The sequence below is a fragment of the Odontesthes bonariensis genome, chromosome 21 (genome assembly GCF_027942865.1).
Source record: "Odontesthes bonariensis isolate fOdoBon6 chromosome 21, fOdoBon6.hap1, whole genome shotgun sequence".
NCBI lineage: Eukaryota > Metazoa > Chordata > Actinopteri > Atheriniformes > Atherinopsidae > Odontesthes > Odontesthes bonariensis.
This window is the reverse complement of record NC_134526.1, coordinates 15,780,580-15,841,527: the sequence shown is the minus strand read 5'-3', so window position 1 is coordinate 15,841,527 and position 60,948 is coordinate 15,780,580. Positions and strand designations below refer to the sequence as shown.

Sequence of the window (60,948 nt, the reverse complement as noted above, 5' to 3'; positions counted from 1 at the left end):
AGACTTCAGGAACATATATTAAACACAGTAATAAATTCACAAGAATGCAACAATGTTTCAGTCTTTTGATTTCACAACCTATGCAAACTAAAGTGGGCCCACACTTCAATGTCCACCTAAGCCGGCATATAAGTAACTAAATAATCTCAGAGAATAAAACCCCACGTTGCAGGCCTGATATGCTGGTGAAGCGTGGAAATGTGATACCTTACTCCAAAAGGAAACCTTGAACCTCCTTGGAATTTCACCTGTCCTTAGTCCCAGCCAGAAAGAAGATGATGGTGCAGGATGTTGTCAGCTCCTCTTCCAGTCTCTCGGTCCACAGGAATCAACAGGCAGCAGAAAAGTCCAGTGAAGATAGTTTTCCAGCACAGTCATATAGCTCTCAGTGTAAGCTCATATCTCTGCATAAAGGTTAACTCTGGAAGCTCCCACGACGGAAACTTTAGTTAAATCTTCTTCTGTTAGCCGATTTAGCTTTCAGTACTCCATGTCCACTTTGTTAGCGAATAATAATGCATTAGCGAGCATTACATATAACTTCAAGACTACTGTAGAGCAAATTCCGAGTTGACATAATCACAGTAGCTTCAACAACAAGGTAGAGTTGATATCTGCACATAGACTGTCGAGTTGAAAGTCTAAAATATCGGCAAAACACCCGTTTTCTAATAACTTCGCCACGTGTTGTTAGCGCGGTTGATCTCTCTCATGCTATCGCTCACTTCCTGTTTCAGTTCTACTCTCCTCCCAGTTCCTGATCCTTGACCAATCACGGACTGGGAAATTAGTTTGGCTCTACATCATTTCCTCTTACATACATGGGCTCTTCAAACAAAATATAATGAAGATTACGTTTTTATAAACATATTTAAACTTCTTATACCGTAGTATTTTAAGTACTTAAAGGCACACAACTTATTTATAACAGTTTTAACATATTTAAGACAACATTTTTTAACACAGTCTGAATTATTACTCTTTTCCTGAACTTAATTCAATACAAAATACTTTAATTTTGGACTGGGTTACATGTGTTTATTAGAATTAGTACAGACTCGCACACAAAATTTGAAAAAAAAGAGCAAAAATGTATCTTTTACACTGAGAAGAAAATGTTTTATCATTTTCTGCATATAATTCTCTTCATTTATCAACAACACACACAAAAACCTTAATTTTTCAAATTGTTAATTTAGCAAATGTTTGTTCTTTAACTTGAAGGACAATTAATTGAAAATCACTCTTTTAAAAGCTTAAAGCCTAAAATCAAATATACGATGATAAATTTATGAACCAAGAGTAAATTTGCACACATTTATTAAAACAATAAAGTATAGAGCTACGGAGTCTGTTTACACACATCTGTGAATTAAAGTGAAGAGATAAAGATGTCACAAAATTGTTAAAATAAAAACATTTCATGAACGTAAAAACAAAGTCAGAGCTCCTTATATGATTAGACTAAATTAAAATGAAACGATAGAAATATTCTGTCAAATTCTTATCAACTAATTCTTAGTTATTACGTCCTTTGTTGTTTAAACCCAGAATAACCTCAAGTTAAGCCAAACTCGAGAAGCTTCTAGTCTTTAATTGGTGTTACAGGGATGTTAGTGGTTGACTCTTGGTTGTTTCTGCTGACAGAGGGAATTTGAAACCTCCACTAAAGACATAATTAACAAGGTTATAATCATTCCATAAATCATTGTATTATTCTGTCTCAAGAATGCGAAGAAAAAACTGCCCATATACTGGAATCTTATCATTGAATGGAAACCTGGTTTTGAGTGGCAGCTTTGCATAACTGCACCCGTCAGGGCAGCTACTGTACAGATAAGCACAAGTGTAAAAGAGATTATAATTACAAGCAATGTTAACATTAGTCAGACCATAAAAATAAAAATCCACCAACATGGGCCTTTGAAAAATATTATGATTTCCCCATGGGTTTACCCAATTTGGGACATTTCTTAAGCTGGGGAGCCTCTCAGGTCATCGTCGATTTTCTTCATCTTCTTCAGATCTTCTGAAACATCTAAAAAGAAAAAGAGAAAAAGATTGCTTCATACTTGTTTATTAATTAATGTCAGTTATATATTTACTGAATTGAAAGTGTTCTATGTAAATTATTTTACTTCCATATGCTCCATTTACCAATGAATGATGTTTCATTTGTCTCGAGTGCGAGTTCAATCGATTCCATCAGGGTGTCTTCCACTGTCTTCAGGATGAACTCCTAATTCAGCATCAAAACCTTCATTACTTATCAGAGTCCAACATGAAGAGAAAGGATAACACATATTTGTGCCTAGAAAGTCAAAGTCATGTGACTGGTGGGATTTTTTGGGTTAAAGAACAAATTAGAATTTCACCTAAATGTTAAAAAAGCTTTTATTTGAATTGAGAGAAAAACTTGTTGTATAATATTATCACATTTCAGTTAATAAAAATGAGGCAAACCTTCAATTCGTTCAGCTTCGTCAACATATCATCTTTTGCGTCGTCAAACATGGTGTCCTTTGATTTTTGTACATGATCCAGAATAGCGTTCTTCATATCTGTCAGTGCGTTTGTTCCACTAATTTCTTCTGCTTCTACAACACAGAATGTAATTTTTATGCACAATCACAAATAATAAAAGTGTGCACTACTGTGACAGGCTGTATGTTGTAACTACTTTTCTTACTTTTATAGCAGTCTTGCATGATTTCCTCAATTTTCTCCGTCAGACTGGTGTAGATCGTTTTCTTGCGGTCCCTGATGTCTTTGCTCAGTTTTCTCTTAATTTGATCTTCCTTCAAAAGATACAAATTCATACTTTCACGTGTTTTTAAATGGTTATATTTTTTAGCACATTTTACATGAAAACCTGCGAGTAAAGCATTCCTGTCTGCTACCTTAAAATCTTCTGTATGACTCATACATTGTTGTAAGCTTTGAAGCATCACTTGACCTTTCAAACAATATCTAAGTTTTAACCAACATAAACATTTATAATGAATCAATGGATAGGATGTTGCTTTTCTCATTTTTTACCTCAGTCTGGAGAAAGTTCAGCAGCAGTTCCAGATCTTTGTGATTTTGAATCAGTTCCTCCTTGACAAGTGAAAAGCTTATGTTGAATGATCCATTTCCTTTATTTCTAAAACAAGTTAAAAAGTTGTTTGAAAACAGAATCAACATATTTGTAATTTTGTCATCATTATGTAACTGTATAAGATATTTAACTATCTGTTATCACAGTTGGAAATGAGCCAACAAAGGGTTTTATGATCTCAATAAGTTCTTACGGGAAGGTCTTCTTGAATTCCTCATCAATGCTGTCAGTCAGGGTTGAAGTTAACGTCTTGTTGAGGTTTATTAATTTTCCTTTGCCGGTTTGATGAATGCCCCTTTTTTTGACAATGCTCTGCAATGTCTTGAAAGAACTGTCTATATTCTTTTTTTTTTTTTTTTTTTTTTTTAAAGGAAGAAACATTGAGTTATATTTACAGAGAGTGAAGTCGACTTGAAGTTTATAAATTAAATACATACGCGCTGGAAGAAGTCTCTTAGAGTTATTCCACATGAGTTTTTGGAATCCTTAACTCCGTCACTAAGGCATTTGTCAAAGGTGTTGCAAGCTTTCTCCATTGCTGCTTTGACTTCAGTAAGCCGAAGACTTAGGTTTTTCTTGAGGTCTTCACACACATCTGTTTTTTTACTAGCCTGAAAAAAAACACGACTGATTATTCACATTAATAAAACCATGCAGGTATTTTTATTTTATCTCTTCTTTAAATTCTTTGCTGATCAGCTTATGTCTCTCAGGAATTAACTATATCTCCAATTCCAAAAAAGTTGACAAGCCATGTAAATAAAAACAGAATGCAATTACAGTATTTGCAAATGTCATAAACCAATGTATTATTCACAATAGAGCTGGAAAATTTTAGCTCATCTTGAATGATCATCATCTTCTATTCTTTGAAGGCAGCAAGCCGTCTCAGGAAAGTTGGGACAGGGCCAACTAATTGCTGAAAATGTAAGTGATACTTTTTTTTTAAAAACAGTAAATGTTTTTTTTTTTATTTCATTAGACTTATTCCATGATCTACTGTGGATAATATCATTAAAAGTTTCAGAGAATCAGGAACATCTCTGTGCATAAGGGACACTTGTGATCTTCAGGCCCTCAGACAGCACTGCATTAAAAACAGACATGATTCTGTCATGAAAATCCCTGCATGACCTCAGGAACACTTCTAGAAATTGTTATCTGTGAACACAACTCACTGTGTCATCCGCAAATATAGGTTAAAGCTCTATTAAAAAAAGAAGAACCCATATGTGAACATGATGCACAAACACTGCCTGGACTGAGACAAAATGGAAAAACTGTTCTGTGGTCAGATTAATTCAGTCTAAAGAGGGGAGGGAATGTCCAATTTATTATCAGCTCTTAGTTCAAAAGCCTGCATCTCTGATGGTGTCGGGGTGCACAAGTACCTATGGAACTGACAACATCTGGAAAGGCACCTTTAATGTTGAAAGGTTTTAAAGCAACACATTCTGCCATGCAGATGACGTCTTTCTCATGGAAGTACTTTAAAATCTCAGCAAGACGATGTTAAAATGCATACTGAATCGCAACAGCAAGGGTTCATAGCCCCAAGAGCCTTGGTGCCAGCAGGCCAGACCTTTCACCAACTGAAAACATTTGGTGCATCATGAAATTCAAAATACAACAGAGAACACCCAGGACAGACAAGACTGAGACCACATTCCTCCCCTAAAGGTCCAGCAGCTGGTCTCCTCAGTTCCCAGCCGTTTACTGACTGGTAAACATGGACCTGTCCCAACTTTTTTAGACCTGTTGTTGAAATCAAATTCATGATAGTATAATATTTTCATGAAATAGTAAAATCTCTTGAATTTCAACATTTGATAGGTTTTCCATGTTCTTTTGCGAATAAAATATTGATGTATGAGATTTGCAAATCATTGCTTTCTTAACATTTTACACAGCGTCCCAACTCTTTAGGAATTGGTGTTCAACTTTCATGACTAAAAGGTCTTGGTTAAAATATTTCTTTCAGTTTTGAAGTTGATATGTCACCATTGTCACTTTCCAATGAATTATTCAATATGTCTTTCTTACCACTTCTCCCAAGCTGACACCTTGAATCAGAGAGAGAATCCCGTGTGCTCCAGACACATAGTTTAGTGTCTCTGAGTGACAGTCATTGAGCTTTTTCAAATAGTCCTTAAGCTCGGGTATATCTGTTAAAAAATATATTTTAACTGAAATAAGTAACATATGAGCATTTGAATATCTGCCACAGATTAGTAATTGCTTAAAGGGATAGTTCGCCTCTTTTGACATGAAGCTGTATGACATCCCATATTAGCAATATCATTTATTAAATTTGACTTACCCCCTGCTGCGCACTGTGAGCCGAGTTCCAGCCTCGTTTTGGCGTTGATGAAGGTAGTCCGGCTATTTGGCTGGGGCCACAAAAATAAAGCATTTTGCTTTATGGCGCTATTTCTCTCTACCTTCGTATCACTACGGGCTGTGTAGACCGTGCAGACCGAGCAGTCCCCTGCTTCCGAGCAGTAAACACCGTAACAGGTGCAACTGTCGGCAGGTGGCAGCACGCATTGGTAGAGAGAAAATAGCGCCAAGCGATTGTGAGGTCTGATGAACGATTTTGTATTACTCTTTTGAACACATATTATTTTGAGAAGCAAAACACTTTATTTTTGTGGCCCCAGCCAAATAGCCGGACTACCTTCGTCAACGCCAAAACTCAGCTGGAACTCGTCTCACAGTGCGCAGCAGGGGGTAAGTCAAATTTAATAAATGATATTGCTAATATGGGATGTCATACAGCTTCATGTCAAAAGAGGCGAACTATCCCTTTAAATGAAGTAAAAAACAAAATGAGACATCTACTATCTGTTTTCCCAGAGAACATTGAAACTTCACCTACCGTTGTCCTGCTTCGGGGAAGTGTCTCTCAGAAAGTCGTCAGAGCTCACTTTGAACACTTCAAAGCAGTCATCACTAAATTGTTTCTGGGGAAACAGTTTTTAAAATTATGTAAGTGAGACTTGAAGTTGTAGACAATCTTTCTGTAAAATATTATATCACTATTTAAAACTCACATTAATCTTTTCCTGTTGATTGAATTCTTTGATCACATCTTTCTTGACATCGTGTTGTCTTATAAATATAAAAGAAGGAATATCAAGAACATTATTATATATGGGTCAAGGCAAATCCTCCTTCATCTCAAATAGACCTGAAAAGCTTTTCCAAACAGTTCACTTCTCTGATATACAGCCTTGGTAGAAAAAAGAAAAAAAAAACATAGCCCTCTTTTTAAGAGCCATATGGATGTAATTTTGCTGATGTGGCTACATGTAAACACAACACATATAATGAAGCATTATAAGTTTAAAAACAATCATAGTTAGGGCTAAAGCTTATTTTTACAATGTGACTGTATGGTTATAGTTGCCATTTTACCTACATAACCATTGTCCTCATCTGCCTGTATAAACAAATGTTCCATGGTTACAAATTGTGGAGAAGGACAGTCTAAAAAATCTGTGAACTGTGTTTGTGAAAAAAATGTCATGTGGTCAACATGGTTGTCCATGTTCTTTTGTAACTAAAATGTTGGTTTATTAATCTGTTGAACTGTTGTCTCTAACTTTTCCATAAAGATTAAATGTGGTTGTGTGAAATGTTGTGTTTTCTCTTTTGTTGTTTTTGTTTTTAACGTAAAATTCACCAAACCTTTGTTTTCAATGTCCATAAATTTCCCAAGTTTCCAAAAGACAACCATACCATATGTTAAATGTTACATAGTAAACAAATTCAAAATGAGAGACCGACGATTCATCTCGTGACTTTGGCATTTTCACTTACTTATTTTTAAGAAGATCGGACTTGGTGCAGATGAAGTGAATGTGTTGACACTCGCCACCATTTCCAATGAGGTCACAGACATCGGCCAGCATCTCCCAGGTTTCTTTGTCTGCAGCTGCTCGATTGCTTTCAGTAACAATCCACACAGTTGAACATTTCCCAGCAATCTGAAAGTGTATGAGAGCTCTTGAATATAAATAAATAATCATCGGTTCTTTTTTTGTTAAAAAAAAATGGTTTCAAGACAACAAAATGTTTCTAAAAAAAAAAAAAGAAGCTCAATAAACTTCAGTGCTTCTGAATATGCTACCTCTTTCCACATGTCATTTCTGCTCTTGTTATGGTCCCCATTTCCAGGAAGGTCCACAAGTGTGACATGTTGGAGAAGATCATTCTGTGGCAGCCTGACAGTCACACATTTCACCAGCGGCCAATACCACCTCTTTATGTCTTTGTATTGCTCTTGTTTTGAACCACTTCTTGTGTACTTGACAAGTTCTTTAGACAAATCCTGGTGTGATTTGCATTTCAGAGTCTTCTTCTTAGATTGAAGAAATTCTGGAATTTCTTTGAAGTATTTCTTGTCCATGGGATTTTCAGACAGTTTGTGTCTCCATTCTTCTCCATACACGGCTGACATTCTTTCATCTTCCTTTTTCTCATTATTTTTCACAAACTGTTGATGGAGCCACAACTCGTCTTCCCACTCCTTTCAAAGAAAAGAAAATAATTTGTTACATAACTGCATTACATGACTTCTGGTGAAACCAAGAAACATATTTTTGCAGTTTCATTGCAGGTCTTCAATCAGTCATTATTTTTATTATTATTATTTTTCTTTTTATAATTCATTAAAACTATTCTGGTGAATAAGTGCATTCCACAATAAAGCTAAATGTCTTTGCTACTAAAAATCCAAACACATCTTCAGTGGGGATCTGTGAGTGGAGAAGCCAGTAATTTGTGTGAAATTTAAAACAGCTTGATGATGGATTAAAAACGGGTGCTTCTCAGACTTGTGCTTGATAACAGCGCGGATGATCATCTTTACAAGTCTGTGATCATTAGGATCATCTCCAATCATACAGAAGCAAATTCTTTTTAACAGTCAAGACCAACTCAAAAATTGGGAGTTTCAGTGTATATATGAGTAAGTGATCCACAAAGGCAACACAGTTTTACTCCCAACTCTTCACATACTCATGCTTGATCAGGAACTCTTTGCATGATTTTTATGTACAAGGTACTGCTTTACTGTCACTGAGAAGAAGTTATTTTTCTTTGGTGCATGTTCTACAGCAAACCAGCATGCAGTTGCAGAAGTTGCAGCCCTTTTGTGTCCACTTTAGGAACATGTTTTAGCACTAACCATTGTTTTCTAACCCTACACAAGTAGTTTGATAACTAACCCTTTAATGTTGTTGTTGCAGCCTAATGCCAATCAAGAAGTAATGAAGTTCTTTCAGAACGTGTTGGGATTATATCTAACCGAGGCTACTTGGGAGATGGCATCACATGTCTCTTGCAGAGGTGAAACTTTATGATGGTTGAACAAACAACCTATTTTACGGAAAGCATAATTCTTCCTTGCTTATCTATCAACAAGTAATAAAGACCAGAAAGGGGATCGATGCTCAAATTGCAAGCATGAGACTGGTGTTTGAGTCCAACCTTGAATCCTCAAAAATGCTTTTTTTTTTACTTATTTTATTTGTGGTCTTTATTCTGATTTATGTACTTCATCTTTACTTCCTTTACTTTAGTACTGTACTACTTTGATAAGGATTTGATTACAGTTAGTCAATCAAAGTACAGTAAAGTATCATACAAAATGCAGAATCTTTTATTTCAAAAACCTAAACAAATATTAATTTATTGTGATGACATCTCATCCTGTGACTTTCATTACCAGCTCCAGAAACCCTGCATATGTAGAACTGACAGTTTGGTGTGACTTTGATTGGGAGACTGGTGGAATTGGCATCTATTTCCACGATTGAGACATTGTGTAATCTTGGAGAAACTGACATGCTTCAGGAAAGAATAAAGATATTCACAGTTCATCTTACCTCTTCTGTAATGAACTCAATGTCTGCCTCATAGTTTAGGTTTTTCACATTAGCCTCGACTTTAATCATGACGGATGTACATGCAGTGACCTCTCCAGAGGGCAAAAGATCCTCCAGTCCAATGACAGCATTTATCAAGGAGCTTTTTCCAGCTCCAGTTTTACCAAAAACACCAACCATTTCTTTCTTGTCTATCTCCAAAGCTCCAATTTTTTTCCTGTTTAGAGTTTAGATATATGGATTAATTGATTGAGCAGAAACAAATGCATACACTGAAAATGAGTTTCAAAACCAGTTAAATTCAGGTGTTTTATATTACCAAAGCCTATAATACTTCTATTAGAAACAAGATGCAGTAGTTATTATCTAACCTAGTTATTACCAATTCAGGTCAAGCCCAGAAATTATTAATGATTCATGAAGGTATCTCTCACAAATAAAAATAATTGCAACACTACCATTTAGTTATATTCATTTTTCAGCTAAATACCATAGCACTCATTTTAATGCCATGCCATACCATAGTTTGTAAAATGTAACGCAAACTTGCTGTGAAATTGATAAGTAGTCAAGAGTAGATGGAGCACACACCAAATAAGGAAAACGTTGTACTCACTTCAGGAAGTCATTGAGCTTTGTTTTTTCTTGGTTGTTTAGCCTCACCTTAACTCCCTCCATGATATTTTTCACTGCCTCTGCTGGGGTAAAAGTCAAGAACTATTAAGCAGGAATGATGATGTGTAGCTAACTCTTGACTTTGTGTAAATATTGTATCAGGTTCATACATTAGCTTCTTATCAAAGGAGCTGAGATCTGTTAATTACATGTAAAATAAGGTTTTTGTGACCATCTTAACTGCAGAAAGTTGTGATACAAGAAAAAATACAGTCTATATTTAATCCCCATAAGTGAACTGTCGGCTTCCAGAGATGCAAATACCTGCTTCTGTAGAGTCACACTGTCGCTTAACTGGTGGTTGCCCTGAACTGCACTCGCCCCCATCCAAGTTTTGCTTTCTTTGTTGGACTGAAATGATGATAAAAGCATGAGATTTTTCCCTGGGGCTCTATTATGAAACTTGCTCTTGAGTAGGTTACTGTATATCAATACAGAAGAATGTCATAATAATATAATATGTAACTTACTTTCATCACTTGTGGATTGGCAGACCTGTGTGTGAATGTAAATATTTGACTCAAAAAATTGGTGATCAAGACATAGTAAACTATAGCTATTCAGATGGGTTATTGAAGCAACTTTCACAGGCTTATGTAAAATACACACATAATAAAACGTTCATAATTTCATCCTATATCAAATTAGCTTTACAAACCATGTTCAAATGACTAAAAAATTAGACAGTTAGACAGTTTCAAGACATCACAAAACGTTGAATAAACAGTTAAGCTAAATACGGGAATGTTCACGTCTGAAATATCAATATGATCTTCACTGGAGAAAAAGCAGGACTCATGAAAAGTTATTATCTGACATTAAACATCATCTAAACTAACAGATCATATATAAATATATACCTAATCAGTATCAAACTTACTTGAGCAGAAGATTCTTTTCTCTCCTGATTTCTGTTTTTTTCTTTCTACAGACAAGAAAACATTTGGAAAATCAACCACAGCAAAAATTCTAGTTACTGCTGATTTCATCTTCAGAAGATACAATCATAATTTTAAATTAATTAATCTCTAATAGTAGTTGTTCACACGGTGGGATTTACAAGAGTAATTTACAATAAAACACTGAACATTACCTTTAACTGCCAAAGTTTATCCTTGAAGATTGCTCTTGGTCCCACTTCTGGTATCAATTCCTTAATTTCTTCTTGTTCAAGGACATAGAAACTTTTCTCATCAACCTTTTGATCTGCAATTAAAATATTCAGCTAAAAAAAATAATTCCCATGAAGGAGGTCTATAATTTTGGACAGAGAAGTTACTGTCAATTTAAAGTGTGCTCAGCCTCACAGAGATAATTGAATGGTTGTATTAGCAAAGTAATCCATCAATTCTTTACCTCGAAATTTCTTAATATAGTCGCTTAGACCCCATTCGGTTAATTTGTTACAAACAAAATTATCCATGTCCAAGAACTGAAATGGAAATACAAGTTTTAAGGTTGTAATTAACCATCATTGCTAGACACACATAACATCAGTTATTCCTTAAATAGGTGGTATAATTAAAGGCATATTTATCTTTTTAAAGATTTAGATAAATAAGAACACTTTACAGTACCTGTTATTGAGAGTCGTGAAGACAAAAACAGGTAAGCAGGGAGGAGTAAAGTCACCAGAGATGCACAGATCTGTAAGAAGGTGTGAAGGACAAACGGCAAAGTGGATGGCGAAGTTAACTCTCTGACAGAGGGAAAGTGGAATAAATAAATATGAAAGAGCTGATTATTTAAAGAGGAACAGACCAGAAAGTGGGTGTGGGACGTCAGGTGACTGAGAGGAGCAGGGAGGTGTAGGGTTACTGCTGAGCAGATGGGAGTGGCTGGATGTGAAATGGCAGCAGAGTTTGTAGAGATAATCAGTCATTAATGAATTAACCCTCTAACCGCCAAAGTCGCAGAATTGCGACATGACGTCAGCATAAACAAAACAGTCTGTAGATCAAATAAACGGGCTTTAAGGTGTTCAGTCTTCCTACCACTAGTTGGCAAACATGTTACCCTTTCAAACAAGACCAAGCTCACGTCATTTTGTAGTCATTTTGTAGTTCACATTGTCTTTATAAGACAGTGCAAAAAAGCCGCGCTGGCTCAGACACAGACGCAGTGATTCAGAGCAGACGTGCGAGTCGAATTTTTATTGTCAGCGAACTATTACTGAGTTTTTACACCATGGCTTGTAAGAAGTTGAACCGTGTGGAAGTATTGAGCATGCTATTTGCCGATTCCGACTCCGAAGGAGAGTTTTTACCTCGTGAGGATGAGGATCGGACGAGCACTCATGCTTCCCACGGTGAAACTTCCCCAGGCAATGGTGCCGGCATGCGAAGCGAGGCTGTTCTCCAAGAACACACTCCAACTCATTCTGTGCCGTTATCCAACCTCAATGGAGTGGGTGGTAGTGGGGAACGCGGTCGCAGTGTCCGTAGAGGTGTTGGTCAAGGAATCAGGGGTGGGAGAAGTGGGTCTGCTGTCGCTAGCATGCGCGCTCTCCACCCAGCCCCCGGTGGTGCGGCTAGCCGCGGCGCACCTGTCCGCCAGCGCAATGATCCTGACCGGATCACAAAATGTTCAAGCACAAACACACACTCCTTCTGTCCCTTTATCTGGCTTTTACGGGGTGGGTGGCAGTGGCGAGCGTGGCCGTAGTGTCCGTAGGAGAGGTGTTGGTCGTGGCAGCAGGGGCGTGAGAGCCCATAGCATTAACCGTCCAGTGGGTGGCACCGCGGCGAGTAGCCGCTGCACTCCTCGTGTGCGTGGGAGGGGGAGACGACATGTTGGCAGAGATGTCACCGATGATAGTGGCTGGGTGCATTTGCCGAGAGAGGAAGAATATGAGGACTGGATAAAGTCATTTAGTGAGCCTGTTGGTTTTTTGGGTGAGTATGACTTGGCAAATGCTTCCCCCTTAGGTTTTCTCTCCCTCTTTCTCACTGACGACTTTTGGAACCTCCTTACAACGGAGACAAATCGTTATGCGCGCCAGTATCTGTCCTCTCATGTGTTGTCACCTGTTTTAGTGTGTTTCTGCTATATGATGACATTTTACCACTTGTTTTATTATTGTATTCCTCATTCCTGATCATTATGAATAAGGTTGAACAGGTTAAAAAAAAAAAAAAAAATCAGTTCAATGTCTTCCACTTCTTGCATGTTTTCCTACCCTATGGTAATGATGACAGTATTTTACCACTTTCGCCTGTTTTATTGTTGGTTTCCTCCTTATGAATGATGGTAAAAGACAGAAAAATGAAAATAAGTTCAAACATCAAGTCAATATCCACCATTTCCTGAAAAAATATAGGCATGCGTTTTCCTACTATATGGTAATGATGATATAGTAATATTTTACTACATTATTCTGTTTTATTGTTGCTTTCCTGTTCCCTGATCATTATAGATGATGATAAAAAGACAAAAAGAAAAAAAAAGTTTTAAAAAAACAAGTTCATAATCACTCAATTCCAATATTTCCTGAACATAATGAGATTCAAAATGGCTGCCACCTGATGACGTCATAATATGCAAATTAGATCAATAATTTCATGCCCCACATAAACTATGGATCATGGGCAACATTTTTCTAATGTACAGTAGGCATCTATCTTTAACCCCCTTTCAGCCACCAGCTTTTGAAATATTAATGTCAAAATCCAGTATTTTCAAAAAACAATCTTGGCGCCTAAAGGGTTAAAAGGGGATAAAGTGAAGTTAAAGAATAGATAAATCACACTATAAGAGGTGCTCTTGAAGATAGCCTGAAGTTTCCTGTTGGTTTGCCCAAAGTTTAGTTGTGTTTTACTGGACAAAACAAAGTCATTGAAAGGATTATCTATACAAAGTAGAGTTTAAATGCACAGTAGGACTCCACATATCAAATTTCTATGTGTCTATTAAGCTGTACATGTGGTGAACTGAGGTTTGTGAATATTGTTGTTGTTTTTTTTAAATTACTCAAACATGTCTTCACTGGTTCACATTCTTTGGTGGTGTTTCCCCCTTTCCCAGAGAGCGAGTTCAGTTTAACGGTCGAGCTGCACCTCCGAAACTTGTCATGCATCCTCTGAGCTGTATCTGTGTACTACTGTGTTATTAAGTTGTTCAGGTTATAAAATTACAATGTAATGTCAGCAGCTCTGTGTTGTCTTTACAGAGATCTTAGATAGGCAGATGGATAAAAGCTACCAAGAGACAGTATAATAACACAATAAAATGTTCCACCCAATATCCAAAATGAACCCCAGGTTTCTACTGTGCTACACAATTCTGCACTGCAGAAAAACCAAACATCGTGTTCGGGTTCAAGTTATTCTCACAATGATGTTTGATTCAGGTAGCCCAATTAAAAAAGATCAAAAAGTTGTCACGAGCAGTTCTACAACAAAATCATTAAATCCCCTGTATCTTTTTTTTTTTTTTTTTGCAATACATGGAAACTAATATTTTGAATATTTTTGTCATGGCATATAACATAATAACATAACATAATATAATATTAAGTTCAAAATAAATAAAATTCTGCTTGGGGACCCCAGTTTGGCCCTGCTTTCATGCATAAATAAAAGTAAATATACTGCTTGAGACTCTATCACATTAAAGACTTTACTAAGACACTATTAAAAAATATTCACACTCTGCTGTATTATGCCGGCATCGCATTATTAAAAACAAGAATTTGACCAATTTATACGCTTTTCAGAAAAACTCAGAAAGCTTCTTGAATAAAAACCCTGAAGGTGTCACAAGTGTTTTTACAGAGTATTATTTATTGTGGTTCTGAATACCTACATGAGAAATGTCAAGACTGTTATTGATTTGTCACCCTTTGTCACTGTGGAGAATATTGTGTCAAGAGATGAAAAAATTCTGGTGAGAGGTGGGGTACACATGATTGCTTTTTATAAGAAAGAAAAGAAATGCAAAGATTTGAATGGTTTTAAACACAAAGGAATAAAATCCATTTACTTTTTTATTTAAAAAATATCAACATTTTTTAATATTGAATTGTCATCCCTCGGTTGCAGCATCACCACCTGCACCGTTTAGTTTCACTTCTGGATAAACTGTATTCTATTCACACAAGTCTTTGTGCTTTGGGTGTCACTGGTTAAGAAATGGAGCACCGCGTTAGTTCTGGCAGACCACGTAGTCAACGCGCCCTTTGCCTATTGGCTGACGCCGACCCAACCCTTATGGCCAGCTGCGCTCAATGGGTAATCAGCTGCTGCTCGCAATTGGATGCTGGCATTTGGGGCACTTCATTTAAACTTGGTTTGCTGTCACTGCTTTTTTTTGCTCTCTGCTTGCAAGACGTAGCTCCGATTAGCATACGCGCCGATGCTAGTATTGTTGTTGCTGCTGCTGCTTGCCCTGTCGTCCGGCGTGGATCCCCGCCTGCCGGGGGACTCGGAGGATTTCGACCTTCCCAAGTCCGGCCGAGCCGGGCGGGCTGCCCACAGCGCGCGCGGGCAGAGACGAGGTAGGCCGCGGCGGGCTCCTGTACGTAGCAGGGCAGCCGCGGTAAGACACGCGGCTATCTTACACCGATTTCACATGATTTTGCGTGACTGTAGCTGTGTGGCGCGGGTCTTATGCCGGCACATTTGGATTACAAACCATCCTCCCGATTGGTCCGTTTGGATCCTCGCGGTGATGCTTCTAAGGTGCAACAGGTGCTACACACGGCTGTGGTATGTATGCATTACAGTCTGATGGGTGCGGCGCACCTGTCGTGTCGGGGTGTGGAGTGTTTGTGCCTATGGGGTACCTCATGTCACGGTAGCCACAAGATAGCTTTGCAAGCCAGTTCGGTAACAGATAGCTGGCGCTACCTAACTGGAAACGTTGAACTAGCTAGCTACTGGCTAGCCTTTGACATCTTGAACTGAACCAATTGAAGTGTGGCATTTCATATCATTGTTGTTCTATGAACCGTTCTTAAAAAGTCTGCTAGTTTGCGTTGGCTAGTATACTAGTGGTGGCTAAGGCTAGCAGAACTGTGTTTGGAACCATACAGAGGAGTTCAGCTCTTAAACTCATCAAAATCACCTGCGTTCAACTATGTCAGAGAACAGACTCACAGGTTTAGCAATTCTCAGTATTGAGTCTAAACGTGCAAAAATTTAGATTTGGATGAGTTGTTAGGAGATTTGCTGCACAGCAATTGTTGCATACAGCTTCTGTAATTTGATTCTGTATAGCAATCAGTTGATATACATGTTTTGTATTGTTATTGGTAATGGAGCCTAAGTGTACTTGGCTGACTGAACTACCTTTGAATATTTATTCAACTGGTAAATGAGCTCTGGGAATTATAAATTTTTAAACAGTGGATACATTTTTAGGTGGCTCGGTTTTAATTAAAAAAAAAAGACATTGTGCAGCTGTGCCTCTGTTTAAATAAAACAAGAGCCACTGGTAGGGCTTAACTTGCATGAAGGATACTGATTAAGATCGAAAATAATTTGGGAAGTCAAATCATTAAAACCGCTTCCGGAATTGATGACATGAACAGCAATGACAGAGGTCATTTGTGTTATGAAGGCTAGCCGCAAATTCAACATGGCAGACTCACCAGGTGTTGGCAATCGCTCATCAACCTCCAGGTGTTGGCAATCGCTCATCAACCATCCAGATCCACATATAAGGCGCTCCTGCATGGGGCTTTACCGGTTCATCGGCAAGCTGCATGCATTAGCTCTCGCTTGTTGGTCAACCTCACAGGATTATCATGTCTGACTCGGATTCTGACGCCGCTCAGAGGCCTCCGAGCCGTCATTCTGGCATTTCCAAACCTGCTTTACCCGCTCCCTTTCGTCGGAGCGCCCGGCTCGCTCCTCTCTCTGCTGCCGGCTCTTCAGCATCTGTTCTCCGGTCCAAGAGCATCCGCCCAGCCGATGGCCTCGGCTCCGATCAGCTCGCTTCTTTGGCAGAGCTTCTCCAAACCGGCGATTCATCCACTCCTTCCCCACCCACAGCTGGTAAGGTCCAAGAAGCGATCCCCGCCTCCGGCTAAGCGAAGCCGAGGCCGTCCCCGCCCTGCGGTTCCTCCGCTCCAGCTTCGGGGCACACCTCAGCCGCGAGCCGCCCGGATTATTCCGCCCCGGTTGGTTCTCCGCTGGCTTCGACTTCTGCCCTCCTCGCTTCCCGATCTGTCTTCAGCTCTGCCTCCCCTGGACGCCCAGCAGCTCACGGCAGCTCTCATCTCCTCCATGGATATATTGCAACAATCCATCGCAGCTCTCTCCACACACCTCCTGCCCGCCGCAGCAGCTAGCCGCACAGCCCCCCCTCCGACTTCTTCGGAGCAGCCGAATCAACAGGCTTCTCAACTTCTCCAGGGTGCGTTTTCCCTCGCCGAAGCTCGCCCCGGCTCATCACAGGGTAAGATACGGGACTCTGTCTCCGTTGTTTTAACATGCCTCACCTGGTCTCCCTGTTTGCTTCCCCATGCTCTCATGCTAGGCCGTCGGCCACAGTAGCGCCCTCTGTCCCTCCATTCTGTTAAGCCGTCCCCCTCCGCTCCCCCAGCTGATCACCGTACAGGTAACAGCCCGGCTAGCTCAGTCGGTAGAGCATGAGACTGGTAATCTCAGGGTCTTGGGTTCGAGCCCTACGTTGGGCGTAGCAGTATAATCAACAGATGTTTGCACTTAAGTCAAAGTTCAGCTCTGTTACCACAATCACAGCATCCTCAGTGATGCCTCTTTGAATGATCACAAAAAATGATGTCTTGCTAACAAGGACCATTTCTTAGTCTAATGAAATGATGTTGCAGCCAAGAACTGACCAAACTGTTGGGTAAGGCGCTGTTAACACATGATCAGCATGTAAAGATGTTGGTGACACCATGTTTCATAAGTGTTGCAGCTCAACTATGATAGAGTATTAACTTGTAATGATATTGACTAAATCAGACCAGGAAGAGAAAAAGAGAAAAGATGACCGGAATATCGATAACGATGGAACTGACTATGATGTTGACTCTGATGTGAAAACAGTCGTGTGTGTATTAAGTGAGAAATGCAGGCGTATTTTTCTCTTGCTGTCTGGAAGGCAGAACTTTACAATTGGAGGAAATGTTCTCATTACCTTAAACGGTCTTCACATTGCATTTCCCACAAGGAAAGTCAGGGCTGTGCTGTGACACAATACGTTTGGTATGCGGATATGTTGCAGACCACATAAAGAGTCCTTCAGCGTGGCGACATGTACACAGCTACACCACTGCATTCAAATGTATAGAGGAGCTCCTCGAACAGCTAGCTGCGATTGTGTGCAGCCTTGAGATGAAATGGCTGTCACTGGGGCTGCTGTTGGCGTTGTTAGGATTATGGCTGCAGCACTTTTGTTTTAGTGTTCATGACATGCAAAGCGACGGCTGCTGCAATGCAGCATTAAAGCTGCCGTGTTCTGGAGCAGCATAAACTGTTACAGCTGGACATAACCACAGCAGTGCCATCACAGCGAGTGACTGCGCTCACATACCTGCCCTGCTCTGCTGTACCCTGCTCTGCTGTGCTCTGCTCTGCTTTGGTCTCCAGTGCTCTGCCGTGCTCTGCTGTACCCTGCTGTGCTCTCCCGTGTTTTGCCGTGCTTTGCTGTACCCTGCTATGCTCTGCTCTGCTCCGCTGTGCCCTGCTCTGCTCTGCTGAGCCCTGCTGTCCTCTGCTCTGCTGAGCCATGCTCTGCTGAGCCCTGCTATGCTCTGCCCTGCTATGCTCTGCTCTGCTGAGCCCTGCTATGCTCTGCCCCGCTCTGCTGTGCCCTGCCCTGCTGTGCTCTGCTGTACTCTGCTGTGCCCGGTTCTGCTCTGTGTGCCCAGCTCTGCAGTGCCCTGCCCTGCTCTGCAGTGCCCTGCCCTGCTCTGCAGTGCCCTGCTGTAGCCGGCTCTGCTCTGTTCTCCCATGCCCTGCTCTGCAGTGCCCTGCTCGGCTATGCTCCTTGGCACTGCCTCACGCCCTGCTGCTGCCCCGTTAGACAGGGCTTTAATCTTTACTGCTGGCAGCTGCTCGAATGTTGTGACGCTTCTGCCTCTTGCACAAGGCCACACTGATCTGCGGGACATTTGCAGAGTATCGTGCCGCATGATAGATTTTGTTATTAGTTGTTTTTAAACCGACGCCACAGTATTCTCAATCAGCTGCTCCCAAGGCAGTGTGACAGCAGTCATCTCTCATTGTGTCTTGGCGCACCTCACACATCTCCTTTCGTCCCGGATCAATGAAATATTGTTTTTAAAAGATTTTAGCCACTCGGAGCTGTTAATACTTGAATAAGTAAATGGGTGCTTTCGTGTAGCAGCTGATCTGCTGGCTCTACTTTGTCTTTCAGCGGCTCGTGTTTTGCATCCATGTCAATGGTTGCAGGGTTGCTAACCTTTGCTTTGAATTTGCCCCTTTTGTAAAGGACGAAAACACGTTTTACATTTAATAGTTTATTTAGGCTCTCCTGCATAGCTTTGACCAGCGACGTTTCAAGCTCCCTTATATTCGATCCCTCCTAGCTGGCTTTAACTTCCATGCAAAACTCTATCATCTGGGCTCATGCCCAAGTCTGTTCTCTAACCATGCCATTAAGCCCCTCCTGAAGGGCATGGCTAAGCACTCTCCTCCCCAGCTCGATGGCAGAAAATCCATCACTTTTCTTAAGAGCCTTCTTTTAACCCAGAGGTCGTCCCCTTTTCTTCGTACCTTAAAGCACTCCTGTCAAGCGTTTTCTCTTGGCCTTCTACGGACTCCTTAGGGTAGGCGAGTTCACATCTCAGGGCGTCTTCAACCCGTCAGTAGATCTGATGCCCGACGACTTGGTTTTGTTCCCGATCACTTTGACCTCCACCTCAAACATTCCAAGGGCAAAGGCCCTGCTGACATCTCCATAGCCTGTCTCGGCGGCCTGTTTTGTCACTTCCTAGCCATGATTTAATTTGCTGACAAACGCCATAAGCTCCGCCCCTTCATTGGCCCCTCGTTTCTCACTCCCGACGGCTCCCCCATGACTGCAGCATGGTTCATCAGATTCCTTAGGAAATCCCTGGCTCTAGCTGGCCTTTCCCCTCTACAATACTCCGGACATTAGTTTCAGATTGGGGCAGCTACCTCCGCAGCCGTCCAGGGTGTTCCCGAGGCATCTCTCCAACAGCTCGGTCGCTGGTCTTCGGCAGCCTACTCCTCCTACATCCGTCCAGACCTTCAATCCGTGCTCGCTGCTCAGCGCTCGCTCAGCTTATAGGTAAGTTCTCGCAACTACTGGTGGTGGAGTCCTTCAGCTCTAATTGTCGCTTCTCTCTCTCTCTCTGGCAGCACTATCTCTTTGGCAGATCAAGTGAGCTCACTCTCCCCGTTCTCTCACTTCCCCTGCAGCCCAGGCGGGCTCACTGTTCCTGCCGCAGCCCAGGCGGGCTCACTGTTCCTGCCGCAGCCCAGGCGGGCTCACTGTTCCTGCCGCAGCCCAGGCGGGCTCACTGTTCCTGCCGCAGCCCAGGAGGGCTCACTGTTCCTGCCGCAGCCCAGGAGGGCTCACTGTTCCTGCCGCAGCCCAGGAGGGCTCACTGTTCCTGCCGCAGCCCAGGAGGGCTCACTCTCTCTTTCTCTCTCTCTGCAGGCAGCCCAGGCGAGCTTAATCCACTGCAGCCAGGCGGACTCACTCTCCCTTCCTCTCTCTCCGCAGGGAGCCCAGGTGGGCTCACTCTCCCTTTCTCTCTCTCTCTCTCTCCGCAGGCAGCCCAGACGGGTTCTATCCACAGCAGCCAGGCGGGCTCACTCTCACGTTCTCTCTCTCCTCAGGCAGCCCAGGCGGGCTCGATCTGCTGCAGCCCAGGCGGGCTCGATCTGCTGTAGCCCAGGCGGGCTCACTCTCACGTTCTCCCTCTCCTCAGGCAGCCCAGGCGGGCTCAATCCACGGCAGCCAGGCGGGCTCACTCTCACGTTCTCTCTCTCCTCAGGCAGTCCAGGCGGGCTCAATCTGCTGCAGCCCAGGCGGGCTCAATCTGCTGCAGCCCAGGCGGGCTCAATCTGCTGCAGCCAGGCGGGCTCAATCTGCTGCAGCCAGGCGGGCTCAATCTGCTGCAGCCAGGCGGGCTCACTCTCAGGTTCTCTCTCACTCTCAGGTTCTCTCTCACTCTCAGGTTCTCTCTCCGCAGGCAGCCCAGGCGGGCTCACTCTCCCTTTCTCTCTCTCTCTCCGCAGGCAGCCCAGACGGGTTCTATCCACAGCAGCCAGGCGGGCTTACTCTCACGTTCTCTCTCTCCTCAGGCAGCCCAGGTGGGCTCAATCCACGGCAGCCAGGCGGGCTCACTCTCACGTTCTCACTCTCCTCAGGCAGCCCAGGTGGGCTCAATCCACGGCAGCCAGGCGGGCTCACTCTCACGTTCTCACTCTCCTCAGGCGGGCTCAATCTGCTGCAGCCAGGCGGGCTCAATCTACTGCAGCCAGGCGGGCTCAATCTACTGCAGCCAGGCGGGCTCAATCTACTGCAGCCAGGCGGGCTCACTCTCAGGTTCTCTCTCTCCTCAGGCAGCCTAGGCGGGCTCACTCTCCCTTTCTCTCTATCCGCAGGCAGCCCAGGCAGGCTCAATCTGCTGGAGCCCAGGCGGGCTCAATCTCCCTTTCTCTCTCTCCTCAGGCAGCCCAGGCGGGCTCACTCTCCCTTCCTCTCTCTCCGCAGGGAGCCCAGGTGGGCTCACTCTCCCTTCCTCTCTCTCCGCAGGGAGCCCAGGTGGGCTCACTCTCCCTTTCTCTCTCTCTCTCCGCAGGGAGCCCAGGTGGGCTCACTCTCCCTTTCTCTCTCTCTCTCCGCAGGCAGCCAGACGGGTTCTATCCACAGCAGCCAGGCGGGCTCACTCTCACGTTCTCTCTCTCCTCAGGCAGCCCAGGCGGGCTCGATCTGCTGCAGCCCAGGCGGGCTCGATCTGCTGCAGCCCAGGCGGGCTCGATCTCACGTTCTCCCTCTCCTCAGGCAGCCCAGGCGGGCTCAATCTGCTGCAGCCCAGGCGGGCTCAATCTGCTGCAGCCAGGCGAATATTTTTTTCATGCATAATTAGGTGTTCACAGCATTTTCTACAGATTGAGAACAGAATTACTGCAGTAGATTAACTTAGGATGGTCTATTTTACCGTCATAGAATAACGCCCCACAAAATAATGCTGTTTACAAAGAAGTGCTACTCATGATTCTAATGAAGTGAGGAATCGGAATGCAAACACAACTGCAGTCAAAATACTGACCTTAACTTCATGCATTCTTGATATTCTAAGACATGCTAAGGTGATGGAGCAAATTGCTCGTGTTGCCGCCTCCAGCGACAACTGTAGCCCGACAACACTTGCATAAAATGGTTGTTTGGTCGAAGTCGGATTTTTTTAAACCAAAAAACTTCCAAACTACAGACACGGCTCCTTTTTTTGGCACAAGTTCTTCTGTGTCAGCATGTTCTACTAGTTCTGCAGCTTCGATTTCGGAACTTTCCTGTCTATCCTATCCACCTTCACCTTCGCGTAACGCAAGTGCTTATTACCACCTCGCACCCATAGACAGTAAACATGCGTGTTTAGAAGCGCAACACTGAAAAGGGTCCCGTCTCAAACAATGTCGCGCGACGCAACATTACCCCCGTAATGAAAATCAAAATCAAAATGAGTAATCAAATACACCGGTATGGCGGTATATTAAAAATTCATATCATAACGAAATTATAAACCGGTATTCGGTGTGAACCGGTATACCGCCCAGCACTACTGCATACAGCATGCAAATCTCTGTGATGATCAAAAGGCAGGAAGAATAGAAACTCACTGACAAGAAAATAAACTTTGATGAAAACATATTGCTGTCTGTCAAGGGTGGAGCTTCAACTGTAAAGCTGATATCAAACTAAGACCGTTTTAAAAGGATGAGGTACTGAACAAAAGGAACCAGGGAGCATTTATACTGAAGGAGTGAATGACCAACACAATGCACATGTGGACAATGATGAGATTAGGTCAGGATGTCAAAACGAAAAAACAAAAAAACGGAAATAGCTGTCCTTTTTCCATTTTTTGTTTTAAACCAAAAACGGATTTTGCTGTCTTCATAAAAAAACGAAAAACAAAAAAAACAAAATCAAATAACGGCCCAAATGTGGTTTTTGGAAATTACTTTTTTCACTTTTCGTTTTTTACATTCGAACATGACGGCAGGCAGACCGGAAGCGGAATTCACTCCAAAATAAAAGTAGCGTGCTAATTTAATATCAAACATATTTACCGCTTTTTATACACCCATTGTAGGTAGTAGGCTGCATTTATTTTAGTTAAGTGAAACTACAACAGCTGGCTATTTGGGAGAACGTGATAGCCTATATAAAATTATTATTGTAAGCTATTTTTATGAGCCCTGGATAGAGGGATGTTTGAGCAGGGAAACGTAACATCCTGTAGTAATGTTAAGAGCTTTTATTTTGTACGCAAGACAGCAAAAAGTTCTCTTGTTAACCTGTAACTGAAGAGGTGAATAAAAGGTGGCTGCTGTTCGAGCCAGCGAATGTTAAACGCTACGTGTGGTTCTTTTATGTACCTCAGTATATCCAATCAAGAAGACCCTCGGTTACATTATTTTAGCTCATGCTGCCTCAGCCTGATAGGTTGGTAGTAGTATCACAACAACATTTCTCAACATATTCTTATTCCAAATCATACAAGGCTGTAAGACAAAACATAATAAATCCCTGGAATAAGGGTGAAGTTTGTCCGCTGACATGTATACACACACAGCTGCCATGAGCAAAGAGCAAAAGTTGGGTTAGTTTCGCGTATTACATGGTAAGTGGCCGCGACTTATGCTGTAAGACTGGAGAAGGTTAGCCTGGCTGACGCGTCCACAATCTCGATGAGATGGTGGTCTGGGAACTAGGTGTGCATTTTCTCGTATTTGAGGCGTGGTTTACGAATGCCTAGAGCCGTTTATTGGGCGCTACGAATGTCTATCAAATGACGTCAGGTATTTCCCATGCTGCTTTGCGCGCGATTCATAGCCAATTGTATCACTTATACCAGATGACGACAGAAATTCGACGAGGAAGAAGAAAAAAATGGAAAATAAAAGTAAACTTGCGCTCTAAGCTACTTAAATTGACAACAAAGTAGGCCTATATGCTATATTCTACATGATTTTTTATGTTGTAGAGTTGTGAATTTATTTTAATAATGGAGAAATTGAGCAGCCTTGCTTTGTTGTCTACAGTAGTAGATCAACCCTCATCTTACTTTGAAGCTCCCAGCTCCCAGAAGTGACGTCGACGTAGCTTTAGCAGCAGAAAAGCTATCAGGCTTGTGTTGATGATAATAATAAACTCCTGGACTATGTACAAACTTCCAAATGCATCGTTTTGTGAGTACAGACCATATTTGTACTACTGTAGAAGTTTGGTTTCATGACATGTGATTTTAGTGTGGTAATTTTGGAGATACTGCCAGGGTCCGTTAGCGCTTGTACTAAGCTATTCGGGATAACTCGGTAACTCAGCTGATGTTCAGCCAATATCGGAAAAACTTCGGGTGGGCTACTTGGCTGGATGTCACGGTTCAAATGACCCTAGGGTGAATCTACTCCGAAACACTTTCTAAGGCTGCATTGAACGGTAACGTTGTGTCCGCTGTCATGTTGAATTAACACTCTACAAGCTTCGGTGTAGCGCATAGACGTCGTCATCGTCTTGCTGCCGCCCCCCGTTCTGTGATTGGTTCCCAAACTCTGGCAAAAATAAGGGCGGTGGTTTCCAGGCTGACTTTGCAGTGAGAATGAAATCGAGCGCAAAGCAGCATGGGAATTCCCAGGCTAGGAGAAGGTGGGAATTGGCCAGGAGTTAGGCTACACTGGAAGTCCGGGCAAAGTACGAAATAAATGAACGGGATGTACACTCTAATACACAGTCAGTATTGTGAAGTGTTACCTAAAGGCCTCTGTCATTGTACAGAGACGCTATGATTTGCTTGTACAGCATATTTATAGACACACCCAGCCTCGCTTTCAATATAACTCGCATTCTATAATTGCTATAATTGCCTTCACGAGTCTGTGAACGCGCAGGAGGGAGGGGTGAGGGGGGCTGACGGTTGATTGGCATGTCAGAATCCAATAGAAGTAACTCTCATCATTACTTCTATTGGTCAGACATTTCCTCTTGCTACACCCTCTACAATGGACTAAAAGATCATTTTTTTCCCCAAACATTCTATTTTAGTGGACGCAATGGGGTCGTGACGAGGTTTTCAGACAATATGATAAAAAATGCTCCAGAAAACATGTCATACCCCACCTTTAAAGCTGCAGTAGGCAAGTTTTCAAAATTGTGAGTCTAAAGTCGGAAAATTCGAACTGATACAACTTTCAGGTCCCTCCCCCAACCTCTACCAAGCTCCGAATCGCCCCCCAAACCCCTCCCCCTCTGTGGACGAGGTTGTGCACGTGAGTTCACACCAGTGTGAGCGCACACAAGCTGGGGCAGACTCACGCTCAGCAGCGTGTGCACAAGCTGTGATTGACAGGTAGGATTCCTCCACCCTAACTTGATTGGTTAAAAACAGCCGGGAGCGCTCGGTTTTTGCAAGCATGATTACAGGCTTCAGAGGGAGCTACAGATTTCGTTATTTTTCCTAAACAGCCTATTTAATATTCTACTTCCAGAATCCCATGACAGTTCAAGCTAAGTGGAAACCGCTTATAGTGGTCACGGATATAGTAATCAACCGCTTATATGGATCAAAAGGCTTGGGACGGAATCATTTCTATACAAATGCTGTTTAAATAATTCGTTTATAGTGATCAAGAAATCCGCTTATAATGTTCATTTTTGGCCATTTTATGAATGTAAACATGTGCAAAAATAATTTTAAAACTACGTGTAGCTATTTTATTTTTTCATCCCTTGATTCCTTTCTGGACGTCTGCGTCTGCCCTATGCTTCTGCCTCGCTTGCTAACGTAACGAGTTGACACCGGGCAGCAAGCGGAGCATGTGTCCGAGGATGGGTGCTGGAGAGCGGATTGACTGCGCGTGTGACCGCTGGAAGCTCCAGGCTGGTTCTTGTAAGATGGGAGGCCGGTGGTTTTGCGCATGCGCCAAGCCGATTTTCTAAGTTTCGTTTTCACGCCAAGTAGCACAAATCGACAGAACACCGGCACGGAGGAGCATAGATCCGAGCAGGGGTGCTGAAAGGCGGATTGAATTCAAACTTGTAAGAAAAAAAATGCACCGGCGGCACAGCAAAGAATAAGTTACGTACTGTATTTGAGTTAGCCTACAGTATGTCTGCGCACTGCGCAGTACTGTAATTAAACTTGCATGATAATAAAATTCAGTAAATGCTGAAGCTATCCGTTTCATTTCATTTTTCTCATTGAAAAACGATACAAATGGCATTTAGATGATATTCTCCATAAAAAAATAAGTGAAATACCTGTACTGTAATACAACTTCGGTTTTAGTAATCAACCGCTTATAGTGTTCAAATTGGCTCTGGACCAACGTGATCACTATAAGCGGTTTCCACTGTATGACTAAAAAAAAGTTGCCTACTGCCGCTTTAATACGATAAGTGTTTTATTACTTTGCATGTCTTCCAAAAGAGAAAATAATCAAACGCAGGGTAGCAAAACATTAACCTGACTCCCGCCCTCTGGTATTCGCAAGGGAACGCCCCCGCGTGTAGTTGGTGAACGCAGCCAGATGACGTGAGTCAGGTTAGCAAAACATGGGCGTGAAAACGAAACTTAGAAAATCGGCTCGGCGCATGCGCAAAACCACAAAATAGCAATTCTCGAGAAAGGAAAAATGAAAAAAGTAATTTCCAAAACCAAAATTTGGTCCGTTATTTGATTTTGGTTTTTCGTTTTATTATGAAGACAGCAAAATCCGTTTAAAACGAAAAATGGAAAAAGGACAGCTATTTCCGTTTAGACAGAAAAACGGATTATACACTTATACTTATACTACGTTAACAAGCCTTTATTTTGATAAATGACTCGTCTTACCGACGTACTTGTCTCCTTTGTGTAGCCACTCGGCTCCGGACTTCCAAACGGTATGTGCTCTGACCTTTCAGTGTAACTCAGGATCTTTTTCTCCTTTTTCTGTCCTCTTCACAAGCAGCTGCGCCCACTTCTCTGGCTAAATTCAGAAAAGAACGGAAAAATCGCTGAGAGGCTGAACGTGGCCTGCGTAGCCCCTGATTGGCTGTTGAGGCACTCCCCAGTGAGGTCATACGAACTGTGCGGTGCATTCAAATGCAACAGGAACATTAAACTTTGCCGATGTAACCATAAAATAAATACTCTCCCTCTTCTTTTATTGGTCTCTAATATAATCTAATGTGTGTTTTTCCACCTGGGCTACGGTCAGGGTACTAAAGTATAATCTAAAGTTGTGTTTATTCAAAACACAATCTCAACAGAACTATATAACACGCACACACACTGGTAACAATTTAAACATTCCCTTTCATAACTATAACTAACTTAACTAACTAACTAACAAAATAACCACTAAAAGAAACCATTAACAATTATGAACAAAAAAAGAAAAGATTTTCAGTTAACTAATCACGTCATCATGTTGTTATAAATTGGCTTTATTCTTAGACTTTATGTATTCATATTATGTTGTTCACTAAATAATCTATGTTCCTAGTTTGTACGTTTACACTCTGCTCATACAAACGAAATGTATGTCAGATAGGTCTGGTATATACACGCCTGAAACAACACTCACACACACAATCCATCCTCCATCCTCCAATTATACTTTGTCGAGTGTAAGTACAACCTCTGTGAGATAAAGGTGGACATAAATATGAAATGTGTCCGGATATTGGGGCTCTCTCTGATGGAGGCCCTGCGAGGGCTCTGTCTCTCCGAGTTCAGCACGGCTAAACTTCACATGTGACCACGAATAAATACTTTGTTTAACTTAAGATTTCTCCAGCTTGTTCTTGGGCTTCCAATAAAAGAATCGGGCTAACAATGTCTTTTAAGACCGAAACAGTCTCCTCAATCCCCGTTATTGGGAAGCTCTTGGCCTCAAAGTCCCCATCACGCCACTTCAGGCAGCTGGGCTCAGGATTTTTGGTGGATTTGGGATTGGTCTGAGGGACAAACGCATCCAAACTGGTTTTCTTTTACTACAGTTTTACAATCACACTTTAAAAGTATTATAGGGAACACTCCAGGGAACATACAAGCATTAGCAATTTCAGTGCAGAAAAATGAGATGAAAAGGGTTTACAGTGACACACAAGGTGGTAAGTTACAGCAAAATGATGCACTACTGTTTACAGGATTCTATTAAATTCATCATCATTCCATTTTGGCGAATACTTACATTGTAAAGGCATACAAATTTTAGGAATTTGTATGAATCTTTTACACAACTTTAACACGCTCAAAACCACACGCTGGTATCCACATGAAAACCCCAACCAGAAGAAAAGAATAACTGAGAAAATGTTAAAACTGTCAATAATTTTTTCTGAGACGAGACATCTCTTAAGTCAACTGTTATTGTTTCAGTTGTTGAGAATAAACTTATAGTCATACATTAGTGACATCTGGCACACAGCAAAGACTCCCTCCCCTGCTGCTTCTACAGCATTTAAGCTGTGGAGTGACTCTAATGTCTCTCATATGAGTTTGGCAAAGGCACAAGCCAACCATCAACATACATACATTTACACCTGATGTCATCTAAGAAGAATGCTTTGGTGTGGTGTTTTGTCCTTTGAACTCTTACAAAGATCCTCCTTGATTCATCGTTTGGACTTATAGGTCTGAACAGTGGGTCAGGTTTGATGTCATACATGCGGACTACAATGATTGGAACAGCTTGGCACAAACACTTCGACATGCAAAGGCACTTCTTTTTGAACAGGAACATAAACTGTATTTCTCCACAGCAGCCATTCTTGAGTCTAATAACACAGTCTGCCCTGTCTGACTCTTTACAATTTGCTGATCGGTAAACAGTGTTTCCATTTGTGAAGCTGTAAAAAACTTCCACTGACTGGATAAGAACTTGTCGATTTAAGAGCTCTTCTATAGCTAGTTTTACAGGACCTGTAATTGTCAGATTCTGGGATTGTCCAAGCTGTGAGTAAGATTCCTCCTTGTCATTTACTTGCGATAGCTTGGTTAATAACTCCCCAAATTTTAGAGGATGGTTAAAAGCCAAAGAAATAAGGTGACTGGGTATGCGCTGCCAGAAGATAAACTTCTGGGAAATTTGTTGAGGATTGCAATCAATGTCTGTAAGCCATCTCCTTAAATTTCCACTGTTTCTCTCAAAAGTAAAGGCTGATGTGGCCCACAGAGGCCCCCAGTTATGTACACTTTCAGCGAGGTGGATTAACTGATGACAGTTAAAAGACAAGTTTTCTTCACCATAAAGTTCCCTTTATCTTCATATGCTTCAAATTGGTCTTCTTGAAAAGTGCCAATTGATGGATGAAGAACATCCTCCATTTCCTTTGTCTTTTCCTCAAACTCTCTTTTGTCCTCTTCCAGCTGCTTTATTTCCAGCTCCAGATCTTTTCTGTCTTTCTGCAGTTGTGTCTTCTCTTGTTCAAAGCTTTCCTTCTCTTCCTCTACTTCTCTTTTTTCCTCCTCCACTTTTGCTTTCTCCTCCTCTAAATCCTTCTTTTCTGCGTCCAGATTTTGCTTCTGGCGTTTCATCTCTCTCTTTAGCTCTTCCAGGGTTCCACTCTCTTTCCTCAACTTTAAGGTGGCCTCTTCAAGTCTTTGCAAATCCTGCCTGTGTTGTCTTTTTTCCTCCTTCTCATCTTTTAGTTCCCTCCACGTCTCTTCTAAATCTTTCCTTTGTGTTGCCAGATTTGCTCTTTCTTTTTCCACCTCAGCGATGGTCTCTTTCACTCTTCTGGTTTCATCCAGCATCTCAGCGTCAGCGTTGGTAAATATCTTGAGACTCGGGCCCTTACAATCACTGACCAAGTTCGCAACCTCGGAGTGTTGATAGACTCAGATCTGACTTTCAGCAGCCACATCAAAGCTGTCACCAAGGCAGCTTTTTACCATCTCAGAAGGTTGACACCCTAACAACATGGTGTCAGGAGAACCACCTCTCTCTCAACATCAGCAAAACGAAGGAGATGATCGTGGACTTTAGGACGCGGCAGGGGGTGGAGCATGCACCTCTCCACATTAACGGATCTGAAGTAGAAAAGGTCAGCTGCTTCAAGTTCCTTGGGATTAATATCAGCCATGATCTCACCTGATCTCACCACAGAATTAATACTGTTTCAGATCTTTTCTTTCTACTTTTTGATGATGAATATGATGCCTCATCTAAAATTACGATTAAGGAGATGTGTAAGGATTTCAATCCTATTGCTTTTTTGTTGTTAAAAATTTTTTTTATAGTTGACAAAATCAAAAATAAGAATCTAAAACACACAGTAAACCTTTACAGCTCTATATTTAAGATATACTTTATATACGTATGCACCCTTTCCACATAGAAAACTTAGTTTAAGGCAAATACTTATGATTTAAGTTAAAATTAAGCAATAGCATAGTATGGAAAAGTGATTTGAGTTACAATCAGCACTTCCTCAAAGAAAGAAAGAAAGTTTGTTCTTTTTGGGGTTCAGGGTTTATTGGAATGCATTTAATATACAAATACAGGCATCCAGATTCAGCACAAGTTAGAATAACAAAAAAACAGAAAAATACAATTTTAAAAAGTAACTGATTCATTACTTAAACTTTGATTTCTTTCCTTTTTCATATGAGCACCCACAGAGAGTAAGCCAATTAATATGAGAACTGTTCTTAAAAGCTGAAAGTCTTTGTCCCATCAAACACACGAGAGTTCACGTTCCACCGTTAGATTCTCACTTCCATAAAGTCAGTGGAATTGCAGTGTTCTGAACTCAATAAACCAACACTAGCCTAAAATGAAGAGGTAATCCAATGTTAAACTCCTTAAGATCAAAAAAGTACTACAACATTTTCCTCCCGCATTTTGTCCGCCTCTAAGAAACAAAAGCAAATCATCTGATCAACAAAAAACTAAAGAAAAAACAATAAAACGCCTCGACATAATGAACTTAAAGTTTAATATGAACCAACAAGAACAACAAGATTAAACATTGTGGCAAAACACATCACATAAATCATTTAACAGTTGCCACAAAAATGTCAGTCCCTTTAACTTGAAGTTTCCCAGATTTCATATTTATTATGTGTCACGGATTCAAAATCAATCAATCAAGTTCCTTTACAACTATGGACACTTGAAAGCTTTACCCATTTCATGACATTTCTTCATCTGAGATGCTTCTCAGTTCATCGTAGAGTTTCTGCACCATCGTAAGCTCCGCTGAAACGTCTAATGATCCAACAACAGATATTTGCGTCAATTAAATATTTTCAGGATTCTCAGTGATCTACAGAAATGATGCAACAGGTTGCGGCTTTACCTGGGATGGACTTGTAATCCGTCTTAAGTGAGAGCTCGATTGATTTTGTCATGGTTTTTTCCAGGGTTTCCACGATCTCATCCTAAAAGAACATCAAAACCTTTAGAACTTATTACAGTCGGAAATCGAGTTAAAGATTAAATGAATAAGACATGCGTATCTTTCTCTTTATAAAAATGGGACAAACCGTCAGTTCTTTCAGCTCGTTCAACATAACTGTTTTAGCCCGATCAAACATGCTGTTCTTCGATTCATATACATGTCTCACAATTGTGTCCCTCATGTTCTGCAGGGAGTCCTTTCCTTTAAACTCTGTAGCATCTAAAAACAGAGGATTGTCATTTTGATTTTGATTTTCATCACCAATCACACTGAATATGCTGTAAGAGTGCATATCATGATAGAGACATGCTGTATGCCACGACATCTTACTCTCATAGCATTCTTGCATGATTTCTTCGATGGTCTTTAACAGGCTGCTGTAGATCGTTTTCTTGCGGTCACAGATGAGTCTGCTGAGCTTTGTCTTCATTTTGTCTTCCTAACAAAAATGGAAGAAAAAATATAGTTTACAATTGTCAACATAATATGTTTACAGATTCCACCAAAGAAAAAAGCAGTAAATCTTCATTATTGGTCAGCATTTAAGTAACTTTTATTTCCCACAAAGATTATCTCAGTTTTAGCAAACACAATTGTCTGTATTTAACTGATGAACAGGATGGGGCTTTTTCTCATTCTTTACCTCTGTCTTGAGAAATATCAGCTGCAGTTCGACATCTTTGTACTTCTGAATCAGCTCCTTTGTGCCCAGTGAGAATGTGCTGATGACCCCATCGAATGCCTCACATTTCCCTTCATTTCTGAAACAAGTTTAAAGGGTTTACAACAGTAGCATACATGTAGATGTAATTAAAACCTCTAATGATAATGTTATGCTAATTATAAAAATCATCAAGAGTTAGAAAATAGGCCAATAAAGTAATTCTTACGGAAAGGTCTTCCTGAATTCCTCATCAATGCTGTCAGTCAAGGATGAAGTTAATTTCCTGTTGAAGTTTATTTCTTTCCCTTTTTTGGGTTTGTGGCTGCCATTGTTCTTGACAACACACTTCAATGTCCTGTGAAATCCTCGGCCAGTCTTTCTCTGAGGCACAACATCAAAAATAATTAAAAAAATCCTTTTCCTGCACACTTTCAAAATTCCTTGGTGTTAATCATCAAAATACTCACAAGGTACAGGAAGGAATTCAGGTTTCCTTCACATGAACTTTTGGATTTTTCAACCCCTTCACTAAGGCAGCGGTCAAAGGTCTGGAAAGCATCCTCCATTGCTTTTTTAACCGGGAAAAGATGATAGGTCATGTTTCTCTCAAGTTCTTCACACACCTCTGTTTCATTGCCAACCTAAAATAAAAATAAAAACGAAACCCAGCAAAAAAAAGAGATATAGCAATGAAGCTATCAATATTAATGGCTTCTTTATTTGCAAATAGAGAGTAAAGAATTCTTTAGGGGCAAGATTCTATGTAAACCCCAGCAGTTTTGAGATTTCCATTAAAGGTGGGGTATGAGATGTTTTCTGGAGCATTTTTTATCATATTGTCTGAAAACCTCCTCACGACCCCATTGCACCCACTAAAATAGAATGTTTGGGAAAAAAAAAATTATATTTTAGTACATTGTAGACGGTGTAGCAAGAGGAAATGTCTGACCAATAGAAGTAATGATGAGAGTTACTTCTATTGGATTCTGACATGCCAATCAACCGTCAGCCCCCCTCCCCCCTCCCCCCTGCGCGTTCACAGACTCGTGATTCGTTCATGTGTTTTGAAGGCGTGGTTTCGAGGGGTGGGCTGAAGGGAGAGGCAAGGTTGTGTATTTTCAAAAATATAGCTTGCAGGAACTGTTTTTCCAAGATCTCATACCCCACCTTTAAATGTTTCTGTATAGATGTCAGATGTCAGCAATCTGATTTTTGTATTTTGTTTTAATGTATATACACATAGTTCACTAAAAATTCATTAAAAGTTTCTTGATCTTACCGTTTCTCTCAACCTGGCTGCTTGAATCTGAGAGAGAATGGCACGAGCTCCAGAGACATAGTTTAATGTCTTTGAGTGACGGTCGTTGAGATTTTGCAAGAACTCCTGAAGCTTGGGTATTTCTGTAAAAACACACTTATATTTAAATGACATTCTCAGGTGGCTGTTTTGCTATCACTGCCTAATGTTTTTACACGATAAATAAAGACTTCACCTACCAGTGTCACCCCGTTCTAGAAGTTTCCTCTTTAGGAACTCTTTGGCGCTCACTGTGAACACTTCGAAACAGTCATCACCGAAGTGTTTCTGAGGAGAACAGAATTTTAAGTTTTGCTCGTATTTACTGACAATCTTTGTATTAGATATTCTGTCAATATTCAAAATTCACCTTAATCTCGTTTAGCTTGTTGAATTCTTTGTTCACTTCATCCTTGGCTTCTGTGTTTCTCTCGCGTACAAGGGCCTGAAAATCAGCTTTTGAGCTATAAGAGAAGTTGCATTGATACATGAAAATTTGTGACCTTAAGGTTTCTAACAAAATCTGACCATACACATTATTAAAGTTGTCCATAAACTATGAAAATAGACATAGAGTCCCTTGAAAAAGTTTTCATCATTGCTGGTATTGTTCCATTTTGTTGCTTTACAACCTGTAACTAAAAGTGCATTTTCTAACTTTGGTCTTCAAAAATAATCACCATAATCGAGCAGAGATTTACCAGACGAGGTACAGTTGAACCCTTTTTTTTAGGTATCTCTTAACAATAACTGGTATTCAGCTGTAAGCCTTGGCAGCTGCAAAAGCTGGCAGAAAACTGGAAGAGGCTGTGTAGCTGTCCTCATCAATGCCAAATTATCTAGTGTCTCATTCAAATGTTGAGACATCCTTGTTTAATTGTAATGTTGAGTGTTGTTTGAGTGATAGTTGCATACAGGACATATTTAGTTCCATTTGCATCGCCGCAGGTCAACGGGAGTCGTTTAGCTTAGACAGATTGAACTGTAACACTGGTCACCGTCAGTAAGCTACCTTTAAATGTGTTTCACGTGTTCAGATTATACAGTTTCTTTTTTTTTTAAACCGTAACCATTTTCTGATTTATAGGTTCAAAAAAAAAAAAAAGTTAACTATCTGCTGTTTTTCTTTCCTTCTCTACACACAAGCAGCTACATAATACAAAGAAACAGTAAGCCAGCATTGTGGCATAAGCTGAGAAAAGTTATAGCTACAAAATAAGCTGCATCCACAATGTAGACAATACAATATTTTACTTAGTAGTCTGTAAGAAAAGTTCTGCAACAGATTTCTGCCATGGCCCAAAAGCTGTCTCCAGCAAAGAAAAGCATCAGCAGTATTTACTCTTGTTTTTGTCAGGATCCGTGTTTTTGGTCACCTTGTTCTCTCCTGTGTTTTTGGTTTTCCCTTGTTAATTTGCCCCAGATGTTTTGAGTTCCCTTGATTACCCTCATGTGTATTTAAGTTCAGTTCTGTCCCTTGTTCCCTGTCGGATTCTTTTATGTCTCCCAGTACTTCAGTTCTGTGTATGTTTGCTCCCGTTCCTTGGATTATTGTTAATAAAACGCATTCCTTTCCCACAACGAGGAGTTTCCTGTTGCCTTTGGATCCTACTCACCCACACATCGTGACAGATCAGGAAACTCCTCGTATCAAGGGAACTCAACATCTGGGGCAAATTAACAAGGGAAAACCAAAAACACACTTCACTAGGAGGCAAACTTAGTCATATTCATATATTGAATATCATATTCTGCCATGTTGCCATGTACAACAATAAATTACCCCTTTCCACATCTTATCTCTGCTCTTGTTATGGTCCCCATTTCCAGGAAGGTCCACATCATATATTGAATATGATATTCTATCATATTCAAGATCTGTTATCATTCATTATATCAACCGTTCTGTTATTAGCTATATTTTTAAATGCTTCCTCTTAGAGGAAAGTTTATCCATGTTTGTTAGCTTTTGTTAGTTTACTCAAATTACCTGTTATAGTTATACCAATCTTACTATTAGCTAAAATTAATGTTTTTATTTACCTGTATTTCTGTATGTCTTTATGTAAAGCACATTGAGTTGCCTGTGGTATGAAATGCGCTATATAAATAAAGATTGATTGATTGATTGAGATAATCTCCCTTTTCTTAGCAGACTTGTTGCAGTGATGTATTTTTCCTTTTTCTCATGATCTAACTTAATGGTATATTCAGGGGTTTATATTGTTTTATAACCACATCATAACCTGGACTTTTCCAGAATTTTTTTGTCCGTGATCTGTTTGTTGGTCTTCATTGTGCTGCTTACTTGGTGGTGCTGTAGACTGTTGGGCTTTTCATCACAGGTGTATACATTGGTAAACAGGTGTAGAATTTATGTCACAATTAGATTGAGCTCAGCACAGTTTAACAGATTGACAGAAAAAAAGATTTAATACATTAGTAAGCATTACTTTTGAGGTTATTATTTTGTTATCTTTTTTCTTATTCTTTTAATTTCACTTTACTCATGTATAAAGTGTAGATCCATTACAATACATGAATAGATAAATAAAAAGAAAATAATACCAGTTTCCAGTTCATAATCAAACAAAAAATACCAAAGTTGACGAACACTTTGTAAAGTTTTGTATATACTTGTATAAATTTACCCTTGTAAAGTCTTTATCAGTCTTTATCTTGGATTTTCAACTGTGCACTTTTAAGATCCTAATTCACTTACTGATCATCAAAATCTTCAAAAAGATCAGACTTGGTGCAGATAAAGTGAATGCGTTGACACTCGCCACCATTTCCGAGGAGACTAGCAGCACTTTTCAGAATCTCCCAGGATTCTTTGTCAGCTGCTGCTCGATTGATTTCAGTGACAATCCACACAGTAGAGCAGTCTCCAACAATCTGAAAGGACATGATATTGTATGATTATTTATGATCAATCATCACTGCTTTGAAAAAGAAAAACTGAAAACATTACAGTTTCCAGATTTAATTGCCATGTACAACAATAAATTACCCCTTTCCACATCTTATCTCTGCTCTTGTTACGGTCCCCATTTCCAGGAAGGTCCACAATTGTCACATGCTGGAGAAGATCATTTTGTGGCACCCTGACAGTCACACGCTTTACAAGTGGCCAATACCATTTCCTTACTTCTCTACCTTGTCCTTGTTTTGTGTCAGTTCTTGTGTACTTGACCAATTTTGCAGACAGCTCTTGAGCCTGAAATGAAAAGTATCCATTCTACATAAAATAGCCATTCACTGTATATGAGTTGTTCTTATGACAGTAACATAATATATCCTCCATTAACTGAGCCTGAAACAGTTTTGACCTCTCCTGGGGAGGCCTGCATCTCCTTACAAACTTCTGCAACAGAGCATCTTTGTTGTGCTCTAAAAACCGATTGAGAGCAATGTAAGCCCTCCTACAAAAAGTAGTTGAATAGAAAAAATATCTTAGAGGAATGGCAAAACATCTTTCCAGATATTTCAACAAAAATATCTTCTGTCTACTGATATTTCTGATGACAGAAATATCAGTAGACAAACAAAGCATATTCAAGTGATATTGTACAGAAATTGACCATTGGATACTGCCCACTAACTTACAAATTCATTACATTTAACATATTTTAGACTGGGAAGAATGCTCTCAACAAAATTATATATTCATTTATTTTAGATCTTACTGATTCACATGTCAAAGACTTCTTCTTGGACTGGAGAAATTCTTGAATTTCTCTGAAGTATTTGTTGTCCATGAGGTTTTCACAGGATTTTTGTTTCCATTCCTCTTCATACAGTGCTGACAGCTTTTTACAAATGTCATGATATTCATCATCATCATCATCATCATCATCATCTTTTTCCTTTTCCTGATATGCTTTATCCCCAAGAAACTGAAACATTGACCACAACTCATCTCTCCATTCCTAAAAGAAAAACAAGAATATAATAAAATAAAACAATGAATATGTAAAAATGAGTTTGTTAATAGATGAGTAACTAGCAACTATAATAGTTAATCAGCTTCAAACAGGAGTTAACATGTACAGCTTATTTTACCTCTTTTGTGATGAACTCGATCTCTGCTTCATACTTTGTGTTGGACATGTTCGCCTCTACTTTTATCATGACTGAGGTACATGCACTGACACTTCCAGAGGGCAAAAGATTTTTCACCCCAATGACAGTGTTTATCAAAGAGCTCTTCCCGGTTCCAGTTCTACCAAAGACACCGACCAGCTCTCTCTTGTCTGTCTCCAAATCAATGATTTTTGTCCTGTTAAGAATGCAGATATCTGTTAATTATTCTACAAATATACAAACAGTGAAGGTGGGTTTCAAAATTAGGAATACATCTAGTCATTTTTAAAAAGTTATACTCGGAATATATCATGTGCCTCTAATGGTTACTTGTATATGAAAGTGAAAACTTTCATAAAAAAGAGCCCACACATAATTATTACCACAACGTCACCAGGTATTACCATGTAAGACTACTTTTGAAATCTTTTATAATTTATAAAATTTATAAAAATGAGCCAATCTGGTCTCTTCTGATACTATAGACAGCTTTTGATGACCAGAAGACTTTCCTATTTTTTTATCAGAATAACACACGTTAATGTTCCCATAACCATAAGTAAGCTGACTGGAGGAGTGGTACAAGCTTAAAACCAGGGCTTTTTTTTTTTGCTTTAGATACACCAAACATGCAACACATGTGCCACAGATCTATACCTCCAATTCACATAGAACATGGAGTTGTGTACGCCTCAGTGTAAAAACTGAGCTCTGTTTTTGATATTGACTCATTTATAGAAATGAGTCCATTTAATTTATATTCAATTTAGCTTAGTTTCACTAAACTTTCCAAGACTTCTCATTGGGGAATACCTCCTGTTCTTGCAACTTCAACACCCTAACATGCCTAACCTGGACTAACAGTTTTTAACATTCCTGTCATACTCTGTTATAATTAGAGTTAGCACTTGATACATGGAGGGCTTCTTAATGTACTGAAGCTTGAATGTTGTCCCTTGCAAGTTGCTGTGGACAAAAGCATCTGCTAAATGACTAGATATGTATATGTACCTTCCAATAATGTGATAAAGGATTTCACTATGTGCAAATGGTGTTTGAATTATTTAAATTTGCTTTCATTTCTGTCTTTTTTTTCCTCTTCTGGTTACTAAAGGCTTACTTACTTCAAGAAATCATTGAGCTCTGTGTTGTCCTGAATTTTGGCTTTGACATTTTCCATTGCAACTTTCACCTTGGACAGTATCACTGCTTCTGTCATCAGAAAAGTAAAAACTATTTAACAGGAGCCAATGAGAACACGCTTTCTGTGGTCAAGGATTAGATGGAAACTTCCCACATGAATAGTTGCATTTCATCCCTATATGGGGCTCCTTAGTGCCAGTGATTATAAAGAAATACCTTCAATGGATCGTGACTTAGAGTCACGCGGCCATTTAGTTGGTGTTTGCCATTCACTGGTCTCCCCCTGATGGTCGGATTTTCTCTTTCCTTGTTTAGTTAAAAAGGAAAAAAAAGTTTGGGTTTCTCTAAGTTTTGCAACATTTTCTTAAAAGGCTTAGTTCATCAAAGATAAAATATATGATTTACTGTGTATCTCATCTTTATCACCTGGGGATGGTCCAACCTGAGGATGAACAGAACAGAGTTTTATGGAGAAGCGATCCTTTATCATGCACCAACTTTCTGCTATTCAGAAACTTTTACAAGTGTAATGAATTAAAACTGTCATTCTGTCAAAGATTTCTTAAGCAAAGTCCTGGCAGTATGAGAAACGTAAAAACAAATGATGCCAAGCACTTTCTTTGTCCTCGGTCACTTCACAATGAATGCATAAAGATATGTTCACTTATTAAATATTTGTAAATTTCCCAGTATTTTACCTCAGTCATATCATTTGTTTTGTCCTGAAGCTGTTGATGGAGCAGATAAAACACTCAGTTAAGCCATGTCTAATCTTAAATAATACAGGTAAATCATAAGATATATTATTTTTAATCTGTGTTTAAAAATATTGAACCTACTTGAAAAGAGGAACCCTGTGTGTCCTGATTTGCATTCTGTTCTTCCTGCTGTCAAGAAAATAGTTGCAAACCAAACACATCTTTATCTTTGTAAAGATAGTATAAAAGAGGTAAGTTCACCTGTTATCGTATATATATATTCATGCTCAGAATTAGATTTATGAGCCCTAATGTAAAAATATGCAACGTGTTTTCACAGTGGAGGATGCTACCTTTAACTCCTCGAGTTTCTTCTTGAATCTTGCTCTTGGTCCCACTTTTGGAATCAAGTTATCAATGTCTCGATCATTAAGACAATAAAGACTCTCCTTATCAATTTCTTGTTCTGAAAAAAAAACAAAAAACTTTTAATCAAATCTTGATCATGGAGAAATAATTTTACAACAAATCAATTTCAGAAAGATGTGATGAAGTTCTGAGCACAGATATTTAGGGCCTGAGCACAGAGTGGTGTGCGGGTCACCATTAAATGTCTAATTGTTTTTTGATAGATGAAAAAATAAATAAAAGAACAAATAAAAAAAAAATAGATACAAATGTAGAAAATAAATAAACAATTAAATATGTTAAAGGTCCTATGGCATGAAAATAAATGGAGGCTTTTATGTATTTTTATAGGCTTTAGTGGTCCCCTAATACTGTATCTGAGTTTTTTTCCCCAAAATTCTGCCTTGGTGCAGAATTACAGCCAGTCCCAAAAATGAGCTTTCCTTAGGATCCCCAGAATGAGCTGTTTAGTGGGGGTGTGGCCTTACTTACGCCCGTGGTACCTTGCGCAAATGTTTTGTGAATCGCTATGGCACATAGATGGCACGGCAGCCCTATGCCGTAAAACTAGCGAAACCTGTTGAAATGAGCTTACTTTGACAATATGATAAACTAGTTACTGAACAACTCTCCTAACACAGTCAAACATCAAGCAAGTGCTACACAAGACACAGCAAAAAAGGCGTGCGTGAAGGGGAAAGCAGGAGTGAGGATTTTGACATTCTCATCTGATTGCTCTGGTTTGCAAAGATGCACGTAGCGCCAGTCATTTCAATCAGGGGAAAGGCAGATATCGTGCGCGCCATAACACCAACAGCAGGACGGCTATCAAAACAACAAATAAGTACACAACACTCGCGTTACAGTAAATGAGGTGTCCACTCGCATACCTCATGCTATTTACTGTTACATTAGCAACAGTGACCGAGCTATTAGCTGCAGAGCTAAGTTAGCTCAGCTAACGACACAGACAGACTGACCGTTTTGACTCTGGAACCATGAATGAATCATTATCCTGATGAAATGCACTGAATTTGCGGATTCATTCTTCTTCAGGAAGCTTGAAGTAGTGGGTTTTGGTAAAAAATGAGCGAGCTAACCATCTCATGGGCATGCAAACACCTCCAACAGCCCAGTTGACAGAGATAAGAGCTTGCAGATGCTATTAGCTGCATAGCTAACCGTTAGCTGCTAACGATACAAACCCTTTCCTGTGGTAACAAGCTATGTAACTATACTGTACATACAGGAAAGCAACACAATAATAGAGCGTTAAATTACTTACTCGGGAATGAGATCCTTCCCCAAGTAAGGGGACGAATGGAGCAGGAGATTAACAGGCGGATCGGTGCGGCGTCTGCAGTGATGCAAGCTCTGCACCGGCCCGTCGTGGTGAGAAAGGAGCTGAGCCAGAAGGCTAAGCTCTCGATTTACCGGTCAATCTATGTTCCTACCTTCACCTATGGTCACCAACTGTGGGTAGTGACCGAGAGAATGAGATTGCGAATACAAGCGGCTGAAATGAGTTTCCTCCGCAGGGTGTCTGGGCTCTCCCTTGGGCTCGGTATTAGCCCAAGTTTGGGAAACATTCGTCTGTGAAATGTTTGGCGCACACATACACAAATCTCTTCAGTTCTGTCGTCAATTTCCCAGAAAAAAACAAAATCTGTCCACTGGCTCTTTAGAGGTTCTGATGCAGGAGCTCTAAACAGATTTTTTACATCCATGTACAGCGCAATGAGCTGGCCAAAGAGCTGTGGGCGGGGAAAGGCAGTTTTGGCATAGCCATATATGGGCTCTGGGGAGAAACAACCTCCACGTCATAAGCGGCGCCCATGTCATAAGCGGCGGCTTTCCTGATCAGGCCATCTGCATGGTCACATTACCAAAGGCGGAGAATAATTTCCAGTGCATGGTTTAGGTCTATCGTCATTTTTAGCCACTGGGGGACCGCAGGCAGCCTAGAGGAACTCATATTAATGTTAAACAACCTTAAAAAGTGAAAATTTCATGCCATAGGACCTTTAAATAAGGCATATGTTAATGCAAAAATATATAAATATTATTGAATTAATTAAGTAAGTAAGTAAGTAATTCATGATTATGGTGTTTTTGGTCCTCCATTAATGACTTGAAAACTATCATTACAGCCTTGTTCTTGGGCCCGTCTGCAGCTGGTTCAGAATCCAGCAGCCAGACTCCTAACTGGAACCAGAAAAATATCTGCTCTGTCCTTGCCTTTCTCTGGTTAAATAGAGAATTGATTATACATATTTTTTATTTGTAGTTAAAGCTTTACTTGGGTTGGCAACTATATTTCTGAACTTCTCTGCCTTTACCCTAACTCCAGATTTCTTAGATCTTCTGAAAAACTGCCTTTAGCTTGTTACCAAGTAAGAGTGGCTCCAAAGCTGTAAAACAGCTTTTTACTGCCAAATGTTAAACGAGTCCTCTCTATCAACAGTTTTAAAACACGACTGAAGACATACGTGTTCTGATGCTTCTTCTTGATGCTTTAATTTTCACCATGGGCTAACAGTAAGTCAAACATGGTCTCATCTAAATTCTTCTTACAGGGTGTGTTCTACAAATGATAAAGAGGAACATGACTCAACTTCAGTGAGTATTCACCAACACATCACCGCAGACACAGAAACTGATGTGTGACTGCTTTGTGCAACCTCAAAGAGGGGTCAAAAACTACTCTGTCTGCAGTAAAACACATCAGCTGCTACATTTTTGAGTTTTGCTCTTCAGAGCTGGTTGTGTCAGCTGAATGCATGATAATTCAATGATATCATGAAGTGATAAATCTTTTAACAAACTTTATCACTTCATACACACAATAACAAAAAAGAAATTTCTCCACACACTGTTTTTGCAAACAACAAGCACATATCGTAGTACTTTACCTTTAAATGTTTCCATCCACTCGCTTAGACCCCATTGGATTAGTTTTTCACGAACAAAATCATCCATCATGGAAAACGGAAACTAAAAAAAAATAACATTGTTCGACGATACAGATTGTTTCAGGTAGCTCTAAAATGTATATATGGTACTTTGATACGGGCAGATTAATCTTTTAAACATTTGGATCAACAAGTTAAAACAACTCACCTGTTACTGAAGCTAAAGCAGATAAAATCAGGTAAATGGTTAGAGAGAGGCGAGGTCAACAAGGATCGCAGAACTGCAAAAAAAAAAAAGCCAGGTAAGAAAGACAATTCATGGAAAGTTATATTATCAGAGGCACAATAAACTCTGTTACAAACAGTAATGCTTTTTTATTCTTATTCAAATTTAGCTCTACAAAATCTGTTAGAAAAACTGTTTTGTTGAATGAGGAAAAAGGATGATGAATGCGAGTCTATGTTCCTCATTCAATTATGTAGATCTGATTACATTTTCAACCAAAGGTGACTGTCCCAGGACACCTAAGTACCTGAAATGCATATATAAGAGGAATGTAGGTTTGTTCATTTGTTAATTGTCAATATTACCCTTACCAAAGCTAAATTAGCTTAAAAAAGTCTTCTTAAAAAAGTAAGAGCAGATGTTACAAGAAATATAATCTAGATGAATAGCAGTGGCGGCTGCTGACTTTTAAAGCAGGGGAAGCCCATATTACGCGTTCAGGGTTGTAGTGGCTCGTACCATCCCAAAGCAGAAGATAGCAAAGTTGAAAAGAATTAGTTGTAACATAGCTGTGTCTAGTATGACAAGTATGCCCAGCAAATGCACAGAAAGAAGGTATAGACTTTGAAAATTCACACAGCTAGGCCAAAATCAAGTATGATCGAATCTAAGGCCTGTAAATGGCTGGATCTGTGGCTGGATCAGAATCTGTGGAGCATTTTTCCCTGTCATAATGAATACTTAGTTTGATGGTGGTGGTAAGTATTCTTAAAAAAGGTAACATTTGTGAATGGGCTGCATGAATTCTGGAAAGAAACAACTAAAAGTATGAGTGAAACTCCGACAGCACTTTCACAGACAACCAGTCTCTTTCGTATCCGCTTTGGGACTGAAGTTCCAGCGTGCTTCTCCCCGCTTAAAAATTCGGCTGCCACAACATCTCTCATGATGGACAAACAATCATCACGACACAGCCCCTCATATTGACACGCCCACGTCTAATCTACCCCCAGAGACGCCCGGCTGCCTCGGAAGTGATGAGTTTTTGTCGATTTAGCCAATGATGACCTAGAATTGTAGAAAAAAACTTGACTCTCCAGCCCCCTCCTCGAAGCCTGGCGTCCCTCGGCTCGGAAGCCTGGCTGTTAGTGGCGGTGTTCTGTCGATTTCTCCCATATGGATTTCTCCCACTTGTCGAGAATTGCTACTTTGTGGTTTTGCGCATGCGCCGAGCCGATTTTCTAAGTTTCGTTTTCACGCCCATAATGTTTTGCTACCCTGCGTCTCAGCTGGTGTGTAACGATAACATCCTCAAAATCCTGATTATTTTCTCTTTTGGAAGACATGCAAAGTAATAAAACACTTATCGTATTAACAAGCAGTTAGCTGAGACACGCCTATCGGTTTTTGCGGCGGTAGCATTTCTCGACGAAGTAGCACAACTCGACAGAACACCGGACTGCCTCTCCCATTCTCTGGCGAAATTGCTACAGCTTCAATGTTAAATTGACGATAAAACAGTTATTCACAAAACACAAGATATGCCCAATACTGCATTTACTTTCATAACTACAACATGTTGTCCTGTAGCTTAATGAAGTGATTTGTTCTGAAATCGCCGCCGTTCACTGAGGAAATCATGTTATGAAGCCGCTTCCCGTGTTGTCTCTGATGAATAAATCATAGAACAAATCATACTGAATCAGCATCAAACTACTTAAGTTAATTGAGCAGAAGATGTTTCTGCCTCCAGATTTGTATTAGTCTTTTCCTTCTAGAAGCACAAACAGTTGCTAAATCAACCACAGTAAAGAATTTAGTCCTTTTTAGTCAATTATGATTCAGTCAGCAGATATAATTAGTTTTCAGAAACTCATGGCAAACAGATTTTTTATATATAGCAAGATTTATAAGATTAATTTGCAACAAAACACTGAACATTACCTTTAACTGCCCAAGTTTATGCATGTCTAAGAACTAAAATGAAAATAAAGGTTTTCAAAGTTGCAAAAGGTCAATACAACTCAAGATAACAGATGTGATTTACTAGCCATTAAATGTATGGGTGATACAATTATAGACGTTTTCTTTTTAAAATCTGGATATGTTAGAACACTTTACATTACCTGTTATTGAGGGTACGAAGACAAAAGCGGGTAAGCAGGGATCTGCGAAGTCACCAGAGAGGCACAGATCTATAGGAAGAAGGAACAAAGGGGGCAGACAAACGGTAAAGTTAAAATATTCTATGAACGGATGTCATGGATGGTGCAGTTCAGTTCCTGGTATGTAGTAAATGTTATGAAAGAGCTAAATAATTAAAGAGGATCAGATAAGCACGTGACTGAGAGGGGCAGGGAGGTGTGGGGTTAGTGCTGAGCAGATGGGAGTGGCTGAAACTGAAATTATTTTTATTTTTTATTTTTTTATTGCATATTGAACACAACATATACACAGGGAAATATTACATCACAATAGGACAAAAAGTAGTTACAAAAATCAAATATATTTAACCGTTTTAAGTTAGAGATCCATAAACAAAATAAGTGAAAGGAAAATAAAATAAAAATATAAGTAAAATAAAAGAGCTCGAGGTATATGATTTAAATTGAATTATATTCTTCACATAATCTTGTTTTGCTGGCTTTAGAATTCATACAATTTTCTAAAGATCCTAAATAGGATGAAAAGAGTATTTTAAATACAGTAATGTTTGGATGCTGGTGTGTAAATTTAGTACAATGAATATGAAATTTAGCAAATATTAAAAGAAGGTTGTTAACAAATAATTTCCCTGGATTTCTTTCCTCATTTTGTGTCAGACCAAATAAAACATGCTGGATGTTCAGTTTGTAATAGAAGTCAATTTTGTTGTTTATAAAATTATTTAGGTCAATCCAAAAGATATGAGAGTAGTTGCAATCCCAAAATAAATGACATATTGTTTCATCTGCATTGCCACAGAAGGAACAGTATGTGTCAATATTGATATTGTATTTTACAAGAAGGGTCTTGACTGGATAACATCTGTGGAGCAATTTAAATGTAACTTCTCGTACCTTATTTGTAATAAAAAATGTCCTTGACAAGATCCAAGTGTTTTCCCAATTTACGTCATAATAGACATTATTCCAATAAAAAACGGCTGCAGGTTTAGAAACAATGTCTCTTTAATATTTCTAATGCACTGATTAGTTTACGGACATAGGTTAACAATATATATGTCATCAGGCGTTACCCTGTAAGAAAAGATACACTATATCTACTCAATAAAAATGAGGCAACAGAATACAAGCAATATTATTAATTAAATTTCACAATGTTCGGTATTGAGTAAATATTAATTAAATGAGACCCTTAATAGTTATCCATTTAATATGAGTAGATTCGAATAGAAAACGGTACATAATTAATTAAAACAAAAATATTAAGTTGATTTGAAAAAGATACACTCCCTAATGTGTAAATAGTACTTATAAAAAATTATTTTATTTTATTTAACAATGATATATAATTGAGTAATAATCATCTACATAAATCTGTGAATTGATTTGAATTGAATCAATGCAATGAATTAAATCTAATTATTCTTCTTTCTTAGGAATAACTAGTCTATGGCCCAGAAAGTACAGCAACAAGGAAGTACAACTCAACAAATACTCACCTAAGACTTTTATTTGAATTTTGAAAAGGACAGAATGCTTACTTCAACTATTTTGTAAAAACAAAAATAAATTCCTTATTACACAATGGTGCTGTGTAATAAACATGTGTTTAGTTGAGCCACTAAATTAGATTAATAAAGATCTTTAAAGAAAAATCCTCCATAAGTGCATTTGCCAAAACAAAAGCAGAAAAGTGTAATGTGTACAGAGTAAAAAACTTTTGTACTTTGAACTACCCACAAAAGAAATGTCACTGACATTGTGGGATAAGAGTCCAGTGCTAACTTACAAACATGGCACTTTCTTTTGACTTCAACTAAAAAATAAATAAATAAATGCCATATAACACAAAGGTGATACGTCCATAAACATGTGTTTAGTTGAGCCACTAAATTAGAAGCCAGAAGCCATTTCAAGCCAGAAGTTTGCTTTTGAGGGACTGGACTTTGTTGGACAGCTTTGTCTCATCCAGTTAAAAGAAACGTTTTTGGAATACCTCTAATGTGTACTTGAGCTGTGTGGTAATCCAGATTCAGTGCGTAGGTCAAGCCAAGGAGGACGGAGCAAGCCCTTGCAATATCTCCGAGTCCTGTGATGACTTTCACGCCCTCTATGACAATTCCAATGTTGCTAGTAGAATCTCCGGTCTTTCGGGTCACAGCAATTGCCATCACGATCTGTTCAAGTTCCTCCAAGTTCTCAACTTCCTGCAACATGAAATTGTAAGTGTTTTAGTATGAAACTGTCAGATATATATTTCAAGCATATCACATTACTAGACAATACATTTTATTACATATTAGAATATCTCTATGTACAAAATATTGTGGAAGAATAGTGTTCATCCCCCCTAGTTGAGTTCAGAGATTTGGAGAATCTATGACAAGGAGCACTGAAGCTCCTTGTCATAGATTACAAAAAAAAAATACAAACAACAAAAAGGTCACAGATCTGTGTCAATCTACTTGACAACAGCACCTACTTGAGGAATTAAGGTATTATGGTCCTTGAATTAAGTTAATGCAAATTAAGTTCACCTACGTTGAATTCTTTGACAAGATGTCCCCATTGTTCTCCAAGGTATTCCACAAGACATCGAAGGACAACCTCTCTGGTCCTCTCAACCGAAGAGTGCACCGAAGCCTGGAGAGGAATGCAACAATTGATAAGTCAATCACCCAAAAATTTATTAAAAAATAAATAAATAAAAATCACTGGACATTTCTGTAATTTAGAAATGTAAACACATCACACTTATGGGAAAAAAAGTTTTTGTACAACCTGGATCCTATTTTTGTGGTTTTGGTCATCATGCCTATCAATTCTGATCGTAGTTTACATGCCTGCTTTACTAGATGTATAAAGCTTTGATGTATAAAGCTTTGTCAGGCAACAGGGGTCTTCCCGCACCCCTTTTGCCTGGTTGCTGCCTGGGGCGGGGGGGCCAGGAGGAGGAGTTGTCCTGCTGGTTCGGGGTCTGTGGTGGCTGGGGGGCTGCTGGCCACCGGATGTGCCCGCTACGCCACACTCCAGCGGAGGTGGGGGATGGATGCATGTGCTGTGCGAGTGTTTGTGGATGTTTTTTTTTTTTTTTTTTTTTTAATTAATTAATTAATTAATTTATTTTATTATTATTAGTATTATTATTTTTATTTTATTTTATTTTATTTTCTCTTATATGATTTATGGGGTGACTGGGTCTGGGTCTGGGTCCTGCTGTCCTCTGGCCTGCTTGTGCTGTTCCTGATGGGGGGGGGGCATTGCTTCTCCCCGCTGCTCGCGGCCGCACGTCTTGACTCCCGGGGCGCTTGCCCAGGGGCACTGGGGCAGGCGCTGGCCCACTGCGGTTGGCTGTCTGGGGCGCCTGGCCCTCTCGGGTGTTGGGCGGGGCCCCTGCCGGGGGGTTTGGTGGCGCTCGGGCTCGCGGGGGCCGGTTCCGGCGCGCGGCCCATGTCTGGGTGGCGGGGGCCTGGCGGGGCTGGTAGGCTGCCGCCTCTGGTCGCCGGGGGGGCTCTGCCCGATGCTTGTGGGGGCTCTGTCCGGGAGCTTCCTCTGCTGTCTTCTGGGGGGGATGCGTGGTTGTCCCTATGGTGGGCTTCCCGGGGTCTGTGCTCCTTGGGGGCTGTTGGTGGCCTGGGTCTGGGGGCCCTCTCGGCCTGCTTCTGATTGCTGGAGGGGGAGATTGTGACACTATACACTGATATTTAAGCATGGTTATTATGTGGGACCATCTATGTGTATTGCATGTTCATGCACACACACTCACACTCACACACACTCATTCATTAGCCCAGTAGCATGCTCACTATGCTCACTAAGCAGTTGTTGGGCTGTCCTGTGGTTTAAGGTCACCTGTGTATTATATGAGATTGCTGCTGCTTGTGTTTTTTAGTTTTTTTTAGTTTGTGTGTTTGTTCTCTGCTTGTCTGCTTACAGGTGCTCCTGGTGCTTCTAAGGTTGGATTCCCCACAAAAGCCGTGAATCGTCTTCAGTTTTATTTTTACAGGTGTAGCAGCTGGTTGTCGGATTTTTCATTGTTTTTTATGTTTGTCTCTTCATGTTTCTGTTCTTTTTTTCTCTTCTTCGCTTTCCCTCTCTCTCTGTCCCCCGGTCCGGTTCGGCACTTATTATCATATCATGTTAAATATTGTAACAAAAATAAATAAATAAAAATGAGGAGTTGATGGGCGCCAAGGGGAGCTTTACATTCATAAAGCTTCCCTTGGCATAGCAAATGTGTTTAGCATAAACGGTATTCAGATTACAATTCTGCTGCCATAACGCTGGACAGGACAAGGAAAAAAAAAAAGGAAAAAAAAGACAACAAGCAGGGAAGATATCACAAGAAGGAAAGACCTAGTTGTGTTTATTCCTATTTACAAATTCTCCTCTGGTATTTCAGATGTTTATTAATAATGATTGGCATGAGTCATGCAACGGCAGAAAGATTCCTGTGTATAATCCCACAACAGGGGAGCTGCTGTGTTAAGTAGAGGAAGCTGACTCAGCAAGTGTACGATAGATCACTTAGGAATTCTTTGTCATTTGCACTTGCAGGAATTCAGAAATATTATTGTGACGCAGTGAGTTCATACAGGAAGATGTGGACACGGCAGTGAGGTGGGCAAGAGCAGCCTTTCAGAGTGGGTCACCCTGGTGATCCATGGATGCTTTAGAAAGAGGCCGCCTACTAAACCAACCCAGTCTCACAGAATGTTGACATATGTATGATTGACAAATGTGTATTCTGTACCACTTACCTGTTCCACACCACAAGGGGGTGCTATTGATTTTGATAGGATATGTGATCTGATAGGTGATGTCACATCCCCTATATATATATGGCTGAGTGTTCTTTTGTCTTCTCTTGTATTGGCCCAGCTGGAAGAGCAGTTTTTGTTTGCTAAATAATATAAATATGCCTTAGAGGCCGAAGAGAAAAAATTAAAAAAAAAAAAAAGATGTACAAAGCTTTGTCAGACCACAAGGCACAACTTCATAATGGCTTCAGTAGACAATGTACTGTATGTGATTTCATGATTATCCATTAGCCCCTTTCACACATGCACTGCAAACCAGAAATTATATAGGAGGAGGAGCTGAATGTGTGAGCACAAATGATCAAATCTCACATTAAATGGATTTAACCCTTCCAGCTCTATAGTACAAAGTCTGTGTCGTGTCTGAATGACCCCATGTGTGAATACAACAGTGAATTTTCTGGAGGATTCGCATCGAGCGATGATGGATGAGAAAAACACAGCAGAGCAGCTAAGCTGCATTGTTTTGACTAGAACTGAATGCTCTGAAGCTAGCGCTAATGGGAGAGGACTTCCTGCATTTTCTCGTCAAATCAAAAGCTGCTTTATTTGTGGTTAAAAGTTTAATCAGAGTACTTTTTGTCCTACCTCCTTTACGCTCTACCCAGGCACCACCACTATGGAGTATTTCCAGTAGGTGTGAACGCATCTGACACAGACAATCTCCTGATGTGTGCTACATGTGTGAAAGGACAACTCAAGACTACGTCCAGACCTCATTCTCCTCACATTGTCAGAAGTTCATATGTGAAAACTCCTTGTGGCTTGCTCAACTGTGAGCTGGCAACTAAAAGTAAACAGAACTGACATTGGCCCTTCATGCATGCAAGCATGAATACAGAAGGTATCTAGGCTAGTTTCCCAATCCCTGCACAGTATAGCTGAGCTGTTATTAGTTTTTCCTTTGTATGTATTCAATATTGTCCCACTGAATAGATATTCATTGTATTAGGGCAGCAGCTAATTTCTGGAGGAGTATTTCTGTCATTTAGTTTGATGTCCTTATTCATATAATTTGGAAATATTATGGAACAAAGCTACTTCTAATCTTAAAAAGTATTGTACCTCCAGCGGTTCCATTATGATCTCCAGTCTTCTTCCAAGTGCTCCACCTTTGGCACGAAATAGTGTCAGTAGCTTGGGAGTGTGACAGTCTAACGCAGACATAAATTTCGGCTCCAGATGTACAGTAGTTGTTCTTTGAAATTCTGCATTGATCTGAGACACAAATACAACAAAAGAGACAAGGGTATCACATCAGTTCTTAGACTCTTAAATCTCTTTCATATAAATTGTCTAACATTCAATACTTTTTGCCACTGTCAGAGTACTTGAAGTCCCCCTCCACAATATTTGCATATTTATACATGCTGGACACAATTGAAACTTTTTGTGGAAAAACCATGTTAGAAAAATAATTATTCAAAGTGAGAGTATTTTTATACATCTAAAAACATTTTTAAGTCAACTTGACAAAATTATTTGGAAGCAATCACTTACTTGAGAAGGGTCAAACAGGGCAGGCCAGCGGTCCTTTATGGCTCGAACACTTGGACACTGATTGATGATTTCATGTCGTCTGAGGGCAAATGTATTACTCATTTTGTCTTTGACTATCTTTTCGTTGTTCTTCTTTTTTGACTCGGTGACCAGCTCTTCCCTTACTTTCTCCAAGCTCTGCTAATTTTCACCAGCTGGGTAGGGTGGCAGATAATTGACCTCTGCTCTTTTAGCCTTTTTAACATTTTTGGCAGACTTCCTGTCAGCAGGGCATTTATGTTTCAGAGCATTGCATGCAACATCTGGAATACCAAGGCCTCTTAACTTTGTTCTGTAGTTAGCCATCTTGTATTTTATGCTATTCTGCCATCCAATGACGCCTGAAGAGCTCCCCGGATCCCTCAGACATGGGTGTGCCTTGATAAGTGCTTCAGCAACAGAAAGACGATTCTGGAGTGATGGATAGGGAGTGTATGTATAAATGGACTGAGCTAGCTTTTCAAGTATGTCTGACTTGATGTTTGGGGTAGTCAGCAGTTTTCCGTTTTGTCTGTAATCTTCATTGGCTCTTTCAAGAATCATTTCGGTTTCAACAGAGAATCTTGGAATAATGAATTCAGGTGGCCATGGTTTCTTTTGTAAGCTGCTGCTTGATGACTTGATGGCTGAGCTTGCAGATGATGAATCACATGAGTCAAAGGAGTCTTGTGCAGTGGAACTTGTGGAGGCAGGATCATGGGATTGTTCTGAGGTGAAACTTTCATTGCAGCTTTTATTATGTGGTACTGGATACAAATTGAGAAAAACTGGTTCGATTGTCACAACCTTAATTGTGGCCTTGTGTGTAATTTCAGCAGTGGAGTTGAGAGTAAAAAAGTCCTCAAATTCTGGATCTAAATACTGCAGGCTGAAGTCGTCGAGGATACTTAATGTCTGCTTGACGGCCAAGTTCAGCTCCTCCATAGTCTCTGGTATTCCGGATGGAAGAATGAGTTTCTCAATTCTGTGACCAAAGATCAGCCGGAGAATTGCTGAATCCATGTCAGGGGGCCTAGTGATAAGAAAATTAAAAAAAATAAAGGTTATACCTCTATTAAGCATCAAATTCACTGAAACCCTCTGAAAACAAGTGATGTGGTGGGCAACTGTCTTTTGGAAATAGGCTAATTCACAAAAATCACCAACAGTTTATGATAGAGGAGAAGATAGAATCTAAAATGTACAACAAATGTGACGTTTCAGTGTAACCACACGCATTCCTGCAAGTCTGTAAGCTGCAAGTGGATAGACATCTTGAAGGCTGAGGTGATGAACAAGAGTCACTTCCTTACAGGTTTCCAACAGAAAAGATCTGAGGTGCTCCAGGTACCAAGCATTGAGTTTCTTAACAATGAAGTAAAGACTGCTTTCAACGATCAACATTTGTATGATCTCTACAAAGTCTGGGAGCCCTCCTGTAGAACCATACGTCAAAATCATCCCAGCTGAATACCTTGTTCCATGGTATGTCACAGTGTTTGACAACTGCACACTTGTAAGCTGAGGGAACAGTTGCTTTACAGACTCCTGGATGTCAACATGTAGCACTTCCAAAGGTAAAGATGACACTTTACTGATTACCAGGGCAGGCTTAGCCATATTTCTTTGCCAATTGTAAGCCATCATCAGCTGATGTTTTGTTGAAAGTGACAGCAAGACATTCTTGAAATTGCTTGAGAACCTCACAACACGCTTGAAGAACTTATGCTTGGCCTCAAAGCGCATAGTCCACAGTCCAACTAGAGGACCAAAGGCTTCTATGAGCGCAGGATAGTGATCCACAAAATGGTGTTTGGGTGTCAATCTTAAATGAGGGAAAACTTCTTGCAATCTATGACGATGCTCAGATATTTTTAGGTCAAGATAGGCAACACTTTCAACTGAGTGCAGAGGGGCCACAGAGAGCTCTACAATGTCCTTAAGGGTCATAAGAATTTGCCACTCTGGATCATCAGAAGGTATCCTTGGGCCAATGATTAGGGGCAGTGACCTTATGAGTGCCCAGTTCTCATGAGCATTTCCTCCAATAGTACCACGAGTAGCAAAACTTACTGGGATGGACTGAGGGCGGTCAAGATTGTCTGTAAACTTAAACGGAAACTGCTTTATTAAGTCATTAAGTTCTGATAATGTGAAGTATTTGTTCTTAATGAAATTATTCAGACAGTGTGCTAATTCTGAAGGGACAATGCCTTCAAATAGGTCATGGAGTATGTCAGGAGGGTAACCTCTAACAAAACTGAAGTGACTCAGCTTCTTAGTCAGTGGGCAAGCTTTCTTGACTCCATAGCAATGAAGCAAGGTGGGGTTGTCTTCTACAGTTTTGACATGCAAGTTATGGGTTTCTTCTGTCCGAGGTAGAAATTCCCCACAGCGTACCTCCTTTTGTGAGTATTCAGAGTGAGATCCTAAGCAGAATCTGCAAATGTAAGGACCAGTTAAGTTTTCAACAAGTCCACCAAGAGAGTGTGCACCAAGATTGTCTGCTGCCACACAATATACTGTCCCCTTTATGTTCTTTCCAGCACAGGCAACAAAAACTCCTTGTTCCAAGACTGACAGATCTTTTAAGAGAGGCTCTAAAACAATATCATAGCCGAATCTTTTAACGTCAACGGCTTTGCAGAGAATGGCCAAGTTTATTGCAGAAAGAGTAGAGCGCAGTCCAGGTGGTACATTTGCCAGGATCCAATAAACTGCAGTGATCTTGTGTTTCTTACGTGATGTCCCTAACGGGTTGCAAACCTCAAAATCATCAACATAAAGAAGTAATGCTATTCTTGGTTCTTCTCCTGCAAAAAATGGATTTTGTTTGAAATTTGTCCCGTTTTGAAATGATTCATACCGAGTGGATGAGATTGTTTTTTTCAAAACCTCATGTGCAATATCCTTATTGGTTAATATATGCTCCAAGGTCCGAAGAAGGGGCACATATTGAAAGCTGAGATTCTCCTGCGAATCAAGGATGTACTCTACTGGCTGGATAAATTCAAACTGTGTCTTGAAATACTGTCTTCTCTTATACACAGAACCAAAGGGCCCATCTACTCCCAGTGCCTTGCTTGTAGGGTGTGACTTGCATAGTTCCTCTACCAATTCGTTAACAATGTCCTCTTCCACAGCACAATTATACTTCTTCAAACTTGCATCAACAAGCTGACGAATTACTGGAGCAGAAGCGGTGTATAGAAAATTAAGCTCCTCCACCAAATCATCAATACATTTACCAGAAACGTTGTGCACACTTTCCAACTTCAAGAGAAGTGAGCCAATTCTTTGGTGAATTTCATCTGATATATCCACTGGATGATTTATAGTGGTATCATCATCATCACTATCACCGACGAAAAGATCAGTTTCATTTGGTAAAGTCTGGTGTTCACCAATGACATCTGGCTTCAATGTCATGGACAATCATACTCAAGGCAAGGTACCGAATTTCCAATCTCAAACGTCCTGTGCTGTAGTCTGTAATGCTGCAGAAGATCACCCCTTGCTGTCGCTCTGAATCCACAGACTTTACACTGCCATCTCATTTAGCAGCACCTAAGGAAAACACAAAGTTTTAGATATGAGAAGTACCTTTCAGCTTCACATTTCTACAGATGAAAATCATCTCGGTGTGGAAAATGAAATAAATTCATGCAAAATATTTACATATTTATAGATCCTGGATTTTCTAATGAGGGAAAATGAGTAGCTGTCATTTTAAGGATTGTAATGATATTTTTAACTTTTTTTGAGGAAAAACCATATTAGACTTTTTTTAAAGTTTTTTTTTTTTTTTTTAAACAATGTAAAACATGTTTAAAACATCTTTGACCAACTTAAATACAATGGATAACAGTTTAAATGTGTATTGCCAACAAGCAAGTTGCGCAAATGTGTTAGAAAATTAACATGCAACCCGCCGTTTTTTCCAATAGAGTTCGGCGGCCGGTTCAAGAAACTCCGAACTATCAAACTAAACACCGCTAATCAGATATGAAACAGTATTCCGTTACTTAAATGTTATCAGAAACATATTTAGTGTACTGTTCAGCTGTAAAAGGAGAAAGTGTGTGCTGTGTTAAGCTTACTCCCCCTCCTGCTAACGTTACATGCTGCTAACCATCGTGGACCGGACATTACCACACTAATATTAGGCCGTAAGGTGAACCCCGTTTTCGTTTAGGCTCGCTCCATGCTTTAAATAGTGCTTTATTTACAGCACGAAGCACAATTATGCAAGTGACCTTTCATGTTCATTTTGATCAATTAAAGGTGGGGTAGGGGATCTTTTTCTGGAACATTTTTTTTACATATTGCTTGAAATACTCTTCACACCCCCATTGCAACCAATTAATTAAAAGTTTTGACACATATATGAAAAGTTTTAGTGGCCTATAGAACGTACAATCTAGGAAAAACACTATCCAATCATACTGAACGGACCGTTAACAATGATTGGATTCTGATGCCGTCTATCAAACTGCAATCTGCTCCTCTCTCCCCCTCCTTCCCCCTGTGCGCGTACCCTGCTCCGTGAACGAATTACGCGTCCAGAAGCTTGGCAGGAAGCTAAACTAGAGCCAGCTTGGCTAGCACCTAGCATTATTAAACGTATAGTTATCATATACTAAATACGGCAACGATCGATGCTTGCTGTCAGAACAGTGCTCGTGCACCTTCGTGCTCGTTCATGTACTCTAGAGGCGTGCCTTCGGGGGGAAAGTGAAGAAAAGGGTTGGAACTTTTTACCTGTGTATTTTCAAAATGCAGCTTCGCTGGACTCAAAATCCAGGATCTCCTACCCTACCTTTAATGGAATTCCAATAATTATTGATAACCACCCACGTGTTTGTAACGTGGGCTAAATTAATTCCAAACAGTGCTTTATTTATAGTACAAACAACTATTGTGCAAGTGGATGATAAAGTTACCTTTTCATGTTGTCATTTTTTTATTAATGAATGGAAATAATTCTAATTATCAATGATAAGGACCATTCAGGTATTCATTTATTGATTTATCCACTAATAACTATGCAACACATAAAAAAGTCAAAACAAGTAGGGGATACACATCAACTGGCATTTACATCAACCGGCATAAACTTTTATGCATAACCATAATAAAAGGAATGATACAAATGGAATAGAATAGAGGTAAAAAAAAAAAAAAAAAGCACGCACACACACACACACACACTATTCCTCACTGTCAGTGCTGGATTTATTGTCATCCATGTCACTTGAAGATTTCCATCTTCCAGATGCCAACCATGTCCAGTGGGAGATGGAGCGCCAATCTTTTGCTTTACACATGACCTCATTATTTTAGCCTGATAATTTGCCCTTTTGCAGTGCTGGTGGAGGGCATCACTTGTTGGGGGGATAGATAATTCTGGCAAGGCTGATGATGCCATACAGAAAGCTTTGTACCTAGCCTCATTGATGTTTTCTGCGGTTGGCTGATCGTACAAATGGCATACATATTTGCAAAGTAATGCAAATGTAGAGTGGTCCAAGTTAAATTCAGTCCCCAGATTTCTGAAAGCCTTCAGGTAGACATCTTTCTCGCATGCCACAGCAAATGTCTTCTTTGTGCCTTGTGGTGTCACACCCAGTGAATGTATGGATCCCAATCAAGGCTGAACACACACTGGCTCCAAGAGCTGATGACACCTTGGTAATGTCCATTAAGCCTGATTCTTACTCGGCGCAACCGCGCAACTGTTCTGGCTCGAGAACCATTAATGACGTCATCGAAAGCGCCAGCCCCTTCACAGTTCCTTCAGCTCATAAGCGCAGTTTGCGCCGAGTATGCGTCACATTTGCAGTTCTCTCCAGACCAGCGGGCGCCACTGTTGAGGAAACAAGCTGAAGAACCGGACGAAGAAAAGCCTACGAAGAAAGCATACACAATGCCACCTGTGGTGTCACGTCAGCAGAGGCTGGCACATCTGATGCGGAATGAATTTACTCTGGGTGTAGAACTGTATATGTATCTCAGAGCTAAGCGGCTGCGGCAAAAACAGAAGAGAAGGTGGAATGTTCGTCCTTTGCAACAAGACGAACTTTGTCAAACGTTGTCCTTTGGGACAACGTTGTCCCAGTGTAACTTCATAGACGTGTCGTACAGATGTTTGTAGAGGCGCACCCTCTCGGTCACCGCGGTCTCTGCAGTGTTCATGTTTCCTTTCTCTTGGTCAGCTGTTTCCGGTTGAGCTCGCGCGAAGTCAGAAAAAAAAGTTGTGTGCGCGCTCTTGCGACGCGCGAGGATTTTTTAGCTTGCGACGGGGGGCGTGGCGGAATTTTGGGTCACGTGACCGTTTGCGCCATTTGCGACCAGCTAGTAAGAATGGGGTTGCGCCGAGTAAGAATCAGGCTTTATGCGTGTTCTGTTGCCCGTCCCTGTGAAAAAGTACAAGCTGCATGGCAAATCTTTCTGCAGACTCACGGCAATGACTGCTACATCAGTGTCAGGGCTCTTAATAATGACAGTCTTATGTTCCTGTGCAGCATGTTGCATGCAAAAACACCAGTGTCACATTATTCGTGGTCACACTGCAGGTCTTCCACAGCATGAACAGACTGCACACCTTCCAGTACAGTCACACAGTGACATTGGTGTTGATGTGCTATGTACAAGCTGAGGTTTCTTCCCACTGCTGTAAGATCAGCATGTGGCCACGCATCGTATAAGAACTCAGCAAGTGCTTCTTTATTTGTTCCTTCTGATTCCTTCCATTCCACCTTGTGCAGGTGAAATTCTGTGTTTCCTCATGCTTAACAGAAGATATGTGCATGTAACAAATCTTTCGGTCGAAATTTCGTCTTCTTCGGTACTGCTGGATGATCGCGCTGCTACTGCGTGCTGTTTCTGTTTACCAGCTCAGCTGACATACCAGCTATCCGATTCGTCCATTCTGATGACGTCTCAACCGTGGCACCTCTCGCGAGCCAAACTGTTATTACGCCTGCCGAATATGTACATACGCCTTGCCAGGCACTAGTTATTCCTTTAAACGTTGCGAACTAAAAAAGTACTGTGTTCTGAGCGGCGAAACTTTTTTTTAAACCTCAACATAACTCAATCTTTTTATGAGCTGAAGCGTGTTTGGTACGGAGAGCGTGGAACAAGCCTGGTGTTCTGAAGGAGTTTTCGAGGTTCACCTTACGGCCTATATGAACAGATTTGTGCATGAAAAGAAAAAAAATTGCAGCTCTAAAAAACGAAACACTGTTAATAGACTGGCTTCACGTGTGTTTAGGATAGTTACTGTCACATTTGCAAGTTGCAACAGAATAGCGAAACAACAGAGAGACGTTACCTGCCCGGGAATACAAGCTGCACTCACAGGAAGTAAAGCCAACGGAAGTGCGGCAAGTGCACTTCAAAATATAAGATGCTCTTCCAGCGATTACCCCCAATATTTCTCTTTATGGAAAGGTGTCTAACCTTAACATAAAACGCAATGTATTTATTTACGCAATTTCATGAAAGCGCAACAACATCAAACTTCTACATTAACATATAGCCTTGCCGACAGAAGCCAACTTTCTGTTGCTGTTGAGTCTCTTTTTCTGTGATAGCTCATTGTAATTTACCACTACATGGTTCTTCTTACTAGCCCAGTGATAACAAAAGAAGTTTTCTTACCTTAGTCAACCAGTTGTATTTTGCAAGATGAGCAATGTGGAAGAAGATGAACATTCGCTGTCTGTACTCTCTTCAAATGTCTTGTGGCTAGATGATAGCCTGCTGCATTAAATACACAGCGAGCGAGCAAGTTGAAAGAACGAGCCCAACTACGCACCGAACCGCACTGTGGAACAGGGCGATCCCGCTCAAGCTCGGGCACAAACTACATCGATTAGATTATGGAATCGCGTCCCTTAAAGCGATACTCCGGAGTAGATTCAACCTGGGGTCATTTGAACCGTGATATCCAGCCAAGTAGCCCACCCGCAGTTTTTTCGATATTGGCTGAACATCAGCTGAGTTACTGAGTTATCCCGAATAGCTTCGTACAAGGGTTAATGGATCCTGGCAGTATCTCCGAAATTACCACACTAAAATCACATGCCATGACACCAAACTTCTACAGTAGTACAAATATGGTCTGTACTCACAAAACGATGCATTTGGAAGTTTGAAAATAGTCCAGGAGTTTATTATTATCAACACAAGCCTGATAGCTTTTCTGCTGCTAAAGCTGCGTCGACGTCACTTCTGGGAGCTGGGAGCTTCAAAGTAAGATGAGGGTTGATCTACTACTGTAGACAACAAAGCAAGGATGCTCAATTTCTCCATTGATAAAATAATTTCACAACTCTACAACATAAAAATTCATAAAAAAACATGTAGAATATAGCATATACTTTGCATTTACCGAGTGTATTAATGTGATATTATGCTGTTTTTTGTTGTATCCATAAACATTTCCCAATAAAAATACTTGATCATTAAATGAAATAATCAACAAAACAAAATGACCATTTGGATCTGTCTGTGAAGAAATAGTTTTCCCGTTGAACTTGTGCTTCAAAGTCAGAGTTCCTGCCGAGTGGTTTGTGCCATGAGACATCCACAAGTCCCCCCCCCCCCCCCCCCCCATTGTGATTTCCAGAATCTGCTGTCATTAGGGTCCGAATGGGATTCTTGTATAAAACAAAAATCAGCATTCAGGCTTTTAACATATAGCAACAGTGCTTTCCTTTTGGTATTGTCCCTTAAACCTCGAGCATTAAAAGAAACAAAAGATAAAGATGCAATTTTGAAATGTAACTAACCTTAACCTTGAGAAAAGGTGTGTAAACAACAGAGAGAACAGAACTACTCTGTCTATGTCGTACAAAGGTATTTAGCAGCAACAGCATACTATATATTTATAAAATAGGAATACGAAAAAAAAACCTCAAGACATATTAGCTTACATGACTGAAAAACATTTCAGTCTCTCAAGGTCCTTGGGAGAAAGATCTTCCTTGAAGCGCAGTTTCCTGCCCGTCAAGAAGTCGGAACGCTTCGCTGCTTTCCAGATGATGTCTCGGAAGTGCCTCATAGTGAACTGCATGATTACGGTTCGTGGCAGTGTTGCTGACGAAGACTCGCGTCTCTGTCCAAGCCTGTGTACTGAGTCGAGCACCTCCGAGAATTTTCCTCGGTGGTCAGGAGCCATGTTTTGGCAGATTTCAATCACTTTTCTGCGAGCGTCTTCTCCATCTTCTTCAGCTAACCCGTGAAGTCGCAGGTTCCATCTTCGTTTGTACCGTGACAACTCCATCACTTTGTTCTCCAATGTTTGGATTTTTTCCTCTGCTTTACATACTCTCGCTTCAGTGTGAATCACTTTTCCTTTCAGCTCATTGAGGCCTTCGGAGATAAAGTTAACAGTAACTTGCAGATCATTTATACTCTTCCAAATGTTAGCCCCTTGCTCTTTGATAGCTAGCTTGAGAGTGGCAATGATGTTTTACGCAGCGTTAGTTTCCATGGCTTGTCTCTTGCTAGAAAATTTTGATGGAGAAGAATTAGGTGTCGTGAGGGTTCTCTTATTGAAGCCCAAATTTTTTGCCATCACATGCAGCTAAATTTGTTCTTTTAAGTTCGTTTTGTTGCTTTAAAAAAGTTTTCAGGACAGAGCGAGCTCTACAGGTGACCGTTCACTACGTCGCCATCTTCGCTCTCTCCTCTCACTGTCGGCTGAAACTGAAATGGCAGCAGAGTTTGTGGAAATGATCAGTCACAATGAATG

At 40.4% G+C, this 60,948-nt stretch overlaps 2 protein-coding genes and 1 non-coding gene across 5 annotated transcripts; 1 reads left to right on the top strand and 2 right to left on the bottom strand.

Moving 5' to 3' along the window:
• Positions 1–1,373: 1,373 nt before the first annotated feature.
• Positions 1,374–29,599, bottom strand: LOC142371899 (nuclear GTPase SLIP-GC-like). The gene is made up of 23 exons (XM_075454639.1): positions 29,090–29,599; positions 27,691–27,798; positions 26,690–26,756; positions 11,428–11,504; positions 11,244–11,313; positions 10,760–10,872; positions 10,547–10,591; positions 10,137–10,161; positions 9,931–10,017; positions 9,608–9,689; positions 8,992–9,208; positions 7,233–7,631; positions 6,923–7,089; positions 6,154–6,211; positions 5,979–6,063; positions 5,144–5,265; positions 3,538–3,711; positions 3,294–3,442; positions 3,040–3,145; positions 2,690–2,798; positions 2,464–2,597; positions 2,158–2,239; positions 1,374–2,038 (listed from the first exon to the last, which is right to left on the bottom strand). Exons 1-23 carry the CDS (start codon positions 29,597–29,599, stop codon positions 1,974–1,976), a joined length of 3,051 nt encoding a protein of 1,016 aa, XP_075310754.1. The 3' UTR covers positions 1,374–1,973.
• Positions 17,233–17,305, top strand: trnat-ggu (transfer RNA threonine (anticodon GGU)). The gene has a single exon. It is a non-coding gene; the product is annotated as a tRNA-Thr (tRNA).
• A 695-nt stretch (positions 29,600–30,294) lies between the features above and the next one.
• Positions 30,295–44,974, bottom strand: LOC142371857 (nuclear GTPase SLIP-GC-like). Of its 3 annotated transcripts, none has more exons than XM_075454599.1 (23): positions 44,809–44,974; positions 42,665–42,737; positions 42,457–42,538; positions 39,490–39,602; positions 39,278–39,325; positions 39,137–39,166; positions 38,844–38,880; positions 38,655–38,744; positions 38,420–38,507; positions 37,275–37,491; positions 36,899–37,141; positions 36,223–36,429; positions 35,932–36,107; positions 33,580–33,673; positions 33,410–33,497; positions 33,192–33,313; positions 32,380–32,553; positions 32,139–32,293; positions 31,892–32,009; positions 31,579–31,687; positions 31,334–31,467; positions 31,147–31,228; positions 30,295–31,055 (listed from the first exon to the last, which is right to left on the bottom strand). In XM_075454599.1, the coding sequence occupies exons 3-23, from the start codon at positions 42,524–42,526 to the stop codon at positions 30,979–30,981; spliced, it is 2,472 nt and encodes an 823-aa protein (XP_075310714.1). In that variant the 5' UTR covers positions 42,527–42,538; positions 42,665–42,737; positions 44,809–44,974; the 3' UTR covers positions 30,295–30,978. The 3 variants fall into 3 exon arrangements, with proteins under 3 accessions (XP_075310714.1, XP_075310715.1, XP_075310716.1); XM_075454600.1 differs by having other exon boundaries at positions 38,865–38,880; XM_075454601.1 differs by lacking the exons at positions 42,457–42,538; positions 42,665–42,737; positions 44,809–44,974 and adding an exon at positions 42,034–42,113.
• Positions 44,975–60,948: the final 15,974 nt, after the last annotated feature.

Bases quoted from the DNA above. Each gene is read 5' to 3' on its own strand.
- LOC142371899 (XM_075454639.1), bottom strand. From the start codon at position 29,599: ATGCTGGATGAAACCAGAAGAGTGAAAGAGACCATCGCTGAGGTGGAA. The intron at 10,162-10,546 runs GTAAGTTTGATA...ATTCACACACAG, and splicing joins GAAAAGAATCTTCTGCTCAA to GTCTGCCAATCCACAAGTGA. The intron at 9,690-9,930 runs GTATTTGCATCT...CTTTTACCCCAG, and splicing joins GTGTGACTCTACAGAAGCAG to CAGAGGCAGTGAAAAATATC.
- LOC142371857 (XM_075454599.1), bottom strand. From the start codon at position 42,526: ATGATGGATGATTTTGTTCGTGAAAAACTAATCCAATGGGGTCTAAGC. The intron at 39,603-42,456 runs GTAAAGTACTAC...TTTTTTTTTCAG, and splicing joins GTGGATGGAAACATTTAAAG to AACAAGAAATTGATAAGGAG. The intron at 33,314-33,409 runs GTAGGTGAAGTC...GTGTTTTTACAG, and splicing joins TCTAGAACGGGGTGACACTG to AAATACCCAAGCTTCAGGAG.